This window comes from Stegostoma tigrinum, chromosome 11 (genome assembly GCF_030684315.1).
Source record: "Stegostoma tigrinum isolate sSteTig4 chromosome 11, sSteTig4.hap1, whole genome shotgun sequence".
NCBI lineage: Eukaryota > Metazoa > Chordata > Chondrichthyes > Orectolobiformes > Stegostomatidae > Stegostoma > Stegostoma tigrinum.
Genome location: NC_081364.1, coordinates 4,340,431 through 4,412,519, shown reverse-complemented (window position 1 = coordinate 4,412,519; position 72,089 = coordinate 4,340,431). Strand labels below are relative to the sequence as shown.

At 44.1% G+C, this 72,089-nt stretch overlaps 1 protein-coding gene across 8 annotated transcripts; it reads right to left on the bottom strand.

Moving 5' to 3' along the window:
- Positions 1 to 34,420: 34,420 nt before the first annotated feature.
- Positions 34,421 to 66,606, bottom strand: LOC125460314 (GATA-binding factor 2-like). 8 transcript variants are annotated; one of them, XM_059649720.1, is made up of 9 exons: positions 66,375 to 66,606; positions 59,835 to 60,068; positions 58,758 to 58,975; positions 55,170 to 55,240; positions 54,609 to 55,031; positions 53,333 to 53,959; positions 50,396 to 50,541; positions 48,133 to 48,258; positions 34,421 to 37,799 (listed from the first exon to the last, which is right to left on the bottom strand). In XM_059649720.1, the coding sequence occupies exons 5-9, from the start codon at positions 54,841 to 54,843 to the stop codon at positions 37,509 to 37,511; spliced, it is 1,425 nt and encodes a 474-aa protein (XP_059505703.1). In that variant the 5' UTR covers positions 54,844 to 55,031; positions 55,170 to 55,240; positions 58,758 to 58,975; positions 59,835 to 60,068; positions 66,375 to 66,606; the 3' UTR covers positions 34,421 to 37,508. The 8 variants fall into 8 exon arrangements, with proteins under 8 accessions (XP_059505703.1, XP_048403616.1, XP_048403618.1 ...); XM_048547659.2 differs by lacking the exon at positions 58,758 to 58,975; XM_048547661.2 differs by lacking the exon at positions 58,758 to 58,975 and having other exon boundaries at positions 66,483 to 66,606.
- Positions 66,607 to 72,089: the final 5,483 nt, after the last annotated feature.

The following is a 72,089-nucleotide window of genomic DNA, read 5'->3' as shown; positions in this document are numbered from 1 at the left end:
CCACTGTCTTTCCAAACGTTCTTGGCAAATTTGGGAAGCATCCTCAAATCCCAGAACATCTTTACCAATATTAAGAGCCATTTCCCCCACTTTTAATTTAGTCAACCACAAGTAACTGAAATTAACCAGATTTTACACTTCTCCCATAAGTTTTATTTAACAATCTAATCAAGGGGAAGCGGTGTCCTAGTGATACTGTCACTGGACTGTTAATCCAGAGACCCGGAAATCACTCTGAGGACCCAGCTTCAAATCCTGCCATGACAGATGGTGGGATTTGAATTCAATAAAAAATATCTGGAATTAAGAATCTAATGATGACGGTGAATCCATTGTTGATTGTCAGGAAAAACCCATCTGGGCCACTAGCTCCCCTTAGGGAAGGAAACTGCCATCCTTACCTGGTCTGGCCTACATATTACTCCAGACCCACAGCAATGTGGTTGACTCTAAACTGCCCTCTGGGCAATTAGGAATGGGCAATAAATGCTGCTTGATCAGTGATTGAATAAATTTATAAAAAGTCTAGGACACTAATCCCCAAATCTGTATAAATTCCCTGGGACCTTTCATACCCCAAATCTGTTCAAACCTGCCCATGTCCATTCAAATCTGTTCTGATACTGGACATGAAGTGGCCATATCCTGGTCCTGAGCCCCCAAACTGTTATAAAGCAGAGGTCGAATACCCCTCCTCAATAATAAAAACCAGAACGCCCAGAGAAGGTCACATTGCCCTATAATCTGATATAAATGACTTGTTTAAATGAAATAAACATTTGACACTCACTCAATAATCAACAAGTAACAATTTGTTTATTTAATTCTAACAGTGAGCAAATTAACTGAACTATTAACAAACCAAACAGATCCCCTCTAACTACTAACTATTCCCAAATAAAACAAGATTTTAATGGTCTGCAGTTGCAATAAATATAAGTCCCACTTATACAAAACAAAATAATAGAAAAAAAATTAAAACTTAGCCTGTTGAAATTACAGGCAGGGTAAATCTTCCGGAATGTTCTGTGTCTTCTCTGTTGATCTTCTGTCGCCTTGTCTTTCGAATTCTTGTGTCAGGAATATTATCTAATAGTGTGGCTGTATGTTTAGTCAGATGATGACCCTGGTTCACAATCACATTGTGGGATTTCCGATGGTGACACAGGTAATCTTCTTTAAACTGCATTGCAACTATCCTTAAACATTCAGCCTAGAAACTATTATGAAATAGAGGTTGACCCCCACCCCTCTGATAACTAAAACCAAAACCCCAGAGAGGCTCACCTCACTTCATAATCTGTTAAAGGAAGTGTGAAAAGTGGTATAACTTGTTCTCACCCCCCAATCAGTTATAAGGGGGAGGTTGAATGCCATGAACTCCTCATAGTCACTCTATAATCAACAACTAACAATTTATTTATCTAATTCTAACAGCTAACAAATCAACAGAACTACTGACAACCCAAACGAATTTGCCTTTAATTAATAAGCATTCCTGAATAAAACAAAATTCTAATGATATGCTGTTCCAACAGATGCAAATCCACTTCCATAATACAAATTAATTAAAAAAAACTTAAAACTTAGTCTCTCGAAATTACAACCAGGCTACACTTTCCAAAATGTTTGGTGCATTCTCCGCCTTTCTCCATCAAATTCCTGCATCAGTGTTAAGTGCTAAGTGTTCCACTGTGCCTTTAGTTAAGTGATGGTAACTCTGACAGCTTAGAGAATTCTGTGACAGCCAGTGATTTTCTCTTTAGAGCTACTGGTTGTTAACTCTAACAGATGGCAGTTGTTCTCACACTGTATTTCAAATGCCCTCTTCCTTTATACCCTCGATACCATATCAATTTCTGACGATCGGTCCTTTGTTGTCAAAACCATCAGCTTTAAATTTAAATGGTTTTTAGTCTCGAAGTGCCTGGTTTAAACTAATTGGCTAATATTCAAACTGATTGCCTTAATAACTAAACAAAACTGCTGCCTGGATTACTAACCATACAGCTTTTTGATATAAGTGTTTCAGTTTCAGGAGCTCTGTGTGCACCTGCAACCCACAAGCTGCCCACAGATATTTATTTTTGAACCTCTAAGCACAGAAAAAGCATCTCATCTTTTAAAGGGGCCACACACTCTTTCCCCCTATCATTTTACAGGCATCAAATTCTCACGCCCTGCCTTCTAATCCAAAAGTACACAACCCAACTTTGCAACAATGTGCTTACCCAAATGTTCTTTAAACATTATAGGTGTAGCCGCATTCGCCACTTCTCCTGTTAGTTCATTCCACGCACTAAGTCACTGAAGGTGACTTATTTGAAGGCAGGAATACAGCAAGCAATGAAGCAGGCCACGATATATTGGCCTTCATAGCGAGAGGATTTGAGTACAGTAGCAGGGATCTTGCTACAATTATACTGGGCCTTGGTGAGACCACACCTGGAATATTGTGTGCAGTTTTGGTCTCCTGATCCGATGAAGGATGTCCTTGCGATGAAGGGGCAGATGTGAACATTTACCAGACTGATTCCTAGGGTGGTGGAGACTGATGTATGGGTAGAGGTCGAATCAGTTGTGATTATATTTGGTGGAGTTTGGAAGAATGAGGAGGGAATCTCTCAGAAATCCTTAAAATTCTAACAGGACTAGACAGGGTAAATACAGGAAGGATATTCACAATGGCAGAGAGGTGCAGAAGCAGGGTCACAGTTTAAGCATATGGAGGAAATGATTTAGGACTAAGATGAAATGAAATTTCTTTACCCAGATGTGTGCAATTCACTACCACAGGAAGTAGTCAATTTCAAACTATTTTATGATCTCAAGAGGGAGTTGAATATAACACTTGGAGCTAAAGGAATCATATGGGGAGAAAGACGTAACAGGCTACTGAGTTGGATGATCAGCCATGATCACGAAGAATGACGGAGCAGGCTTGAAGGGCTGAATGGCCAGACAGAAAAACAGACAGACAGAAAAAACATACAAACAGCCAAAAGAAAATACAGGCAGAGAGAAAAACATACAGACAGACTGACAGATTGACTGACAGACAGATATACTGACATGGTGACTGATATCTCCAGTACCATTCCCTTCCTTAGGACATCACAATATGCTTTGTGGATAATGAAGTGACCCAATGAATATTTTTTAGTGATGTTGTGGGATAAATTGTGCCAAGATCGAAAGTGGCAGCAGAGCTTCTCAACCATTGGCTGACACATTTTCTGCAGCAAGTACAGTTCAGAAATTTGCTTGATGAAGCACTTTGGGGACGAAAGGCTTTGCAAAAATACAATATCTAGGAATGTGTGTTGAGACTGATCCTTCTCTTTCACATTCTTTCTCCAGAGCTCGGTCATGCCAGGCATAATTTCAAAGGTCGCAAACAAAAACCTCAAAAATATAGTAAGCAGCAAGGAGGATGGTGAAGGGACTTCATGAAAACATAGACAGCCCGGTTAAATGAACAGACACATGGCCGATTAAAGTCAATAAAGAGGCTATTAAACAATATATATTTGTAGAAAGAATGAGTGAAGGCAATATAAACAGAATGTTACAATTTGAAATGGAATGCAGGAACATAGAGACCTGGGGGGCATATCTTGACATTTAAAAAATAAGTTGAGAAGTCTGGTTTTAAAAAAAGCAAATGAATCCTTGGCTTTATAAATAAAAACGTACAGTGCAAAAATAGGAAAGTAATATCACACCTTTATAAAAGTATAGCCCCAGCTGGATTGAGCATTAAACTTTACAAAGGATGTCAAGTCTTGGAGAAGTTACAGAGGGTATTATCTGTCCTGAAACGATGGCTGGGATAGGGCCTTTGTCACATGTTAAGAGAAAGATTGTTCTCCTTAGAGAAGGAGATTTTAGAGGGTTGTTCAACACAGCAAGGGACTTTGACTGGAATTATGTCTGGGAAACAAGTTTTCTGTGTCACAGGGGTCAGTAAGCCAATGACCCTGATTTATAATAATCAACATCAAAACCAAAGAGAATATTTTTATTGTGATCTTGAATGGGCAGCTTAAACTGTCGGTAGAAGGGAATTCAAATATACCTTTGAAAACAGAATCCACGTTCAAATACAACAAGATCTGGACAATGCCTAGGCTTGTGCTGACAAGGGTAAGTAACATCCGTGCAATACAAATGCCAGGCAATGACCATCTCCAATAAGAGACAATCTAACCAACGCCCTTTGACATTCAACAGTGTTACCATCACTGAATCCTTCACTATCAACATCCTGGGGGTTAGAATTGACTCAAAACTCGACTGGGCTCACAGCAGCTACAACAAGCAGGTCAGAGGCCGGGAATAATATTGCAAATAACCCACCCCTTGAATCCCTAAAGCCTGTGCACTATCTCCGAGGCCAAGTCAGGTGTGTGATGGAATACTTCCCACTTGCCTGGATGGGTGCAGCCCTAACAACACTCAAGACGCTCAACACCATCCAGGACAAAGCAGCTGCTTGATTGGCACCACATCCACAAACATCCCACTCCCTCCACCATCGACGCTCAGTAGCAGCAGTGTGTACTGTCTACACGATGCACTGCAGAAATTCACCAAAGATCCTCAGACAGCACCTTCCAAACCCACAACCTCTTCCATCTAGAAGGACAAAGGCAGTAGATACAGGGGAACATCATCACCTCCAAGTTCCCCTCCGAGTGACTCACCATCCTGACTTGGAAATATGTTGCCGTTCCTTCAGTGTCATTGGGTTAAAATCCTGGAATTCCCTCCCTAAGGGCATTGTGTGGTCAACCTACAGCAGAAATACTGCAGTGGTTCAAGAAGGCAGCTCACCCCATCTTCTCTAGAGCTACTAGAGCAACTGGCTCAGCCAGCAATACCCACATCACAAGAGAATAAATAAATACTTTCAGGAGTAAAAATTCACCAGGGTTATGGGAAAAGCCATTGAATTAATTGTATGACTCTTTCAAAGAGCCAGTAAATGCACAACTCGCCAGTTTGTTCCTTCTGAGTTATATTATTTCTTAATTGTGGTATAATTCATTCTTCTTTCATTCTACATCTTCTGTATAGACTCCCACACCCCAAACTCCTCACAGCCTAAACCTGTCAACAAACATTGACTGGATTTTGTAACGGACAATTAAAGAGATGTGATGTGTCAACTGAATATTAAATGAGAGTGCTCCAACAGTTTAATGGACTAGATCACAGTCTGAGGGACAGAGTCAATTTGACAGCTGAGAACCGGGCAGTACCTTCAGGCACTAGTTAAAGGGTCTTCGACAACTGAACAGGATTCAATTGTGCCAAAGGGCTGGGACTCGAACTCTGTAAGCATTTCATGTCTTTGATTCAAGCAAGTTTAGGCCTTTTCTCAACAACTATTGAGTGTTTTCTCTGTGACTCAGCTGCCCAATTTAAACCCAGCCTGAAAAACACTTCAGTGATCCAAATTTGTTTTTAACAGCAGTTGTGGGAAATAGGTAGCACTCTTGATTCTGAGTCGCAAGGTTCCAAATCACATCCTATCGCCATGTTCCTTTTTCTTGTTTTTCCCTCTGAAGGTCATTCTCTCAGTCTCAGCCTTAGTGTCACTCACATTCAGTTATTTAATTAGGGTGATTTTTTCTTGTGTGTGAAAAAGGACTTTAATTTAGACCGCACCTCTCATGACCTTAGCACATGATGGTTTTTTGCATAACCCCAGATTCTAGTGAAACCAATGGAGTAGTGTGCAGCTTGGAAGTGATTTTGCATTTTCAGACACGTTGCCAAGATGCAGTTCCCTAACAGATGCCAGGATTTCTTCTTTGAAACACTGCACTGATTTAGGGGAACATGCTGTTTTAGGAGCAGAACTTAAACCAGCAGATCTCCCAGCCTTAATTTCATAATGAAATGTGTAAGTATTCCCCAATGTAACGTATTGGTGCCAATCATGGGTTACGAGCTCTCACCTCAAGTCCCACTCCGGAGACATGAGCCCAGTTTGGCACTGCCCCTGTTGTGGGGAGTGACGTCCTGTCAAAGGTGCCTGTTTCAGGTGAGCTGTTGAACTCATCTGACCTTCAGGGGAATGTAAAAGATGCCATAGGAATATTCCAAAGAAGAGCAAGGAAAGTAGCCCCGATGTCCTGGTCCATGTTTTATTGCCAACCAACATCTTCCAACTGCACCTTCCAAATCAATGATCATTTCCAGCTAGAAGGACAAGGGCAACAGATACCTGGGAATACCACACCCCTGCAGGTTCCCCTCCAAGGCACTCACCATCCTGGCTTGGACATATACCACCATTCCTTCAGAGTCGCTGGGGCAAAATCCCAGGATTCTCTCCCTTTCAGCACTGTGCATGCCCCTATCAATCATGGATTGTAACAACTCAAAAAGGCAGCTCACCACCACCTCCTGGACAATAAAGGATGAGTGATAATTACTGCCCCTACCCAACGAAGCTCAAACTTTATGAATGCGTTAGTATTTTAAAAATTCACACAAGTGATTATCAGGTGATTATCATGTTCATATTTGTAGAATCTTATCTTGTGAAAATTGCCTGCTGCTGAGTAACCTTTTTACATGTGTTTCATTCACTTTGGTATCTGCTTTACCTGTGTCTTAGAGTCATAGAGTCATGCAGCACCAGAACAGATCCTTCAATCCAACCAGTCCATGCCAAAAATAATTCTAAACTAAACTAGTCTCACCTGCCTGCTCCTGGCCCATATCCGTCTAGGCATTTCTTACTCATGTACTTATCCAAATGTCTTCTAAACATTGTAACTGTACCCACATCCACCACTTCCTCTGGCAGTTCAGTCCACACACTAACCACTCTCTGTGTGAAAAAGTTCCCCCTCGTGTCTTTTTCAAATCTTTCTCATCTCACCTTAAAAATATGCCCTCTAATCTTGAAATCCCCAACCCTAGGAAAAAGACACCTGCCAGTCACCCCATCCACAGCCTTCATGATTTTATAAACACATACCCCTCATCCTCCTAGAGTCTTGTGAAAAATGTCTCAGCCCTCCAGCCTCTCCCGAAAATTCAAATCCTCTCAATTCAGGCAATATCTTGGTAAATCTTTTCTGAACCCCCTCTATAACAGGGCAACAAGAAATGGCCACCAGAATAGGCTTCACCAATATCCTGTACAACCTCAGTATGACATCCCAATTCCTATACTCAATGGTCTCAGCAATGGAGGCAAGCATGCTTATCACTCTCTTAACCACCTTATCTACATGTGATACAAATTCCAAAGAATTATGTACCTGAACTCCTAAGATTCTGTCTCTCTGGTCTCCTCTGCTTCATACCCTGTACCTCTGATCATCTCTTAAGCTCTCTGTTTTTTCCAGTTCCCCTATCTTTCTCTAACTGTCTTCATGCTCCTGGTCTAAACATTTCTTCTGGTGGTTAGCAGAATGCAGCATTATTGGATTGCCTGTGGGGAACTGTGTGAGAAAATTCCCAGTGTTGACTGATACAGGGAATGCCTCCAAAACCACACATTACCAATGACTGAAAGTGCCTGTCTCACAACCATGCCACAGCGTTGCACTGTTCATGCACCAGCACCAACGCGTGCACAGAGCAGAGCACTCAGTAGGTGCCTCCTCCATGGAACCAGGCTGCACTGACAACTTGCATTTACATTGCCACTTAAGCATATCAAACCAAGGGGCTTAATATTATCTGACTCTGCTCGACTGCAAAAGCAAAAATGTGGAGTACTGGAGAAACTCTAGCAGCATCTGTGGAGAGAGAACAGGGTTAATGGGTCAAATTCAGTGATCCTTCTTCGGAACTGACTCAAAATATTAACTCTGTTTTCTCTCCAGAGATGCTGCCAGGCTTAGGGTCATAGAGTTATACAGCTCAGAAACAGACCCTTCGGTTTAACCTATCCGTTCGGACTAGACATCCGATCTGACCTAGTCCCATTTGCCAGCATTTGGCCCATATCCCTCTAAACCCTTCCTAGTCACATGCCCATCCAGATGCCTTTTAAATGTTGTAACTGTGCCAGCCCCCACCACTTCCTCTGGCAGCTCACGCCATACATGGACCACCTTCGGTGTGAAAAAGTTGCCCCTTAGGTCCCTTTTAAGTCTTTACCCTCTCACCTTAAGCCTATACGCTCTAGTTTTGGCCTCTCCTACCCTGGGGAAAAGACCTTGTCCACTTACCCTATCCATGTCCCTCATGATTTTATAAACCTCTATAAAGTCACCCCTGAGCCCCTGACGCGCCAAGGAGGTTCAGAGGGGTTTTAGGGAGGAAATTCCAGAAATTGAGGCTCAGGTAACTGAAAATTGGACCCACATACAGGGGAAAAGGCAATTGGATATGCACAGGTACCTCAGAGGTTTGAGAGGGCAGGAGGAGGTTACAGTGATGAGACGGGAAGCGACTGATGGATTTGAAAACAAAGATGGAATTGTTAAATTAATATGTTGCTCAATCAAAAAGCCTATGTAGATCAGTGAAGACAGAGGTAGTTATTGAATACAACTTGTTGCAATGTTCAATGGTATTGCAGAAGTGGTTACTGTGGCTTATTCCAGTGAAAATCTGGGGGGAACTACAGCTTACAACAGAAATCACAGAATCCCTATAACTTTTCTTTTTCTCATTTTCTTTCTGCTTTGTGACCTTGGCATTCTATTTGACCTGACTTGAGGTTATGTCCACATACAGTTCCACTACTGAGATTTCTATTGCTGTAGTATTACCCTTCTCTGCTCCTAATAAATATAAGAATACAAACTAGGAGTTGAAGTAGGCCATTCAGCCCCTCAAGCTTGTTTCACCATTCAGCAAGTTGCTGGCTGATCTGATGACTCCATATTCCAAACCAATCCCCCATAACTTTTCATCTCTTTGTTTCTCAAGAACCTATCTATCCCTGCCTTAAAAATATTCAAAGACTTTGTTCCTGCCGCCTTTTGAGGAAGAGAGTTCCAAAGACTGTCAACTGGCTGGGAGAAATTACATTTATCCTCACCTTTATTTTAAGGAGACACTTATCTTTAAACACTGACCCCTGGCTCTGGGTTTTCCCATAAGGGGCAGCATTGTCTCTCGGACCACACTGTCCACACCCAGCTCAGCTATTAGCCCTCAAATTCACTATTCCAACACTCACTTGTGTGTTCTCACATTTCACCAATCCGTAAACTTCAACTCGTTCAAAACTCACTTCTTAAGCCACCCATCTCCCCTTATCCTCAGTGGCCTATTGGCTCCCAGTCCAGCAACTTGCTGAATTTAAAATCTTCATCTTTGTGCTCAAACCCCCACCTCATACCAGATAGTGATCACAGATCATAGGTTTATACAGTACAGAAACAGACCCTTCCATCCACCTCATCCACACAAACTGGATATCTTAAATTAATCTTGGCCCATTTGCCAGCATTTGATATATCCCTCTAAACCCTTCCTATTCATGTACCCATCCAGATGCCTCTTAAATGCTGTAATTGTACCAGCCTCCATCACTTCCTCTGGCAGCTTATTCCATACACACACCACCCTCTGTGTGAAAAAGTTTTCCCTCTCACCTTAAACCTCGGCCCTCAACTTCAATCTATGCCCTTTGAAGACCGTTGAGTACAGGAGTTGGGATGTCATGTTGAGTTTGTACAGTGCGTTGGTGAGGCCTCTTCTGGATAACTGTGTCCAGTTCTGGTCTCCCTGTAATAGGAAGCATGTTATTAAGCTGTAGAGGGTGCAGAAGAGATGTGCCAGGATGTTGCAGGGAAAGGAGGTGAGGGAAGGCTTGAGAGTTGACAATGAACAATGAACAATGAAATGATTGCCTTCTGATAGGCAACAGAGATAGGGGCAGGTTAAATTGTATGAACATAAACTCATGGTGGATAGCGAACTGGGGAACTGGAAACAGAAATTGTTCAGGGGGCTATGAGCATTGACAAAAACGTGGTTCAAGGCAGAACATGAGTGAATACTTCACATCCCGGGTTATAAATTTTTCAGTAGAAACAGGGTGGGTTAACAGGGAAGAGGTATAGCAGTCTTGGTCAAAGATCGTATCACAGTCATTGAACAAGATGCAGTTCCTGAATTAGAATCTATGTGGTTAGATGTGAGAAACAAAAAGGGACCAGTGACCTTTGTTGGGCATTTATTATAGGCCTCCAAATAATGGGGAGGAAGTAGAAGGCCGTGTTTATAGGCAGATAATGGAAACCTGCAGGTCCAGTGGGCTTCTGATAGTTGGTGATCTCAATTACCCCAGGATAGACTGGAATAAGGTATAGTGTATGGGCATGAAGGGGAGAAATTCCTAGAATGTGTGCAGGAGAACTTTCTGGAACAGTGCATTTCCGGTCCCACCAGGAAGGAAGCTGCGCTGGAGCTGGTCCTAGGAAATGAGGCAGGCCGAGTGGAGAATATCAGAGTGAGCAGCTTTCCAGAAACAGCAATCATAATACAACAACATTCAATAGTAACAAAAACAAAGCTGCTAGAAAAGCTGCACCTCCCAGTCGTGAACCATTTCAACGCCCCCACCCATTCTTCAGACGACATGTCCATCATGGGCCTCCTGCAGTGCCACAATGATGCCACCCGAAGGTTGCAGGAACAGCAACTCATATTCCGCTTGGGAACCCTGCAGCCCAATGGTATCAATGTGGACTTCACAGGCTTCAAAATCTCCCCTTCCCCCACCGCATCCCAAAACCAGCCCAGCTCGTCTCCTCCCCCCACTGCATCCCAAAACCAGCCCAGCCTGTCTCTGCCTCCCTAATCTGTTCTTCCTCTCACCCATCCCTTCCTCCCACCTCAAGCCGCACCTCCATTTCCTACCTACCATCTCATCCCGCCTCCTTGACCTGTCCATCTTCCCTGGACTGACCTATCCCCTCCCTACCTCCTCACCTATACTCTCCTCTCCACCTATCTTCTTTTCTTTCCATCTTCGGTCCGCCTCCCCCTCTCTCCCTATTTATTTCAGAACCCTCTCCCCATCCCCCTCTCAGATGAAGGGTCTAGGCCCGAAACATCAGCTTTTGTGCTCCTGAGATGCTGCTTGGCCTGCTGTGTTCATCCAGCTCCACACTTTGTTATCTTATGCTAGAAAAACTCAGCAGGTCTGGCAGCCTGTGTGGAAGAGAAAACAGAGTTAACGTTTCGGGTCCGGTAACCCTTCCTCAGAACTGAGGAACAGAACAGTTCTGAGGAAGGGTCACTGGACGCAAAACGTTAACGTTGTTTTCTCCTCCACAGATGCTGCCAGACCTACTGAGCTTTTCCAGCAAAGAGATAACAAAGTGTGGAGCTGGATGAACACAGCAGGCCAAGCAGCATCTCAGGAGCACAAAAGCTGACACTTTGGGCCTAGACCCTTCATCAGAGAGGGGGATGGTGAGAGGATTGTGGAATAAATAGGGAGAGAGGGAGAGGCGGATAGAAGATGGACAGAGGAGAAGATAGGTGGAGAGGAGACAGACAAGTTAAAGGGGCGGAGATGGAGTCTTACAGCATCTGCAGTTCTTTTGGTTTTTATATAACATTCTATAGTAACTTGGAAAAGGATAAAAATAAGCCAAGGATTAAGATCCCAGACTGGAAAAGGGCAGACTTTAAGGGCCTAAAAATTGAACTGGAGTAGGTTAATTACAAAAACATTTTGGTGGATAAAACAGTGAATGAAAAATGGGAGACTTTCAATAGAGAGATGAAAAGGGGGACGAGTTAGGTTCATATCCATTAAATACTGTGTATCCAAAGCCTGTATGACTAAGGATATTGATGAGAAAATAAGGGAGAAAAAGGAGGCACACGATGCATTCTGGAGTAACAGCAATAAAAGTCTGAAAGAGTATCTGAAAGAGGTTAAGGCTGGAATAAGGAAGGCTAAGAGGGAGCATGAGGAAAGGACGGCTGGCTGCGCTAAAACAAATATCAGAATGTTCTTCAAACATATTAATAGTAAAAGATTAGTGAAGGAAAGTGTGAGGCTATAAGGAACAAGCAGGGTAAACTGCTAACTGAAGCAAAGGGTATGGCAGAGGTACTAAATGAGTACTTTGCTTCTGTCTTTACCATATTAGAAGATGACGACAACAATGGCCTAGTTGAAAATGTGGGTATTAAGCGACTGAGCAGTATGGTGATAGATAAAGAAAAAGTGCTAAAAAGGCTGGCAGCACTCCAGGTACAGAAGTTGCCAGGCAAATATAGAATGCATCCCAGATTGCTGAGAGTGATAAGGGAGCAATTGCAGAATGGTTAACAGAAACTTTCTAGGCCTCTCCAAATACAGGATTAGTCTGGGGAACTGGTGGATTGCAAATATGACGCTGTTGTTTCAGAAAGGAGGAAAGGATAACCCACAAAACTACAAACCTGTCTAATTGACATCAATAGCGGGAAAACAGATGGATACCATAATATGGGATAAAACAAATATACACATAGAGAAGAATAAGTTAGTAGTAGACAGTCAACATGGCTTTGTGAAGGGCAGGTCGTGTCTGACAAATTTAATTGAGTTCTTGGACAAGGTGTCACAGGCAGTGGATGAGGGTCGTGCTGTGGAATGTTATACACTTGGACTTTCAGAAAGCATCTGATACAGTTCCAGGTGGCAGGTAATTTAGCAAGTTAGAAATGTTTGGGATTGGTGGGTTCTTGGCAGCTTGGATTGGAATTTGGCTAAAAGATCGGAAACAGAGGGTAGGTATAGATAGGCCTTTCTCAGAATGGAGATTAGCTGAAAGTGGTGTTCCCCAGGGATCAGTGTTGGAACCCTTGTTTTTGCTGATTTATATAAATGTGGGACTTCAGAGGGTCATTGACAAGTTGGCTGAATGGGCAGACACCTGGCAGATGAATTTCATTGTAGAGAAATGTGAGGTAATGTAGGATGGTAGAAGAATCACAGAGAGACAATGCAGGCTCAATGGTACAACTCTGAGGGGAGCACAGGAGCAGAGGGACTTAGGGTTCATGTGCATGTTCTCTGAAGGGGGCCAGGCAAGTTGAAACTGTTGTTAAGAAGGTTTGTAGGACCCTTGAGTTTATAAATAGAGGCATAGAGTATAAAAGCAAGGAGGTGATGCTACACCACTACAAATCATTGGCCTGGCCTCATTTGGAATATTGTGTTCAGTTCTGGACACCTTATTTAAGAAAGGATGTTGAAGCCCTGGAGAGAGTGCAAAGGAGATTTAATACAATTTTACCAGGAACAAAAAATTTTAGATACAAGGAAAGATTGGAGAAATTGGGCTTATTCTCCTCAGAACAGAGAACATTAAGAGATGACCTTACTGAGGTGCTCAAAATTATGTGTACTGTTGACAAGGTAAAGAAAGGTTTTCTGTTTCCACCAGTTGGTATGTCAGTAACTATGGGGCCACAATTTCAAGATTGTCAGCAAGCTAGCTTGGATAAGATGTGGATAAACTTCTTTACTTAGAGAGTTGTTAGAATTTAGAATGTGCCGCCTGGTAAAGAGGTGGAGGCAGAAGCCATAGGAGGTTTCAGAAGAGAGCTGGATAGATATTTGAAAGTGATTAATTTCGAGAGCTATGGAGATAGGGCTGGAGACTGGGACTAGCTGGGTAGCTCTTTGAGTCAAATAGCCTCCTTCTATCATATAAAAATTCTATGATTTCATTCCTGCCAATCTCTGTAAACTCCTCTAGCCCTACAACCATCTGCAATTTGCAGCCATTTGTACATTTAATTTTCATTAAGATTATAAAACACCTCAACACTGTACACTCCCACAGACTGTACTCATGAATAAACTGAAAGGGAGCCAAAGGAAGAAGAATTAGTCAAGCAACTGAAAGATTGTTGAAAGAGATAGCTTTTAAGGAGCAACTTAGAGGAGGAATGTAGGATAGAGGCCTCAAGGCAAAGAGCTTAATTGAGCTCAGGGCCCAGGCAGCTGAAGGCCTGAAGTCACCAATGTTGGAAAGAGGTGGATGGCCAAGAGGAGAGAGGACCACCGTGTTCTTGAATGTGAAGAAGTTAGCAAGATCAGGAGGAGTGAGGACACAAAAGAACTTGAGCACATGAGTGAGAATTATAAAACCCCGTACCACTGAACTGGAGCCACTATCAGACAGCAAGCATTGGTGGAGTTTGGTGAACAGGACTTGGCGCAAGTGAGGAGCTGGTGAAACAAAGGTTTGGGTGAACTCTAAGTTGGAGAGTGGACAGTGAGAGACCAGGCCAGAGAGAGAGACATTGGGAGTAGGCAATGAGGGACCAGTCCAGAGGGAGAGTGGTAAGTGGGCAGTGAGAGATGAGCCCAGAGAGAGAGAGAGAGAGAGACATTGGGAGTAGACAATGAAGGAGCAGTTCAAAGGGAGAGCGGAGGGTGGACAGTGAGAGAGCAGGCCAGAGAGAGAGAGAGAAATTGGGAGTAGACAATGCGGGAGCAGGCCAGAGGGAGAGTGGCGAGTGGGCAGTGAGAGATGAGCCCAGAGAGAGAGAGAGACATTGGGAGTAGGCAATGAAGGAGCAGTTCAAAGGGAGAGCGGAGGGTGGACAGTGAGAGAGCAGGCCAGAGAGAGAGAGAGAAATTGGGAGTAGACAATGCGGGAGCAGGCCAGAGGGAGAGTGGCGAGTGGGCAGTGAGAGATGAGCCCAGAGAGATTGTGGAGTGGAGAGTGAGAGACCAGCCAAGAGATTGTCAAGGTTTGAGATTGAAAATGTACAAATTACATACTTACATCCAAGGTTTCAGCACACAAGAAAAACCAAGAAGTCACCATACAAAAATACCACTGGCGAACGAGGGTCCTTGAGCTTTTTTATAACCATTGCCAATGTATAAATTTGCATTTTATGACACAAGCATTGTAACTCTGACTGAGTGGGTTCAGACTTACCGGCACCTGGTCTCTAATGAAATCCCACTTGTATATTGTTTCAGAGAATGAGAGCTGAACTGGGCTCCCAGAGGACTCTTCATGGGTGTGTCAGTACTAAAGGGAGAAAGCATCTGACTACAGAGAACTCATGCCTGCCACTGCATTTCTCAGACCTGCACAGAAAGTGGGTTCCTCCACAGTCAAAATCAGAATGACTTCCAAAGTTACTTTGCTGCATTCCCATCACTCTCTGGCTTGAGAACATGACACATTTTGGTGTCAGCAATGACTCACCGGCTATGAATCTCACCTCTGAATCATGGGGTTGTGAGTTCAAGTCCCAGTGCAGATTCAAGCTAAAAATCCTGCTTTGATCCTTTCCAGTGGTAATAGGAACTGCAGATGCTGCAGAATCCGAGATAACAAGGTGTGGAGCTGGATGAACACAGCAGGCCAAGCAGCATCTCAGGAGCAGGAAAGCTGATGTTTTGGACCATTCTTCAGGAAAAGAAACTGATCCTTTCAGGTGTTGGTATGTACTGAAGGAACGCTGTGCTGTCTGAGATAGCTCCTGTTGGATGTGTTATTAAACTGGGTCTCCATCAGCTCTCACCAGCAGATTGCATTGCACCATTTCAAGGAGAATCCTGAACTAGGGGACACTGTTACAAAATAAAGGGGACACTTGTTTAAAACTGAGATGCAAAGGAATTTATTCTCCCAGAGGGCCATGAGTCTCTGAGCTGCTGTAGTTGTGGAGGCTAGGGCAATGAAAGTATTTAGGGCGGAGGTAAATCAGTGAATTTAGTTAACTCAGCCACATTAGGGGCATTTAAACAGTCCTTGGATAAGCATATGGATGATGATGGGATAGTGTAGGGGGAGGGGCCTAGATTAGTTCACAGGTCGGCACAACATCAAACAAAGACAAAGAGACAAACAAAGAAACCTACAGCACAGGAACAGGCCCTTCGGCCCTCCAAGCCTGCGTCGATCAAGATCCACTGTCCAAGGGCTGAAGGGCCTGTTCTGCGCTGTATCGTTCTATGTTCTGTGTTCTATGTTCTCAAATAGATTATGAAATGTCATGGAGATGAGCCCTATGAGGAGCTGACGTGAGCGAAGAGTTCAGACCTGAAACAGGATTGACGTGGTCTGACTCAATAGCTGCGCAGATTTGAAGGGCTGAATGGCTTACTCTTGCTTCTATTTCTTCTGTTTCCTATTTCAAAGAAGTCTCAGGGACATTGTCTTGCACGGGATAACAAAAACTGCGGAAATTATAGGAAGAAAAGCTTTTGGTTTGACTCCTGACCGGAAATCTGTGACCACTGGTGTTGCGCAGGGATCAGTGCTGGGCCTCCTGTTGTTTGTAAATTATTAATGTGATTTATTTATTTATTTTCACGTGTACTTATTACAAATACAGCGAAAAGTGTTGTTTAGTGTCACCACTCTTTGATGACATCTTAAAACACAGGAAAATAAACCAAAACATGGAATATAAAGCCAGGAAACAAAACAATAAAGTTCATCTAATAGTCTTATTTTGTTAAATCAGGCGCTGTTTGGAATGGCACCTACTTCTAGATCAGATGCAGGCCTGGATCCTGGCTCCACTATCCCAATACCCCGATTTCCTGCTATTAACTGCACTTTGCTATGTCACTGGAATAAAGAATCTGCAGTCTCTGGCACCATCTCGCCTCCACCACCAGCGGTTCCACCGTGAGTTCACGCCAGGCCAACCTTGCTGATGCAGCCAGTACCACAGGGTCATGCACTGGGGCTAAACTCACTGCCTCCACCTTCGGGCGCCCAGGCCCAGGCCACGGGATGTCGAGCCTCGGCCTCAGCCTGCGAGGCTGGGCTGGGGGCGTGGGGGGGGTTGGTGGAGTTAGGGCCCGGGAACCTCTGCTTCTCGCTCGCCAGGACACCTCGGCCTAGGGTGGAGCCACGTCCACCTCCTCCTGGCATTGCTGCTGCCGCTCCCGGCGACCGTGCCGCCATCTTTGTCCACCATTCTGCACAGGACCCACTCTGGCCGATACAACCGGGACAAAAAGGGAAGGGAAAAGACTTTAAAGAAAGCAGAAAAATAAAGGGAAAAGATAAGAAAGAAAAAAGAAAAGCAGACAGAAGTGGATGATCCCTGGGCTCAACTGCCTAAATGCGCTACTTTGTTGCTGCCGTATGAAAATGATCCGTTGGAGAATGTTGGTGGCCTGCTTAGGAAGGTTGCAGATAACACCAAGATTGGGACGGTTGTGGACAGCGAGGAGGATTCCCAAAGATACAGCAGGGTGTGGATACACTGGAGACTTGAGTGGAGAAATGGCAGATGGAGGTTAATCTGGACAAATGTGAAGGGATGCACTTTGGAAAATCCAACACAGGAGGGATTCATGCGGTAAATGGCAGAACCCTTAGTAACATTATCTTGCAGAGGGATCTAGGCATACACTTTAATGTTTCAAGTCTAGACGAGTTTTCAGCTGTGATGAAGAGACATTTAGATTTGAAGCGTTAGCTTTCTCTCTCTATATGGATGCTGTCTGACCCACTGTGATTTCCAGTATTCATTGTTTTCAGTAGAGGTTCCAGCATCTACAGTAAATTGCTTCTAGGGTACACTTTCCCCAAAAGTGGCAACGCACGTAAATAAGGTGGTTAAGAAGGCATATAGCATGCCTGCTTTCATTGGTCAGGGCATACAGCGTGAAAATTAGGAAGTCATGTTGCAGAAGTATAGAACTTGAGTTTGGCCAATTTTGGAATATTGAATACAGTTCTGGTCACTAAACTACCCCAAGAATGTAGAGGCTTTGGAGAGGGTACAGAAACAGCTTACCAGGATTTTTTTTTCTGAAGAAGGATCCAGACCCGAAACGTCAGCTTTCCTGCTCCTCTGATGCTGCCTAGCCTGCTGTGTTCCTGCAGCTCCACACCTTGTAACCAGGATGTTGCCTGGTTTGGAGGGCATTAGCTATGAGGAGAGTTTGGACAAAGTTGTTTTGTTTTCACTTGAGGTTGAAGGATAAGGGGTAACCCAATGGAAGTTTACAAAATTATGGGAGGCACGGATAGAATGGATAACCAGAGTCTTTTTCCCAGGCATTGGAATGTCAATTACTAGGGAATATAGGTTTAAGGTAAGAAGGGGAAAGTTTAAACAAGATGTGAGAGGCAGGTTTTTTTACACAGAGGATGGTAAGTGCCTGGAAGGCACTGCCAAAGAAGGTGGTAGGGGCAGACACAACAGTAACATTGAAGAGGTTTCTGGACAGGTACATGAATTGACAGGGAATAGAGGAATACAGGCCACGTAGAAGCAAAAGATTTTTAGTTTATATACGCACCGTGTGTCAGTGTAGGGGACCGAAGGGCCTGTTCCTATGCTATACTGCTCTTTGTTCTTTGTAGAGGTATAGATTTCAAAAGCCAGTGAAACTGCTTTAAACTTCTCAAGTGATTACACCAGCGAGTCTTAAAGTGGTTGAGCCGTCGGACACTCAGGGAAGGGGGAGGTTGTTATTAAAGACTTTACAGGTGTCCTTGAGATAAGGTGAAAAGCTGAACTGAGAGCGGAGAGAGATTGCTACAGGAACAAAAGGGCTGGCTGCCTTATCTAGGAGGAGAGAGCATGTGGAGGGACACAGAGACCAGGCAAAAAAGTTACAATTGGCTTCTTAAAATCAGACTGTTTCCACGCAATACTTCCATACAATAAACATGAATTAGTTTTAGAATTTATAAAGGATAGGGGGAGCCATTTGGAAAGGACACCAGGCAGATTGGAAGATCTCTCCTTGATTCGACCATATCTGGAGCACTGCGAGCAGCTCTAGTCTTTGTTTCATAGAATGGGTACAGACACTGTCAAAAATACAAGGACAGAATTTCACAAGATTTTGATTGTCAGAAAGGTCTGAGCAGGTATGAGCTCATTCTTTTTCTTGCTGCAGAAGTGATAATTGCATGTTGGGCTGATGGAGATCCTAAAACAGATGATCGAGTAGCAACCAGGGACATGCAGCGAAAACGCTTGCGTTTGAGGAGGCAGGGAAAAAATATGCCACCTGCCATGTTAGAGGAGACACAGATATAAGACATGAAACAAGTCTGTCACACAGGGAGAATTAGAAAATAAAAATGCATTCCAAGGCACTAATCAGATGTCAGAATCGAGATGATGGATGTGAATTTCTTGATTGTCCCTCTCATGCATTCTGAAATCATTTGACTGGCTCAATTAGATTAATGCCATGTATTCACTCCCATTGTGGTCATTGCATCCTGTTTGATCACAGTTTATGAACATGCACTAATCTCATTAGTCAGTTGGTACAACATGGAAACCTAATTGGGGACATTCAGACTCGCTCCGTCAACCTCCTGAGACTCACTGATGCGTGTGAGCATCGGTCCCATTGCCTGCTTTAATTCATCAGGATCACTGAGAGCATGATTCGGGCAGTGAGGACACTGCAAGCTCAAGGGGCAAGAAATACCAGGCAAGCAACATGCTTTTCCCAGGACTGACCTGCAACTTGCTTTTTATGTCATGGCCCTAACTTTGTAAAACCACAAAAACTGGGTATTTACAAAATGGCCTTGACATGATGAGATGTTGCAAGTGATGCGAACCGGGCAAAATTTGACAGAAAGCCCCAAAATCAAGGAATGGCTGACAAGAGCAATTCTAATGTTGACGGGTTTCTCTTATGAACAGAGACCAAGCGGCTTAGGCCCATACTCTCCAGGGTTTAGAAGAGAGAAAGAGGATCCAATTGAGGTCCATAAGAAGCTAAAGTAGGTAACAAAGTATATGTAGGGAGGATGTTTGCTCATGGAGCAATCTAGAACGAGAGGTTATAGTCTCAGCATAAGGGGGTAGCAGATTTAGAACAGAGATGAGGAGGAATTACACCTCTCAGAGGGTCAGATGTGTGGTGGATGCTGGGACATCAGGTAAATTTAAGGGGGGAAATAGACAGATTCTTCACCAGTGATGGCTCATGGAAAGTATGGAGGAAAATGGAGATGGAGCCAAGATGAGATCAGCCATGGTTGTACTGAATAGCAGAACCAGGGCTGAATGGCCTACTCCAGATCTTATAAGACCATAAGAGCATAAGATATAGGAGTGGAAGTAAGGCCATTCGGCCCATTGACCCCACTCCACCATTTAATCATGGCTGAAGGGCATTTCAACTCCACTTAGCCACACTCTCCCCGAAGCCCTTGATTCCTTGTGAGATCAAGAATTCATCAATCTCTGCCTTGAAGACATTTAATGTCCCGGCCTCCACTGCGCTCCGTGGCAATGAATTCCACAGGAATTCCACCACTCTCTGGCTGAAGAAATGTCTCCTCATTTCCGTTTTAAATTGACCCCCTCTAATTCTAAGGCTGTGCCCACGGTCCTAGTCTCCCCGCCTAACAGAAACAACTTCCCAGCGTCCACCCTTTCTAAGCCATACATTATCTTGTCCTTGTGTAACTTGAAGATGATCTCAATAAAAATCGAAAAAAACTGCGGATGCCATGAATCGGGAACAAAAACAAAGTTGCTAGAAAAGCTCAGCAGGTCTGGCAACGTCTGTGAAGGAAAAAACAGAGTTAATGTTTCAGGTCCAGGGACCCTTCCTCAGAATGAATGAGGATGATCTCATTGAAACATCCTGGACAGGGTAGCTATCAGGATGTTGTTCCTCTGTGGGAGAGATTAAACTGGGGGTACAATTTAAGAATAAGAGGTTTTCCTTTTCCCTCAGAGGACAGTCAGAGAGCCAAATCCTCTTCCCAGAAAACTGTGGAGGCTGGCTGTTTGAATTTATTCAAAGCTGAGAATGCTGGATTTTGATTAACAAGAACCTCGAGGCTTATAGGGTCAGTCAGGAAGGTAGGCCTGAGACCACAACCAGTCTCACCATAATTTTTAGAGGGGAGGAACTGTTTTGAACTTCCTACTGCCTATGTCCCTAAAATGATACATTAGGACTGGTAGCCATAAACATGGCCACAGAGATAGGGTCTCAAGGAGGAAAGCAAGGAAAGAAGTGGAGAGTTTTAGGGAGGGAATTTCAGAACTTGGGGCTCAGGAAGCTGAAGGCGTGGCCACCAATGGTGAAGAGATTAAAATCGGGGGGTGTTCAAGAAGCCAGAATTTTAATGAGCACAGCAATCTTGAAGAGTTGCAGAGCTCATGGACATTTCCAGAGATAGAGAAAAGGGGTGGCTGAGACCAAGGAATTATTGTGTGGATTCAGGGAACTGAAGTTAGTGGGTTAGTCCAGACAAGAGCAAGGAGGTCTGCTGACTTCGGTCTCTCTGAAAACTGCTATACAAATGCAAGCTATTTTTATTGATTCCCATGCACATTTCGAGGTCTGGGAAAGACACAAAAGCCAACATGGGCTCCTATTCCTGCTACCAAAAGGTACACTGCTACACATGATATCTGAGGACAGCATGGGACTTAACCGTGATGCCTCTTGCAGTGGAGAAGCCTGTTGGCCATCACACTCCAGGTTTACAAGAGAAGGACAGACATTTAGGCAACGTGTTAGCAAAAGATTTGCTTGGGGAAGGGGTGGGAAGAGGAACTGAACCTGAATTACAAAGGAACTAATATTCCCCAGCCTCTTGCATTCTCTGAAAAAGGGATGAAAATCTTCTTAATGCAGTTTGTTAATTGCTTTATTAATTAAAATGTAGGAGCTGACTATATTGAATAGCAACTCTGTTCAACATTCACACAGTAGCCAAGACATTTTGAAGGAGGTGTTCATGTGAAATACTCTGTATCTTATTACAAAAGGTCTTTGATTCGACTCAATAAACACGTGCTATCCCGCAAGACCCGGGATATGCTTTTTGCACTGTGTGGTACTGCATTACAACAGATGAGAGAGGGTTGGCTGAGAGCGACAAGGCTGCAATTCAATTGTGCTACTGTTCATCTCAGGGGTTCTCTTAGAGGGAACATGTTGTCCAGGATAAAACTCACTGACATTTGTCCCTCAGCCAACAACATAAAAGAAAACTGATTATCTGTTCACTGTCACATTGCTGTTTCTCTGACCTGGCAGCTGCCATATTTCCTGCATCACAGTACTCCAGTAAAGTACTTCATTGGCTGTGAAAGTATCTTTCAGATGTTAACTAAGCGATCTTTTTTGACCTTATTGAAACATGCAGAGGGGCAAATGCAGAAAAGTTGTTTCCGCTTGCGATAGAGTCTAAGATAAGAGGGCATCATTTCAGAATCGGGGTGACACATTTAAGAAAAAGGTGAGGAGGAATTCCTTCTCTCAGAGGGGAGTGAATCTGTACAATTCCTTACCACAGAGGGGCTGTCGAGGCTCGGTCATTCAGTATGTTCGAGGCTGAGACAGACAGATTTTTAATCAGAAAGGGAATCAAGTGTTATGGGGAAAGGGCAGGAAAGTGGATGTGAGGAATGTTTGAACATCCGTGTTCCTACTGAATGGTGAACAGGTTTGAGGGACTGAATGGCCGACTCCTGTTCCTATTTCTAACAGTCTCATCATCTTAAGACCATCAGACCATAAGAAAAAGGAGCAGGAGTAGGCCATTCAGCCTCTTGAACCTGTTCTGCCATTCATTAGGATCATGGTTGATCCAAAATTCCCCACATCCATTTTCCTGCCCTTTCCCCATAATCCTTGATTCACCAACTGATCATGAACCTTTGGCTGATCAAGTCTTTGACTTGATTCATCTGTAATGATAGATATATTGGGTGGCTCGGTGGCTCAGTGATTAGCACTGCTGCTTCACAGCACCAGGGCCGTGCTTTAAATTCCACCCTTGGGCGACTGTCAGTGTGGGTTTCCACTGGGTGCTCCAGTTTCCTCCCACAGTTCAAAGATGTGCAGGTTCGACTGAATTGCCCATGGTGTCCAGGGATGTGCGGGTTGGTGGGCTATTAGCCATGGGAAATGCAGATTTACAGGGATAAGGTTGGGGGGGGAGGAGGTGAGACGTTCTCCAAAGGGCCAGTGTGGACTCGATGGGATGAATAGCCTGCTTCTATGACATATCAGGAAAGTCTAGATATGGAAACATTGAAGCAAAGTTGGTTATTTTGCTGGTTTCCTGCTTCTTCTCGTAGATCAGAGATTCAGCTGATGTGACTGAGCAAAGGCAGGGTGATGCAACCGCAGGAGGCTTTGAGAATTATGAAGTGATTACATGTTTCCTGCTCTGTAGTTAGTGTCCACACTGTTTGTAATTTCCCCAGGAGGTAGTGAAGTCACCTGTACCTACATTGCTGTTCTTCATGTGAAGAAGTTTATTGCCTTCTAGTGTGAACACATTCTTAACGGTTGTGTTCTTTTGGATATTTGCTTTGGGCTGGGAACAATTTGATTTATTTTCGTTAGACTGCTGCACATCTTCAAGATGCGACCTCCTTTGCTACGCTGTTGGCAGAAGGCTGGATAGTTTTGTCTTCACTGATGTAGGCATTTTAGAACCACAACCTGTGACACGATACTGTAGCCTTAGACAGGTTAGAATTTCATGTTGATGTGATTACTTATGGTATTCTGTTCAGATGAGAGTTCTGTCTTCTCTGGTTGTACACTTTATCGTGCTTTAAGTAATCAGCACACTCGGTAGAATGTTTGGCGTTGAATAGAACCTTTGTTCTGTGATGCTTCTTAAACAAATGTTCAACAAATGATTTATCCAAAAGACAAACAGCAACTTTGTCACAAATGAATTGAATTGTGATTTTCCATAACTGCTTGCTTAGTTCAGACAGTATGTACAGGTCATTAATGACACTATCTACAAACTTTCCTGGAAGTTGGCGTTAGCTATTGAAGCATGATCTCGCCAGTGTCCCCATTTGTTCTTGATCAAAATATTGATCAAAAGCCATTAGGAAGTTGTAAAATGTAACCTGCAGGAGCTTGAAGTTATTGATTAGTTTCTTGATTTGGAAAAATGTTGTTAGGATATTGATTGCCTCGTCTGCTCATTTTGTTAACCTGTGGCATTCTTAATTTATTGAATTTGTTATTTAGTCTTTGTTGCTACAAATAATGCTGTAGTAGGACAAAAACTGAAAGCTGTCAAAGTTTCTGCTGATCTAAAAACTGTTGTCAAAGTAAAACTTGGTTTTTAAATGTGGCATCTTCAGAGAGATGAAGAAAGATATTCCTCTTCCAAAAGATTCACAAAGGATCACTGTGTAAAATTTTCTCAAAACGGCTTCACCCAATGAGACTCAATTTTTTTTATTGTATCAAAGATGGCTACCATCATGCTCTTGTGCCTGAGGTATTTTCACACCAACCTGTACACCACACAAGCAAATTTTTGCTCTTTTTCCTTCTCCAATTTTCCATATTTAGGGAATAAGATCAAAAGAACTTCTTTTGTTGTCAAATAAAACTTTATATTTGTCATTCAAACCATCAAAATAGCAAAAATATGATCACTTCCCTATTAAGACTACTAAGATATTTCAAATTGCAATGACAATTTTTATTTCCAATTTGTTTCTTGAACACCCTCTTCATTACACACTCTTCCTTTCTCACACGTTAAATTGTTCACTCCATCCTCTTTTTTAGATTGCCTTCTCTCCCACACCCTCAATCATACACATCATCTTTATACCCACATACTCTCTCTCTTTCTCTAGCTCTCTTGCTGTCTCTCACACAGAAACGCATTCATACACACAGATGCAGCACCTCATTTTCTACTTGGGAACCCTGCAGCCAGCTGGACTCAATATTGAGTTCAATAACTTTAGGGTTTGAGCTCTTCTACATCCTTGGCCCAACTCCCACAACCCGGCCTTGTTATCTCTTAGTCCGCTATTGCCTATTGCTGGCCACTAACAATCCCATCAATAGCTATTCACCCTCCTGGCCAGATTGCTGTCCACTCCTTTGTTCGTCCTACTGTTCTTCTTCTCTTTGGGCTCTAACCCCATCCACTGTTTACTCCTTCCCCACAGCCCTCCACCCTATCTTCTGCATATAAACCAACATTTTCCTAGCTACCATCAGTTCTGAGGAAGGGTCACTCAACCTGAAACATTAACTCTGATTTCTCTTCACAGATGCTGCCAGACCTGCTCAGTTTTTCCACCAACTTCTGTTTTTGATACACACGCACATACATGCACACGCACCCATGCACACACACACGCACGGCGCATGCACACACACACACACACACACACACACACACACACACACACACACACACACACACACAAAACAGCCCACCCGCAAGAACCAACAGGTCGCCTCTTTGGATGCCAGAGGTGATCAGATCACAACAATCCAGTGTGTTACTGACAATCTAGCCCATTAGAAAGAGCAGAACAAATCCACAAAGGATCACCAATCCTGCAGGTACATGGGATAATTTTATTGGGAGTCAGGGGCCTGTGTTTGATGAAAGCTCCATCTTCTTTGTTCCAATAATTTGACATTAGGTTCCCGAATGGGAGATAAGGGGCTGGTGGGTGGATTGACATCTCAAGCTGGCTGCTCTCCCAGTTAATTGGGCTGTGACAAGATATTGCTTTGGCTGACATTGGCAGGTAAAGAGCTCGAGAATTACAGACCCTCTTAAAGACAGCTCACCAATTTTAATTTGTCATGACATACTGATCTGGGATAATGAGAGGCTCACTTAACTCAGGCCTGCAAACATACATTTTGTTTTCAGTCACATTATTGCCGTTAAGAGGCTATATAGCAGCACACAATGAAATAAGGCCCATTGTCACTGAGTTTGTAAAGGAACAAAGAGGAGGGATGCTATTTTGTAACACAATGAGTCAATTTATTCCCTGACTTGGCAACTGTTTCAAACGCAAGACAGAAAAGAATCAGAACACAGAAAAAGGAGCAGGAAATGGTACGAATCTATCGAATCAGCAGTTTGATAGGAGAGATGGAGGTTAGTTCTCGATCTAACTCCATACTCTCCCTGTCCTGGGAGTGTTTGAGACTGATTGCCAGGAAGTAGAGAATCACTAGAAGTGTGCAAAGCCTCTGATTCGGTGACAGCTGCGCCCTCCAGAGATCGTGATTTCGGGAAACCCCACCAGCAGCCTAGTCAGTGCCCAAATGATACATGGCTCAATGGGGTCTCACCAGAAGAGGTCACATGTACATTCTCCCCCTCCCCCCACAGGTGGGGCACCAACACGTCCAACATGTTCCTCTATTAGTGGTTTAGCAAGCATGTCAAGTTCTTGAGAATGGTGCCGAACAGCCACAGAGCTCCTTATAGCAATGCAAAGAGGTCCTTTGGCCCATCATGTCTATGCTGGACCTCATGTATCAATCTATTTTAGGCTTCATAGAATCATAGAACCCCTACAGTGTGGAAACAGGTCAACAAGTCCACACCACCCCGTTGAAGGGCATCCCACCCAGACCCAACTCCCACACTTTTTCCTGTAACCCTGCATTTCCCATGTTTAATCCATCTAATTTACACACTCCAGGGTAATTTAGTATGGCCAATCCACCTAGCCTGCACATCTTTGGACTGTAGGAGAAAACTAGAGCATCTGGAGGAAGCCCATGCAGACACGGGGAGAATGTGCAAACTCCAAACAGACAGTTGTCAGAGGATGGAATTGAACCCAGGCCCCTGGTGCTGTGAGGTAGCAGTGCTAACCAGTGAGCCACCGTGCCACCCTCGAATTTCTTAGAATGGTGTGGGGAAGGGGGATTTCACTTAACTGGAGAGCACAGAGAAATCAGGGTAGGTTACATTATAAAGGTTTCAGGAAGACTCGACAAAGATATTCAAAGTCATGACTACTTTTGAGAAGTAAATCCAGAAGAATTTTGGCATGGCAGAAGGGCCAAAGACCCAGAGGGGACGGATTTAGGGCAATTGATAAAAGAATCAGAGGTGAAACAGTTACATTAAGCAGTGAGTTGTGATCTGGGGCGCATTGCCTGAAAAGATGGTGGAAACATATTCAATCATAGCTTTCTCAAGGCAATCGTATAAATATTTGGAAGTAGACAATTTGCAGGCTTATTGAGAAAGAGAAAGGAGTTACGAGACTGCTTGGACAGCTGGATGTATGCTAGCACGATGGACAAAATGGCCTCTTCTCATGCCCACATGATTGCAATTCAGTTTGGAAAGAAATCACACTCAGCTCCGTCTGCTAAATGCATAACAAAGTGGCCATACAAAATGACTCAAGCAGAGGAAATACAACTTTATCTGTGAGCATCAATTGTGCTTATTGTAAAACCATTGCTGGCCATATTCAGGAAATATTATTTGTGCTTGTGATCCGTTGCTATTTATAACACTTACATAGGAAACAATCATGCTGCAATGTGTTCATAGTGTCTTTCAGCTTGATTAGTTTGCATGAACTATGAATTCAGACCAGATAACTGCCACTCTTTCATCATCCACATTACCACACTGCAAACCACACACACTTCACATCTATCGACATAATCAAACTTTCGATGCAAGATGGGTACAGTTAAAAGAGTTTTGTGACTCATTGCGTTCTAACTGCAATGAATTCAGCTCTGAAGGAGCCATTATGTCATCTTTCTCGAGGCTGGGTGGGGGTCAGGTCAATACCTTCAGTATTTCCTGCTAATAGCCACTCATTTCCACTTGCTACACCTTGAAATCACAGCCGGTCAGGGGCTCGTTTGTGAACATGTGGCTAGCTAAACAGCAAAGGGGAACTTCACTCCAATTCTGTAACGGTCTTTACTGTCTGTAGGAGGAGTTGGGGGCACAGAAAGCAAAAGGAGGGCATGGATTTTTACAGGAGGCTTCCTGACTTCACGACAGCCCAGGACATTCTGCAGCCAGCAAAATACTTTTGGAATGCAGTCACTCCTGGGGTGAAAGGAAATGCAAGTGCACAGCAGGATTCCACAAATCACAATGTCATGAACTACAAGATAAAATTGTTTTTAGTAACATTGGCTGGAGGATACGCATCAGTCATGGACACCAAAGGGAACCCCTCACCCTGTTAAGAACATAGAACAGTACAGGCCCTTCAGCCCACACTGTTGTGCCGAACCTTTACCCTAAACCTAAGGTCTATCTAACCTCCACCCCTATCTTATACTATCATCCATATGCCGATCTAATAGCTGCTTAAATGCTCCTAATGAGGCCGTCTCCACTACCCTCTCCGGCAATGCATTCCATGCCCCGACCACTCTCTGAATAAAGAACCTACCTCTGATGTCTCCTCTATATCAACCTCCACTCACTTTAAAACTATGCCCCCTCGTAATAGCTGCCTCCACCCCAGGAAAAATGTCTCTGGCTGTCAATTGAGTGATGCTCACTTGAGTCGGTAGATAGAGAAGCCTCAGTTCAAATTCTCATTTGCAAGGTGGCACCTCCGACAATGTAAGGCTCCCCTCAGAATGAGGTGGGCGGAGAAGTATCACTGCCATTTCTTCGGACCCATGCACCCTCCAACCCGCACAGCTACACACTTGCTCACAGCTTTAGCACATGTCGATCATTGTGGTTGACCTAATAACACGCTGACGTATGGTTTTGGAAAGCATTGTTGCACATACACCTGGGAGGCCCTCACACTGAAAGAGTATGTTACAGGCAGTAAAGGCCAGGACTATCTGTTCTCTGCCTAACAACAATGATTGTTTTTTCTAAAAGCAGCTCAGTTAGTTCAGTTGGCTGGATGAGCAGGTTTTAATGCATGTTGATGCTGCTAGTGTGGGTTAAATTTCCACACCAGCTGAGGGTACCGTGAGGGACTCTCTTTCTTAACACCACCCTGTGCCAGAGTCATGATGACCCTCAGGTCTCCTTACTTGAGAAAGGATGTGCTGGCACTGGAACAGGTGCAGAGGAGGTTCACAAGGTTGGTTGTAGAGGAGGGTTGGCTTATGAGGAGAGATGGAGCAGACTGGGTCTGTACTCATTAGAATTGAAAAGAGTGAGAGGCGATCTTATAGAAACATTATAAAATTATGAAGAGAATAGATAAGATAGAAGCAGGGAGGATGTTTCCACTGGTAAGGGTGAAACTAGAACTAGGGGGCCATAGCCTCAAAATCAGGGGGAGCAGACTGAGTTGAGGAGGAACTTCTTCACCCAAAGGGTTGTGAATCTGTGGAATCCCCCAACCAGTGATGCAGTTGAGGCTACGCTCGTTGAAAGTTTTTAAGGCAAAGATAGATTTTTGATCAGTAAAGGAATTAAGGGTTAGGCTGAGCGGTTGAGTAAGTGGAGCTGAGTCCATGAAAAGATCAGCCATGATCTTAGTGAATGGCAGAATGGGCTTGAGGGGCCTGATGGCCCACTCTTGCTCCTATTTCTTCTGCTCTTATGTTAAACCCTCACCATCATCTCTCTTTAATGAGAGAGCAGCACTATGGTCTGGTAGGGCCACAGTGACTTTACCTTCACACTTCAAGCAACCTTTGCCATCTGTAAATTGTACTGAAACCTCCCCTGATATCTCAAAAAGGCACTATTGCAATGAAAGCGCAAATAGATTATTTCATGATTCAAAATATTTGAGTAACTTTTCCTGGAATGTCTCTGTCAACAGCCCAGTCAGTTCCCCTTTCATTAAAAGCATTTAAACTTTTCAAACTAACCTAGACCAGTGAGAAAGAACCAAAATGTGAAAAAAATCACATTTGTGTTCCTCATCTCAGCTCTCAAGCAGGAAAAGAAAACATAATTGGTCACCAAATTTGACATTTGGAAGGACACAAATCTAACTGATTTATCAACATGTCCAATTTAAGCCTGACCTTTCAAAATAAATGTGTAAGACACCGCAGAAATCACAGAAGCAATTCATCTCAGTAATGTTTGAGTCGTGATGACAGGGAGACAGTGAATTGGTGAGGCTTCATCAGGAAGGGCTTAAATCTGTTCTGGATTTGGAAAGTTCCCAGGCCATCCCTTAGGATATAATTCCACGGATTTTCTTACATTCTGAATCATCTTAGCGAAAATTTGTAGTTCGGGTTGTGGATGCAATTGTTTGTTTGCTGGCCAAGCCAGTGTTCTGTGGTGTGCAGACTCTGTTACCGTTCTAGGCAACATCATCAGTGCGACCTCTATTCAAAGCATTGGTGTTCTGCTCCATTCTGAATCTACGTGATGCTGTAGTGTGGTGGGTCTTGTCACTCCCGGTTCTATTTTTCAGCAGCGGTCTGTATACAGGGTCTATTTCTATGTGATTGTTAACGGAATCCTGTGTTGAGAACCAGGCCTCCTGAAATTCCCTCGCATGTGTGTTGCTTGATTATCCCTGTATAGAGACTGCTGCTGAAAAACAGAACTCGAAGTGACAAGACCCACCACACCAGAGCATCACAGAGATTCGGAATGCAGCAGAACACCAGCACTTCGATTAGACGTCATACCAATGATGTTGCCTAGAATGGTAACAAAGCTTCTGCACGTCACTGTACAACTGGCTCAGTGAGCAAATAAACAACCGCATTGTGATTCATTGGCATACTGATCTCTCCCTTGCAAGCTGTAGCTCTTCCTCACCTGCACTCACTGTTTTTAAATCTTTTTCTTTCATCATTCTCTCCACCTCGGATCATTAGCTCTTCAGAGTGAGCCCTGGATAGGACCTTTAGTGAGTGACACCCTTACACCTCCATAAGCCCAGAGAGACTGGCAAAGAGCTAGTCACGTGACTCAACAAACAGAAGGTGGAGGCCATTCAGCCCTTCTCACCTGTTCTATCATTTTGTACCTCAGCTTTTTTAGCCTACCTTTGCTCTAAATCCCTTAATTCCTTTACCCCACAAAAGCCTGAACGTCTCATTCATAATAATTCCATTTGCTCCAAAGGCCTTTCGAAGCAGAGATTTCCACTCCACTTCCTGTGAAGAAATGCTTCCTGATTTCCTGTCTAAATTATGCCCCTCCCGCTTGGCATTCCCATCAGAGGAAGTCATTTCTCTCTATGTACCCTACAGAAGCCCATGTAGCAATGTAAACACATTGATCAGCTCACCCTCAATCTTCCACGCTCCAGGAGTAAAAGCCTGTTGTAAACTCTGGATTTTTTTTTTCTGTATTTTTGATAATGGACTGAAATAGGAGAAGGACATTTGTAAAAAGCAAGTACTGTGGAAGGGATTGCTATACATTCTGAAATCAGGTATTGGAAATGAAGTTCACACTACTGTTCCTTCAAGCAGTGTTGCAGATGAGCTGGCATCAGCATTATGTAATGCAGCCAGCAACAATTATCTGGTTGGTGTCCACTTTTGATGAGAAAAGCCTTCTACCTGACAACAACCACATGATTGGTAGCTGAGCAGCTTGTGGGTCTGAACAGTGTGGCCAGAAGCCTTTAGACTTCCAGGTTGAGAAAGTGGTCTTTCTCTCTTTGCAGTAAAAATACACCAAAAGCCTGAAGAAAGCCCCTAACCCAGTTGCCGTTAACTACAGCTTTTAACCAGTAACTAAAAGGTTTTATAATTTACAAACCAGTGCTTGCTGCAAGGAAGTGAAAAGCACTTGGAAATGAGAGAGAGAGAGATCGACAAATAGCAAGATGTGACATGTCAGTCAGTATGTGTGCGTAAAGGAGTTTTATAAGGGGTTAGAGTTGTAACTCATAGAGTTTTGTATTGTCAATTTGCACTCATTTATCTGTAGTTAGGACTGATTTATTTGGGGAGGTTGTGGAGGGAGGGTCTCTTTCTGTTGGTCACTCTGTTGGTATAATATCAAATGGGTTTGGTGTGCTCCCAGTCAGTATTTGTAGAAATTGGTCAGGCACCTGCTAGCATTCTGTGACCAATTTGCAAAGAGCAGTGTTACAGTGTTAATGTTAACTACTGTATCTGTGCAGTGTAGTGACATCATTGATCATGAGGTTGAAGCAGTGGAAGAAGAATCACCTTCATTTCATGCTGAACCCAAGAAGAAATGGTTGATGTTGAAACCCAAAATAGAAAATTGTTCGATTTTTAGTGAAATCCTACATCTACTTAACGCCTCAGGTGTAAAACATCCAAGGGGTCTCACAGGGGCTTAACCAAGTTTAACTTCTGATCACACATCACAATGATTGCAGAGGGCCCCCGTTTCCATCTCGCTCTGACATTTCTGGGCTTCACCAGCGCCTCCTTTGCGTTTCGATCAGAATAGTCACAAACCAGCAACATAATGCTTGTGGAAGTTTTCAGAAAAAGACCTGTAGGGTCATTCTTGGCCCCGATTCTCACAGTTACTGGGATGATCTTCACAATTGCAGCCTGGAGTCACTCAAAAACAAAACATAATCGACTCTGCCATTCTTTCACAAAATTGCTGAACTCTAAACTTCAATACTTGTTCCCAGTGACAGATTTAACAGCAGCAACCACTTTCAGAGCTCAAAATATTGCAACAAAGGAAGATTTAAAGGCATCCAATTCCATATCTCATCTACGCAATAAATCAACCCTCATCAATTCCGAACCCTAAAGACATGAAGACCTTAAACTGTCCCCTCTAACATTCCTTTATATTTAGATTTTACTTGGAAAAATTATTCTTTGTCAAACTCACCTCAGTTTGAAAAGAAAGAATAATTTATATACCCTCCTGGGGCTCCTATTGAAATACACCTGCGCCATCTTGGCCCACACATATTACCGAACAATATACAGGATGTTGGAATTCGGACCGGAAGGAGGTCATTTGGACACTTATTATTTATTATTTACTAATTGTCACATGTATTTTGTTATAGTGTTGCACAATGTTGCCACTCGGTAAGACATGGCTGAGCAATGACATCGACTCTGCCTTCCTGCAATTTTGTTACATCTCTTCAATCCTGTATTGTCCGAAATTCTATCAATTTTAAAGATCAGTTTCTTTCCTGCTGTTATCAAACTTCTGAACAGACCTCTCTGATCTCTCTCTTTCTCTACAGCTATAACACAGTATTCTGCACTTTGTACGGTACTATCTGCCTGTGTAGCATGCAAAACAACACTATTCACTGTATCTTGGTGCATGTGACAACAATAAATTGATCAATCAATCAGTCTTCACTATACTCAGTAATCCAGTTCACAAAGTGCTCTGAAATAGAGAATTCTAAATAGTGACCAGACTCTGGGGAAAGAAATTTTTAACCATTCAGTTCCAAATAGCAACTGTTTATTCTGAGAATGCGAAACTGCCCCTACTTGGCTGCTATTGGACACCATGAAACATTGCTGCTGGTTTCACTCCTAGCACCTGCAATTAACCCGTTTCAATAATCTGCACTCCCACAATCCATCTAGGATGCCAAATAGCAGGCTGAAATGTTGCTGTTTCCTGACTAATACTGAGAGGCAAATTGCATATGCCTTTGTTTTATTCTGTATCTAACCCCATCCTGTCCCTGTCCTGTGAGTGGTTGATGGGGGACAGTGTAGAGGGAGCTTTACTCTGTATCTAACCCCATCCTGTCCCTGTCCTGTGAGTGGTTGATGGGGGACAGTGTAGAGGGAGCTTTACTCTGTATCTAACCTCATGCTGTCCCTGTCCTGGGAGTGTTTGATGGGGGACAGTGTAGAAATAGTTTTACTCTGTATCTAACCCCATCCTGTCCCTGTCCTGGGAGTGATTGTAGGGGACAGTGTAGAAAAAGCTTTCCTTTCAGTTTAAAAGAGTCAAGGAAGCTTTACTTTCCATTTACTTCCAATTTAAATCAGTCAAGGATACTTTACTTTCAGTTCAATAGAGGTAGCTCTACTCTGTACCTAACCTTATGTGTCCCTGTCCATGTACAGTGAATCACAAAAGTTAGTACGCATGTGCGGCAGGTAATTATGGAAGCTAATAGCATGTTACCATTTATCACAACAAGAACTGAATACAAAAGTAGGGAGGATAATGTTTGATTGTACAAAGCATTGGTGAGACCACACCCAGAGCACTGGGTATTGTATTGGTCACCTTATTTAAGCAAAGAGGTAATTGCATTGGAGGCCGTTCAGATCAAGTTTAATAGGGACACAGTGTTAGCTAATGACAAAAGGTAGGACAGACAAAGGCTTCTATATGCTGAAGTAAGCAGTGAATTGATTGAAATATGTAAGATCCTAAGGGTTTTCACAGTAAGGATGTGGTGAAAATATTTCCTGTCATAGGGGAATCTAGAACTACGCTACTGCTTAAAAATCAGAGGTTTTGCCCACTTAAAACTGAGATAACTTCTATTTCCCCTCAGAGGATCATGAGTCTTTGGCTCTCTCATCCTCAAAAGATAAAAGAAGCAGAGTCCTTGAATATTTTTAAGGCAGAGGTGAGTAGAGTATTGAAACCAAAGGGTGAAAGGTTATCGGGGGTAGGCTGGAATATGGATTTGAGATTACAATGGACTGAGTGGTCAACACCTGCTCACAATTCATACAGTCCAATGTTTGTAGGTACACCAGATAGAAGTTTAAAACTGTCAGCTAAAAACAAAGTTGTTTGCAAAAACAACTGTTTTTTAATCTTTTTTATTATTACCTTTAGCAATGTTCATGGGGAATAATGATGATAAGATACACATTTATACAGATAATTATATAAACATGTTGTACATATTTAACCAATAACTTAATCTACCAACATAAAATAAAACAAGGAAAAAGAACGTAAATACTGCGAGAAAACAACATATGTTTATAGTGATAGATACAAAATAATTTAAAAATCTTCACTGCGGAAAAGGCTATACTGCAGTGAGTGATAATATATTGCACCTTGTCCTCTTATTCTGATTTTTTTTTGCTTTTTATTTTTAAAAAATATTTTTGTCAGTAACTCTCCCCTTGACATTCCCAGATGAAAAAAAAATCAGCTTCCTTTCAGATTATTATTTGCTGTACCATATTTGGAAAAAAACACACACACGCCGAGTGTCAATTTATTCAACAAAAGAGAAAAAGGATTTTTTTTAAGTTGTATCTCACACATGACAGTAATTGCCCTCCTTCTCTCCCACCCTCTCTGATATTATACATAACCTATACAAAGTGCAGCTATATATGCCGAGTGCCGCTAGCAATCCATCGTATTAACATTTAAAGCTGATTTTTAATATGGCTGTTTGGTCCTTGAGAAATATTCATGAAATATTTTTATTGACCCGATGCTTATGAAGTTGAAAAGGAAAATGATGTGACTACCAGCTGAAGGTACAATCTGCTTGTCTCCCTTTGCCCCTCTTTGAAAAAATGCTAAACTAAGGTATAGCCAACATGCAGATGTGTCTTACTGGCTGTGCTCTTTGTTGTAAAAAGCCACTGATACGCGTTATGTTCAGGAGTGGAATGGAATAAAAGAAGCAACTTGCATTTGTAACATGCCTTTGCAAATGTCAAGGTAAAACCTCACAACCAAAGAATTACTGTACAGTCACTGTTGTTATGTGGTAATGGATATTTTATTTCCAATGCTATTTTGATGGCATATGCAGAGCAGAAAATATTTCAGGGTGCAGGAGGAGAACGGGGCTCAGAGATACTGGTATTATGAATCTCTACTAAGTGAACTGCGCTGATGTGATCCAATTCCTCAATATCCTTCCTGTCTTATTCAGCATTATATAACACAATTACATTATACAGTCATCAGATCTCAAGTGCACAGCCATATATATCCATCCCTCTTCTACAAAAGTATAAATTTACACAGCACAGACACAGAGCTCAGGGCACAGGAAAATATATTGAATAGGACACTTCTTTTTTCTTCACCCTGTATCTAGTTCAACACTGCACAGTGAGAATTTCCTTCATCACTTCATCACGTTTTCTAAGTGGGCATGTTTGGAGTACTGTACAAGGAGGAGGAGGAAGGGAACTTTAATTTTGAGCGAGTTATAAACTAATGGTGGGAACTCTACTGTATCATCATTGCTATATTTCAGCTCCGAGGTTACAGTGTTGGAAGGAACCAGCTTTGGTTAAATGGCACACTGATTTTGAAGTTGATACTGCATAACTCAAATCTAAATGACGGTCATAAAACAACCATGTTTTTCAAAGCAACCTTTAAAAGAATCTCCTACCTTGGCCCCACTGTAAAATGCTTGTGCATTTCTTCTTAAATTCCTTCCTCCTTTGGGACTCTTTTTAAAACCTACACCTCCCCAAAAATTTGCTAATATCCAGCTCCATGTCAAATGTTGCCTCATTTGTCATATTTAAGGGTCTTTTGCTACATTAAAGGTGCCATAGAAATGCACTTCTTTGTTGTTTAATAATTTGTTGACATGTTCAGAGGCCAGTTTGGCAATATGCTTAAAATGCTCCGACATAAAGTAACTAGTGTTACGATGAGTTTGCTTACTCCCAATGTGTTCTCTCATATTGGGCCTAATTATTGTTAAAGCACAATGTCACTTTGAGGTCTTAAGTGGGAGCAGCAATGTGTCACCTTAAATTAAGATAAAGACAGCAAACATCCTGGAGATCTCATGTGTATTTATCTGCCAGCTCATTAAGTATTAATAATAATGTACACAATTAATTATCTACACAGAAAGATCTTTTTCACTCATAGAGTTGGTGTGTGGCTGACACTGAGAATTGACTTGGAAGATACAGACTCATTTGTTAACAGATTCAGGCTCTCACTATCTACCCCACTTCCCACACACCTCATCCATCCGCATGTCTTGCTCAGATAATCCCCAGTGGCTTCCCAAAAACCTTCCCCAACACTGTCCACCGGCAATGTTTCCCCACCTCCCTTCAAACAAACATTCTGCACCCAATTCCACAAGTGAATAACAGCTCGCTATCACAATGGGCTCTATCCTATCCTCACCTCACCCAGATTCGCCACATCATGACACCACCAGTAGGCCCATTCTCCCTGCCAGGGGTCTTCACTGATGTGACCCACCTTTCACCAGTTAACTCAACACAGCAAAATGACTGAGGTTAGGCGTCAACATAGACAAACACCCCAGAATCTATGCCCAGACAGTGTATTTGACATCATGACCCTGTCCCAGAAAGCTCACTCTAAGGATGTGTCCCATCATAGAATCAGCATTAACCTTCCCCTCAAAACAACAAAAATATCTGCACAACATGAAATAATTAAAGCAAGACAAACAGAAAGAAATATATTTCAAAGTTAAGTGGCCTTGCTTATTTTTTGAGAGTGTTTTTTTTGCATTTTTAAAATGAAAAGAATCCAGCATCAGTTATTAGGTTTTATCAGTTAATTTATCCTGAATTCTCTGATTTACAATATTCACATCGATAACAAGGATACTTTACTGATGCAGTCCCCTCTCTCTGCGTCTCTCAAATTATCATGAAGCGGCAATGGCAATCCTGTGTAGTTTCCTGGTATATGTCTGAAGAAGGGCACAGTATATTTTTTATTTGACTCCTACTCAAAAGTCTTGCAAAGATGACCAGGCAATTAGTGGGGACCCATTCTCCTGCACCTCCCCAAACCAACACATCGTCCGTGATTTCTCTTCGCTTCCTTTTTTTTTGAAAGGAAAATAAGAAGATAAAAGGCAAAAACCTTGCATACTGTTTGTTTTTCTTGTTTCTCTCCTGTCTTTCTCACTCTCCATGTTGTCTTTCTCTGAGGGAGTGGCCATTCCTCCTAGCCCATGGCGGTCACCATGCTGGAAGGGTGAGGGTGCGCGAACGAGAGGCTGGATGATGGGTGAATGGGGGTAGGCGTGGGCAACACGTGACCCGCGTGGCTGAAAGGGGGCAGGTGCCCCATGTGCTGCATGTGACCTGCCAAGCTGAACGACGAGGTCTTATCTTGCATGCACTTGGAGAGCTCCTCGAAACCATCCGACATCCTCTTGCTTTTCTTTGACTTGCTTGACATCTTCCTGTTCCGGGTCTGAATGCCTTCCTTCTTCATCGTCAGGGGACGGTTCACCTAAAACCAAACAAAAACAAAACAAATCATATCAAACAAATCAGGTACTTTAGAGACTTTTAAGCGACTCTTGGATAGGCACATGGAGGATAGTAAAATGTAGTGTACGCAGGGTAGGTTGATCTTAATAGGATAATAGGTCAGCACAACATTATGGGCCGAAGGGCTTGTACTGTGCTGTACTGTTCTATGATCGATGTTCGAATTCACCAAATGATGCCTTTTCTAATTTGTGCACGGGATGAGGGTGTCACTGACCAGGCAGTATTCATTGCCTATCCATAAATACCCAGAGGGCACTTAAGAGTCAACCACATTGCTGTGGGTCTGGAGTCACGTGTAGACTGCAGCAGGTGAGGATGGCAGTTTCCATCCTTAAAGGACACTCACGAGCCAGATGCAGGTTTTTTTGCCTATAATTTGTTTCGGGGGTCATCATTGCACTCTCAATTCAAATTCCAACATCTGCCATTGCAGGAGTTGAACCAGGATTCCCAGTATATTACTTGGGGTCACTGGATTAGTAGTTGAGTGATGATATCACTAGGCATCATCTCCCCTCAAGAATCCTTAAAATTTAAGCCAGGCCATTCGGAGTGGGGTGTCAGGAAACACTTCTTTACCCAAAGGGGTTTGGCTATCAGGACCTCTCTTCCCCCCAGAAGAGGCTAGACAGTCAGTTAACAACTAAATTTGTTAGATGGCAGCACCACAGTAAATAGAGTGAACACACTGATCAACTCAAAAAAGTGCAATCTTATTCTACGATTCCCTGTCAAATTTCCATAGCAAGGCTATCAGCTGCTGGCTAATTGGATTTAAGCAATGCGTTTGCGAGATGTTGCCTGGACTTCAGCGGCTTAAATTGTTAGGAGAGATTATACAAATTAGGTTCATTTTCCCTAGAATTTAGAAGGTGAAAGGTGATCTGGTCAAAGTCTTCAAAATATTAATAGTAAAAGACAGGACAAATGAGGATAAACTATTTCCATTGGTTGGAGATTCTAGAACTGGGGGGCATAGTCTGAGAATTAGGGCCAGGCTGTTCAGGACAGGTACTGGGAAGCAGTACTACACAAAGGGTGGGAGAGGTTTGGAACTCTCTTCCACAAATGGCAGTTGATATTAGAACAGTTGTTAATTTTAAACCTGAGATAAGTTTTTTTTTGTTAAGCCAAGGTATTGGAGAATATGGCAGAAGACAGGAACATGGTGTTGGATTAGATTCCCTACAGTGTAGAAACAGGCCCTTCGGCCGAACAAGTCCACACTGCCCCTTGAAGCATCCCACCCAGACCCATCCCCTTATAACCCACACACCCCTGAACACTAGGGGCAATTTAGCATGGCCAATCCACCTAGTCTGCACATCTTTGGACTGTGGGAGGAAACAGGAGCACCCGGAGGGAACCCACACAGACACAGGGAGAATGTGCAAACCCCACACAGACAGTGGCCCAAGGCTGGAATCGAACCCGGGTCCCTGGCGCTATGAGGCTACAGTGCTAACCACTGAGCCATCGTGCCACAGATCAACCATGATCTCACTGAACGACAGAACAAGCTCAAGGGAGTCAATGCCTTTCACATTTTCCTTAAGTTTCCTTTTAGATTGCCACATTTCTCTGATCCCTCCCCAGGGCACTGATTCACCCCATGGAAAGTTTACACTGTCATCAGCTGCCCTGTAAAACGCAACACAAGTGGACTTATGACAATGAGTATCAACAGCCTCTGATGCCATTAAAAGCAATGATATAGAATGATGTCAAACTTACAGCAGAGTAACAAACTATTAAGCTCAAAGCTCTACACAAGCCTCCTCTCCTCAGCCCCCACCTCCAGATCCATAAAATGTAGAACATAGTACAGTAACGAACAAGAACAGGCCCTTCAGCCCACAATGCTGTGCCAAACATGATGCCAAATTTAACAAATCCCTCTCCTTCCCATGGTCCATATCCCCCAATTCCTTCCATATTCATGTGCTTCCCTAAAAGCCCCTTAAACGGCCCTATCCACCATTACCCTTGGCAGTATGTTTCAGGCACCTACCACTCTCAGTGTAAAAAACCTGTCCCTCACATCTGCTTTGAACTTTCCCCCTCTTACATTAAATGCATGCCCCATAGTATTAATGTTCCAAGGAGGAGCAGAAGTGGCCCATTCAGCCCATCTGCTCTGCTCCACCATTTGATGGGGTCATGGCTGATTTCATAATCCACAATGCCACGTTCCTCCTTTTCCCCATAACCCTCAATTCCCTTACCGATTAAAAGTCTGTCTACCTCAGTCTTGAATATACTTAACCATCTAGCCTCAACAGCCCTCTCTGGTAAAGAGTTCCACAGACTCACAACCCTCTGAGAGAAGAAATTTCTCCACTGCTCTGTCTTAACTGTGTGACCCCGTATTCTGCGAATTTGCCATGGTTTCAGGCTCGCCCACAAGGACAGTGCGTTCCCTGGTCAAATGCCCTAAGAATCTTGGATATTTCAATAAGGTCACTTCTCATTCTTCTGAGCACACCCTGTCAAAGTTTCCTTTTGTCCCCTTCTCCCTTGTACGTTTACACAGTTCCTCTTCTGCATATCACAGACACTCACATTCACCCATTGCCCAAATGACAACTGAATGTTAATCGACAGTTCAGTGGGAATTCTGGCTGATTGGTTCACCCAGAATCATTGACGCTGACTGATGCAGTGTGACCTCTGTGACCAGCAGGTAACAGTGTGACAATGAACCAACTCCATACGCACTGGCACCACTGCTCTCGTCAGATTCTTGCTTCAGTGAAGCCCCTCGGGATGTTTAATTATGCTAAAGGTGCTACAAAATCCAATTTGTTATGTTAGTGGAACTGGTAACCTATTTAAATTAAACCAAAGGCACTTCAGTGAGAAGGTAGATTCAGGAATACATTGGGTGTTAACTTTTTGTCTCCAGTCATCTCCAGAATAACCATTTGTTCTAAGCCATGGATGGATCTGTAATCAACCTCAAAAATATCACTCCTCTGCACTTGCCTCAAAAACAACAACACTCACAATTAATCATTCCTTTCTCCCATTTTCCTATCATAGAATCTCTACAGTGTGGAAGCAGGCTATTCAGCTCATACTGACCCTCTAAAGAGCATCCCACCCTATCCATGCATTTCCCAAGCCGCTCCACATCCTTGGACACTACCGCAATTTAGAATGGCCAATCTACCCTAACCTGCATATCTTTGGACTGTGGGAGGAAACTGGAGCACCCGGAGGAAACCCACACAGACACAGGGAGAATGTGCAAACTCCACACAGACAGTTGTCCAAGGATGGAATCGAACCTGGTGCTGTGAGGCAGCAGTGTTAACCACTGAGCCATCATGCCACACTGTATCCTTAAAGTCAAAAGTATACAATCCCGAGATTGTGAACGTGCTCTGTTGTGTCATTTATTTTTCACGAGGAGCAGTTGGGCCCTGCCTTGCTGTCTAATGATGCAGATATCCTCCAGAAGATAATTGGCTATTGCTGCACTGACAGCTGCAGGGAAAGGGGTGGAGTGCTGACTAGTTTTGTCACTGGGTTTGTTTTATTCACCTGTGAGACTTGGGCAATACTGGCCGAGCCAGCATTTAATACCCGTCCTTAGTTGCCCCCTTGAGAAGGTGGTGGTGAGCTGCCTTCTAGAACCGCTGCAGTCCACATGCAATAAGTAAACCCACAATGCCAATATATTTCCAACACAGGATAGTAATCAAACATCCAAGCAAATCTTCAGGGTGCATTGGGTCAAATTCCATCGTGGGAGCAGGAAAAATATGAATTGATCATAGAGTGATCTAGAATTGAAAGCTCAGAATACTACTATTAAAACAGTCATCAAATATTGTTTTTAAAAAACCCATCTGGTTAACTAACGTCCTTCAGGGAAGGAAATCTACTGTCCTTACTCAGGCTGCATATGACCTACTCATGACTCCAGGCCCAAAGTAAGACTCTTAACAGCCTGCTGAAATGTACAGCAGCCACTCAGTTTAAGAGCAATTGAGGACGGACAACAAATCCTTAACAGTGGCATCCATATCCCAATTGAAGAATGAGCAGAAAGGGAAGCAGCCCTGCAATTGGAGGCCATTCAGCCCATTTAGCTCTTTTTACATGTGTTAATAGAGTGCACCTCTTTACACAAATCCCTGTGACTCTCACCTTTGGAGAGCGCAGCCCTGTCCCACTCACACTTCAGAGGGGCGTGAGACAGACTCCTCAATCTGGACCCACAAAAAAGCAACAGGTATTCAACCCACAACACCGCACTGTACATTGTGCTTTGATTAGCAGTGCAAGGCTGGGTAAGCAGGTGCAGCAGGATAAGTTCACCCATAGGACAGTCATGGTTAAGTTCTGTTGAAGCCATACCGCACTCGAAACATTGACGCTGCTTCTCTCTCCACAGATGCTGCCAGACCTGAGTTTCCCTGGCATTTTCTGTGCTTATTTCAGTGGGTGTTCAAGCCTGCTTTCTATTTCCTCATTCACAGGGTTCAGGGGTCATTGGCAAGAACAGAATTTGCTGCCCATCACCTAATTGTCCTTCTGAAGGTGGTAGTTAGCTGACACATTGAACATATTATACTGCTTTGGTGGACCATTACATGGAGCACTTAACAGAAAATCACATTGCTGTGAGTCTGGAGTTTCATGCAGACCAAACCAGGTAAGCACAGCAAATTTCCATCCCTAAAGGACATCAGTGAAACAGCCAGGTTTTCACAACAGTCTCTGGACTTGTGTCTCAAATACTGACACAAATATTTTAAATTCATGGCAAGTTAAATTCCCCAGTTGTTGGGTGGGATTTCAACTCAACTCCAAAACATTAGTTCGAGATTCTCGATTACAAAGCCAGTGAAATAAGTGCTATGTTACACATGCAGCAGTAGTCAGGCCACTAAAAAAATGTACTGTTCATCATACAAAGCCCAGCAAGTTTAACACCTACATGAAACAGAGCCTTAACTTAAAATGTCAACTAAAGGACAGCACCACCAAAAGACTGACACTCCCTCAGTACTGACCCTCCCACAGTGCAGCGCCCCCTCAGTACTGACCCTCCGACAGTGCAGCGCCCCCTCAGTACTGACCCTCCGACAGTGCAGCGCCCCCTCAGTACTGACCCTCCGACAGTGCAGCGCCCCCTCAGTACTGACCCTCTGACAGTGCGGCACTCCATCAGTACTAACTATCTGACAGCACGGTACTCCCTCAGTACTGACCCTCCCACAGTGCAGCGCCCCCTCAGCACTGACCCTCCCACAGTGCAGCGCCCCCTCAGCACTGACCCTCCGACAGTGTGGTACACCCTCAGTACTGACCCTCTGACAGTGCGGCACTCCCTCAGTACTGACCCTCCGATAGTATGACCCTCCCTCAGCACTGACCCTCCGACAGTGCGGCGCTCCCTCAGCACTGACCCTCCAACAGTGCGGCACTCCCTCAGCACTGACCCTCCGACAGTGCGGCGCTCCCTCAGCACTGACCCTCCGACAGTGCGGCACTCCCTCAGCACTGACCCTCCGACAGTGCGGCGCTCCCTCAGCACTGACCCTCCGACAGTGCGGCACTCCCTCAGCACTGACCCTCCGACAGTGTGGTACTCCCTCAGTACTGACCCTCCGACAGTGCCGCACTCCCTCAGCACTGACCCTCCCACAGTGCGGTGCCCCCTCAGCACTGACCCTCCGACAGTGCGGCACTCCCTCAGTACTGACCCTCCCACAGTGTGGCACTCCCTCAGCACTGACCCTCTGACAGTGCGGCGCTCCCTCAGCACTGACCCTCCGACAGTGCGGCACTCCCTCAGCACTGACCCTCCGACAGTGCGGCGCTCCCTCAGCACTGACCCTCCCACAGTGCGGTGCCCCCTCAGCACTGACCCTCCAACAGTGCAGCACTCCCTCAGTACTGACCCTCCAACAGTGTGGCGCTCCCTCAGCACTGACCCTCCGACAGTGTGGCACTCCCTCAGTACTGACCCTCCGACAGTGCGGCACTCCCTCAGTACTGACCCTCCGATAGTGTGACCCTCCCTCAGCACTGACCCTCCGACAGTGCCGCACTTCCTCAGCACTGACCCTCCCACAGTGCGGTGCCCCCTCAGCACTGACCCTCCGACAGTGCGGCGCTCCCTCAGTACTGACACTCTGACAGTACAACACCCCCTCATTACTCACCCTGCAACACTCCCTGGCAGTCCTTGTTCATGTACAGACAGATCTGGACAATATTCCGGTTTGGAGTTATCAGTGCTAAATACTATGTGTGCAACAAATTGCCAGACAATGACCAACCTCAACAAAGGAGATTCTAACCATCACCCGTTGGCACTCAATGGAATCACTATCGCTGAACACCCCACTATCAACATCCTAAGGGTTATTATTGACCAGAGACTGAAATCAGTCAGCCACATCAATTACAGAGCGACAACAGCGGGTCAGAAACAAGGAAATCTGCAGCAACGATCTTATCCACTGATTCTCCAAAGCCTGTCCACCATCTACAAGGCACAAGTCAGGAGTGTGATGGAATACTCCCCACTTGCCTGGATGGGGGCAGCCCCCACAACACTCAAGAAGCTCGACACCATCCAGGACAAAGCAGTCGCTTCATTGGTACCACATCCACAAACATCCCAATCCCTCCACCACCGACGCTCCGTAACATCAAGGTGTACTATTCTACAAGATGCACTGCAGAAATTAACCAAGGCTCCTTATACAGCACATTCCAAACCCATGACCACTTCTATCTAGAAGGACAAGGGCAGCAGATACATGGGAACACCATCCCCTGCAAGTTCCCCTCCAAACTACTCCCCATCCTGCCTTGGAATTATCGTGCCATACCGTCAGTGTCACTGGGTCAAAGTCCTGGAATTCCCTCCCTAACAACAGAATGGATATCCCAAGAATTGTAGCAGTTCAGGAGGTTGACTCACCAAGACTTCTTCCATGGCAATTTTGGAAAGGTAATACACGCAGGGCTAACCTGCAATGCTCACATTCCATGAACATACAAAGAAATCTGACCCACTGACAGCATAGTACTCCCTCAATACTGACCATTTGACAGTGTGGCACTCCCTCAGCACTGACCCTGTGATAGTGCAGCACTCCATCAGTACTGACCCTCCAACAGTGAGGTATTCCCTTAGTACTGATCCACTAACAACATTGCACTCCCTCAGTACTGGCCCTCTGACAACAAAGCACTCCCTGCATACTGACCCTCCAACAGTGCGGTTCACCCTCAGTATTGCACTGTTGGATGTGGGATTTTGTGTTAAATTGTCTCGACAGACTTAAACCCAAAACATTCCAATTCAAAGAAAGAGCACTAATCCAATGAGCTTTCAACATCATTCTTTTCATTAACAAATGTCAAATATAAATGCAGTACATTAACAAAAACAGCACATACCATTTAAACAATTAATTAATCCAAAAGTTTTGGATAAAAATCAGATAAAAATTGACACTGAAATAAACAAGATATCTGAACAAGTCACCAAATATCCTCCTCCTCCCTTCCAATGGTTTCAAAACTCTTGTTTCCATATTCTTTCAGTTTTGATAAAATATCATAAATGATCAAGGCTCCTGAAACATTAACAGTTTCACTCTCCATGAGAAGTTGCCAGACCTGCTGAGCCTTTCCACATTTTCTGTTTTTGTTACTTTGTTAAAAAGGTAAGTTCTGAGCCACAGAATTCCGGAAAATGAAGCCTATTTCTATCTGTTGGGATGAAGTCAGTTGTATGTACAGTAACTAAGCTGTTGGTAGAAGGCAGGCAGGGTTTTAGGATTTATCCTCCATATTATACTGTTATTCTCACGGGGGAAGCTAGAAGCCCACAGACTGAGAACATGAAAAACAGACAAAGTGTTTTCTGTTGTTGTTAAGCAAATCCTTTAGACCCAAATTTGCCAATAGTTGTATTGTAAATATAATTTTCAACTATACTGGGATATGTCAATTTGTTGAATTATAATCCATCAGCCCTCTCCTCCAATTCTCATCTCCCCAAATCTCCCTCCTCCCAATTCTCATTTCCCCAAATCTCCCTCCTCCGAATTCTCATTTCCCCAAATCTCCCTCCTCCCAATTCCATGTTAAGGGTCAAGGCATAACATGACAGCTGCATTGTTAACACCAGGACTTGAATCAGTATGAACGTTAACTCTACAATGTCCAACCACTCCTTTGGGTTTGCCAACGAGCACTTACAATGAGGGAAAGGTATGCGCCCATCAACCTCTCGCAGTGAGCACCCCGGGTTACAGCTCAAACTCATGGACAAGTGGAAAGCAGCAGCTTGACTACTACTTTCATGGACCAGGTGCCCAGTGCTCTCTTCCTCAGACAGCAGCACCCATTATATAACAGCTCCTGGCATTACTGATGCTTTGCCTCAAGTGTACAGGAGCTTGGTTACACCACACTGTACCATGTGTGATTTGGTCTCCTTATCTCAGAAGAGGTATTATTGACACAGAGGGCACGCAGCAAAGATTCAGCAGACTTGTACCCGGAATGATGTGACTGCTCTATAAAGCGAGACTGGACAAACTGGGTCTGTATTCTGGATAACAAAGTGTGAAGCTGGATGAACACAGCAGGCCAAGCAGCATCTCAGGAGCACAAAAGCTGACGTTTTGGGTCTAGACCCTTCATCAGAGAGCTTGGATTTTCCAGCATCTGCAGTTCCCATTATCTCTGGGTCTGTATTCTCTTGGGTTTCAAAGAATGAGAGGTGATCTCATTGCATGCGTTGAACTACTAATAGAGACGCAAGTAAGATGTTTCATATGGTTCAGGTGTCGAGACTAGGGTGGCACAATTTTAAAATTAGGGACATGCTAATTAGAACAAGGATGATGAGAATTTATTTTATTTGAAGGGTAGTGAATCTTTGGGAGTGCTGAAGAGGATCAATATTGGAGTATATTTAAAGTAGGATTTAATACAAAGGGTTATGTAGTGGTGCGGAGAAATGTATTTGATTAGCCATGATCAAGTATAAGGCAAAGGGACGTGCTTCTGTTCCTTTAATCACCCAAGTCATCTCAACAATGGCACTTGTGCAGGACTGCCTGGGCCTCCGGAGTCACTGAAAATGGTGAAGGCAGGAGGGCACCCTAAACAATAAAACAAAGAAAGCGACTATGACTTTTAAAGAAGGCCAATCTGGAGCATTTTAGTTGTTTTTTCGAGTAAAAAAATAAATAAATAGGCGGACAAGTGGGAGGAAAAACCGCAAGGGTTGCAGAATGGAAAGAAAATTACCTTTCCAGAAACTGGGAGAAGCAATTGTTTTGGATGGAAAGGGGTGACAATTTACATGAGTCTCCTGCTCTCAGCTATCAGATAACTGCCATTGTTTACCTTAGTAATCAGCACAAAAGCTGTTCAACCTGACATTTGTAAGAGGGAAGAGAAATAAAAATTGTCCCAGTCTGTTGTAACCAATTGTTGATAAGTTAGGCCAAAAACTTGCTTGTTGCTGGGCGGAGAACAGTAGGAAAAGCGTCGGGATGTTTCTCATACAGTGAAAATTTATTATGTTTCGAAAGAAAGGTTAATTTTATTTTTATTTTCGGTCCTTTGACTCCTGCTGGTCAATTTCACGGGTCAGTTTCTTAGTTTTGAGTCAATTCAATCAATGTAATATCCATTTGTTTGACTGAAGGGTAACTGTGTTAAATCAAAAGGCAACCACCCAAAATTTCAGATAAAAATAACGTGGGGCGCGCAAAGGTTAGAATTAGTTGAGCTGCATAAACTTATGATTTATTAAGGAGCACTCACTCGTCGTTAAAGAAACGCTCTTAAAATCAGACTGCTTGCTTAATTTAAGATACATTTTCAAAACGTCGGAAGGAGGCCAAGTCAATTAGAGCGCAGGGAGCAAAAGTACATTCCAAAGTACGATACAATATTTATCGAAGCAGAGTTGTTCCCTCTCCATCAAGAGAAAAGGGGCGCCCACAATCAGATCTCAATATAATTCCCAAAATATTACAAAAAGAAAACTGCAGACGCTGAGAATCTGAAGTACTGAAATTGCTGGAAAAACTCAACAGATTTGGCAGCATCTGTGGGGAGAAAACAGAGTTAATGTTTCGGGTCGAATGACCCTTCCTCAGGACTTTAGTGATTCCCTGTAATATCCCACTTCCGTGCGGATTCATTCTGACACAAATTCCACCGGTCCCCACCCCAACACACAAAACACACAGTCACAGAGGAATGGAGAATGTCTTTATAACCTGGTCACTCACATTGTGGAGCTTGAAGTAAAGGCCGCACGCGTTGCACACCGGGTCCCCGTTAGCGTTCCGCCGCCACAGGGTCGTCGTACTGGTCTGACAGTTAGCGCAGGAGGTCCCTGCTCTCCGGGCGGCCGACTGCAGGGACATAAAACAAGGGGGAGATTTCACTCGAACCTGCGCGTTCTGAAGGGGGCGGCGGGTATGTGAGAATGAAGAGGGGGAAGGGGGAGAATGAAGAGAGGAAGGGGGAGAATGAAGAGAGGGAAGGAAAGTGGTTTATATAATAACTGTGAAGAAAAATTACATCCGGATAACTTTCTCCATTTGCGTTGCTAATAAACGCCAGCACCTTGTACAGGACACTTTGTCTTATCCACAAACCCTGGCACAGACAGTGCTGAGTGCGTGTGTGCGTCTGTGTATGTATGCGTGTGTGTTTGTGTGACTGTGAGTGTGTGAATGTGTGTTTGTGTGACTGTGAGTGTGTGTATGTGTGTGTTTGTGTGACTGTGAGTGTGTGAATGTGTGTTTGTGTGACTGAGTGTGTGAATGTGTGTGTTTGTGTGACTGTGAGTGTGTGTGAATGTGTGTATGTGTGTTTGTGTGACTGTGAGTGTGTTTGTGTGTGAATGTGTGTGTATGAATGTGTATGTCTGTGTGTGTGAGTGTGAGTGAGAGTAAGTGTGTGTGTGTGTGTGTGTGTGTGTGTGTAACAGGGGAGGAGGACAAAACCCAGTCTGTGGCTGTCAAACTTCCCCACCCAAATTAAATAACAGCCCCTTTATTCTACAGCCCATGCCCGTCAAAATATATTCGCTATTTTAGCCACAATGTGTAACATCTCAGCCATTTCCCCCCAATTCGGATTACATATATAACCGCGTGTACGTGAGAAACGCTGGAAAACCTGGATTGTGAAATGCTTATTCAAAAATTCCAGGCGGGGACGTTACTGAATGGAATTAAAAATAATTCCAGTCCCTCTTGCCCTCAGCACCTCTTGGCCGAAATCCATTAAGGTGCACTGACCGCGAAAGAGAAGCGGGCCTAGCGGAGGGTTTTGTCTAGATGTTATTTTTAGCTGAATTCCCTGCGCTGAGCTGTTAGACAGAGCCGGTGTGAAATATTCGCCGGAGGTTTCGGGCCCGTTGCAATGTGAAACAATTGAGAAACCAAACGCCCAGTTGGTCTTTATTATAGATGACAGTCTTTTGCAGAACTTCAACTCCTTTCACTTGCAATGAACTGATTGGCGATGGCGAGTTTTGTTTTAAAACGGGTCTGATTTTATTTTTCTCTTCCCTCCCCCCTCCCCCTTTCTAATCAGAGTGGCAGAATTTATTACAAGTCTGGCCGGGACAAGCTTGAAGATCTCTCGCTCTCTCTCGCTGGTCACGGAACACAACCAGCTTAGTTCCTTATCTTCAACAAACAGACATCCGGTTCGGAACTTGCTGTCAGTATTTATAAAGGCTATTTAAAACCACCCAAACGAAAGTGCAAATTATTGACCATTACCACAAAGAAAACTGTTGTTTAAAAAGAATAACTATATTCAAACACACACACACACACACACAGGGAACGAACAATATGAATACATACAGATAGCGTCTCATTTATGGGGCGGCATTAAGAAAAATATTAATGTCATCGTTATTTTTCATCTCCTGGTTTTGATCTCATCGTTTTATTCCGGTTTGACAACCAGAAAGAAAATTTCAGATTGCACCAGTCCGTTTTATTTCCTCTGGGACCCAGCAATTACCCATCTTCACCTTCCCGGGCCCTACCTCTCCTTTCAATTTTAAAATTAATTAGTGCCGACTGCTTCATAAATTTGCTGGGCAGAGAGCAAATTATTTTGCAATATTTCTGGACCGGTTAAAGTGACGCTACAGAATTGTAGCGCAGGTAGGTAATCTGCCCTAGGGGCTTCGAACCGTCAGCATGAATGTTATTTTGGAATGCACAGTCTGGTTTTTGCGAGTCTGATTTTGGGACTTGTTAATAGTATTGTACGGGAAGTGCGCCTGCTCAGTTGCGTGTTAGAATCATTAGCAATCTGTTGTGGTCACTGTCCTCGTCTCTGGTCAGAGTTTTGTTTTAATTATCGTCACACCGACACACACACACAGACACGCACAGAGCCCCTCTATCCATAAGAACCCCAGTGGCCATTCTCATTCGCCTTGCCCAGGGATCAAGCTGAAAGTGATTCAGAAGCAAGGTCAAGGTTATGATCACAACGTTACACACTTGCAAAACCTACCAATCTCCTTTTCGGTTTAATGAGGGGCCTGTTCTGTCCGTTCATCTTATGGTAAAGACCACAAGCGTTGCATAGGTAATGTCCCGTTCCATCTCTTCTCCACAGCGGCGTGGAAGTCGCTCCACAATTGACACACTCTCGTCCCTCTGAAATCAGGGGGAAGTGGGAGGAAAAATAATCATCACTGGCCAGCCAGGAATCAAACACATGAATCAATGCCTCTGCCCGAGTAACGCCAGTCGAATTAAACCCGCCAGCTCACGCCCAATCACATCTTGCCCATTTATTTCAGAATTTCCTTCTGTCCAAACCAATGGACAGGAAGCCCGGGTATCTCTGGAACCGACAAAGCAGCATGGCGCATTAAACTGGAAAGTACAAATCTTTCGTGTCCCAATTTTAGCTGTTTCCAAATTGGAGAAAGTATCCTTTTGCTAACGCTCCTGTTTTGTTTGTTTCCAATTGCGACTTCTAAACAAAAATGTCATAATTCTGTTCGTTTTGTTTTGGGTTGGGAGGGGTTGCCGGGAGGAAATTGTAACCTTTACTTCAGAAAACATCTTACTTGTGGAGGATTCAATCAGCAGCAGGTTGGATAAGGCCGGAGTGGGGAAGGGGATTAAACCGATTTCCACCAACAGGCCTCTGGGCCCGGCTGATTAAACCGTGAAATCGATATTTGTTACCGAGAGCCAGAATAAAATCAGGCCAACGGTGCATTGCTTTTGTCAAAGCGATGGGCTGGAGTGTTTACAAAGAAAAGTTAATTCCCCATATCTATCGCTCGCAATTGTCATCCTAGCTACATCCTTATGTTTACTCAGTCATTAGATGACTAGCTTTCTTTTTAAAAAATTCCCTCCACATCCCCCAAAAACAGAACTGTGAAGAACACACAATGTAGCCTCCTCGCTTTAGGGGGAAACAACAATTGGCAAGATGTGTTCACGCAAAAGTAACTTAATACAGTATTTAAGGCAGAGAACGAGAGGCGCGAATGGACAGGTTCTATCCTGGAAATATTACGCTTTATTTACATAACAGATTTAGCCGATGTGATGACAGTAAACCTGACAGTGGAGAGACACACGCACACCGGCCCAGAACGAGCCCTGCAGAATGGAGCCTCTGCCAGAGATCTGAATAGTTCAGCAGGTTCCCATTGTCTGGAACCACCCCCATAATACACCCCCCGCTCTGCTGTGAAAGATTAACTGTAGCCTGAGCTAATCCTCGCATTCGATCGCCCTCCCAAAAATCACCGACCCCACATTTTAAATTATTGGCAGCATAAACACACTCTCGACTTCTAGATCGAAGTAAGTTTTGCTTTCTTAAAACAACTTTTTGAGCTGAATTCGCCAGGAAAAGGGCATCTTTTTCTTTTTACTGAGGCCCAATGCTTTCTGTACAATTTCAAAAACAAGTTCCGGAGTTCTGAAGAAGACTGCACTCAAACTGTCTCTCTCTCTCCCCACAGATTCTGCCAGACCTACTCAACTTCTCCAGCAATTTCTATTCAGGTTGCCAACAGCCGCAGTTCTTCGTCTTATATTTGCGTTAAAAATCTCAAGTTCTGGAACTCCCACTGTCTCGTACCTTGCTTCCAACAGCAACGTTGCTCGGTGCAGTGTTTTTATTTTGGGCGATTTACTTTGTACACCTCAGAAAGGCTAAGAATCAACATAGCGGCTCGTTAAAAATCTGACAGAATGAGCGGTGGGACGTGACTGAGGCAGGCCAGAATGTAAACCCAGACCAGAATTCAGAGGCACCGCCATTAAAAATAAAATCTGCTGGAGAAAGTATTCCTTTCGTAAACTGAGTCTTTTTTCCTTGCTACTGAACTTATATTTTCTTTAACAATCCTGCCGGATGGATAGAAAAATATATCTCCCACATCTGACCCATCACCCTCCTGTATGTTAAGAAATGTATCTAGTTAATATCACTTCACACCAACAGAAATGCAAACACAGTTTCACATTTTTAAAGATAATTGTACGAGTTGGAAATGTGATGGCTCAGAGAGTGCACACTGGAAACAATTCTGCGTCTGAGGGATGTGCGGCCTGTTAAGTTTCAGGATAGTTTGTGTTGGAGAGAGAAGGTTCCGGGGGGGGAATGTTGTTTTAGGGTGTTCGGGTCAAGGGGGTGGGGTGGGATTCGGGCCCGATCGTTCTCTTGCAGTGGCTGATATTTTAGGTTTCCCCGGGATACACTGAGCCAGAAACACATCTGGGCTCACACGCGGATGGGTGACAGACAGTAAGCACCAAACTGAACAGAAGCCGAGTCTGATTTAACGGAGGCGGCGGTGGGGCGGGGGGGTTGCTCTGGACGGCCCGTTGAAGGACGGGGTGGCGTATCCGAACACGCTGCTCACCCCCACCTCGTGAAACTTTTAATCGAGCTAAGCGGCGATTGGATTAACAATCAAGGCCTGTCGTTGTTCGGACAAAAACAACGACTTAATTAATATTCACTGAGCAAATTTTTAAAGGTTTAATTCTGGAATCGAAAGAATAGCCCCTCACACTGAAAACGAGACGTAAAACTTCAATTAAGATGTTCCGATTCACTTTTTTTCTTTTAAGATTCGTTTGCATGTTAATATTATTTTAAAAAATAAAACGGCGAAAATAATATTTAATGTGGACCTCTGTTTATTTTAAATCTATTCCAGTTGTGTTGAGTTTCTGATAGTGTAAGCTAATTATAAACTCTCCGCGAAGACAAACCGAGTGGAAAATTTAAGCTGAAGTCGTCTAATTTTATCTATTAAATTCAAAATGTTTTATTTTAAATATATATGTATATATCGTAAAGATTAAACCGTGACAGCGGGTCAAAGATATTTAAACGAAGTTTATTTTAAGATAGAATTATTATTCTTATTTTAATGTCGCTGTCCATTTTGAAGATGTACTTGCTTACCGGCACATAACCGTGTTTTGCTCCTGGATTTAGGTGTGAAATTAGAGGCGCCGGCTAGGAGACCGCTGGAGTGGAACAGGCTACTGCCGTAATCGTGGGTACCGTGCACATAGGCAGGGTAGGTGGGGAGAGGATGGTGAGTGGATGCAGTACTCGCTCCAAGCGATGGCATAGAAGTTCTAGAACATTCCAGTTTCATACCCTCAGCCATAGACACATGATACTTAATGGATCCCTTATCATCTTGCCGACCTGCTGCTGCCGCCGCTGAGCTGGAAGGGGACACCGAGCTGTGAGCGCCCAGATCCGGGGAGACGTCCTTGGGCGGGGTGGGTGGGAAGCTGAAGAGATGATGGGGACTGGAGTGAGCCGCCGCTGCCGCCGCCGCCGCCGCCGCTGCCGCCGCCGCCTGGGACAGGGACGGTGCGGAGCCGCTGCCCGGGTACACGGTGATGCTACTCGGGGCGCCCGGGTGCAGTGCTCCCTTGCTGAACGGGCTGACGGTCCACGCCGTGCTGTTATGGTGGTGATGGTGAGCAGTTACCAGCGCTTTACCGCTGTCCAGCCACGATAGCCCGGGACTGTGCAGGAGGTGGGGTCGGCAGACCTGGCCGCCCGTCAGACGAGCTGAAAACAATTTGTGAGACATTTCCCCGTCGTTAGTTCGTGTTTTTCTTTTGGCTCAGTAAATTCACGCAGGCAACATTCTCACATTCCAAACACGTCGAAAAAGTGACCCCAAAAACTTCTAAACAACCTCCTAAACTCCGAGGAGAAAGAGAGTGAGGGCAGGAGCCAGTCTAGAGCCACCCCCACACTCCTCTCTCACCTTCAAACCGAAAGATTGTTTTTCACAACCTGAGAAAATCTAATGATATCTCATTTTTTTTGATTTCATATCCGGGAAGTAGACGGTTTCGTTCGCCCGCTCTCTCTCTCTCTCTCTCCTCCTCTCCTACCTCCACCGCTACACCAACCCCCCCCTCCCCCCCGCCCACCTCTTCAACAATTTTGCGAAACCCGGGGAGGATTTAAAACAAAAAAACACCCAGAAACTCGTCCCCTCCTTCTGCCTTTATCAATGACCAGTTCGGAACAGTGAAACTTAACAAGGAATTAACTCTCCCCGAATCGAAATCAAAGGCAGAATTCCCGGGGTGTTTTATTGGTGGGGAGGGGGTTAGGATGTTGTATTTGTGTGTGTGTGTGTGTGTGTGTGTGTGTAAGAAGGAACTGTTAGCTGGAGGGGGGGGCTGTTGAATATAATGTCCCTCACCGTGGGCCTGTCGGTAGGAGACGGTGGCACGGGCGTGCGGAGAGTTGCTGTAATAAGGCGAGACCGGGCCCCCCTGACCGTCGAGATGGTTAAAAAACACATCGACCTCATCCGGGGGCAGCAGCTGACTGGGCTCCATGTAGTTGTGAGAAATGTTCGGGTGAGTTTCCGGGTGCTGGCCGTTCAGGACGGCATGATGGCTCACCCAACGAGGCTGTTCCGCAGCAACTTCCATAGCCTTTTCCAAACTGGGTCACTCTCTCTCTCTCTCTGTTTGACTTATTCCTTTTTTGAGGCGGGGGGAGGAGGGAGAGAGGAGGGGAGGGAACTTCTTTTTTTTTAAAAAATGTTAAAGCAAAACTGAAAGTCTCGCCTTGGCCAGGCCGAGTGGATTCGGTGCCTCACAAACAGAGCAGCGCACACCTGCAAAACAAAACCGAGAGGGAGACAGAGACAGATCGGTTAGTTCAAAAACAGCTAAACTATAACAGAGAGAGAGAGAGGCGGATAAACAAATGCACTGTTGCATAATTTGAAGAAAATGCGTTGATAAATACTCACACAAGTTTTGGAAAGTTTAACAAGTCCGGAATGCTAACGAAACAGCTCTCCCGCTGTCTACTCTCGTGCAGCTGTAGTCGGATTTGGGGATAGAGAGAGAGGGAGGGAGGGAGAGGGAGAGACAGAGTGTATTAAGGGGCGCTGGACGAAAGGCTGGTAAAATACAAAGCATCAGTGGTTTTTTGTGTTCCTGAAACCATTCCATTCCTCACACTGGCGCCAAGCAGCCCAGTCTGGTCCGTAAACATAGTGTGAACCACCCGTCAATAATAACGACGGGCAGCCAATGACAGAGGGCCAACTGACGGGCCGCTAACTCAAAACCTCATTGGCTCACAGAGAGAAAGGGAAAGAGAGAGAGAGAGACAAACACACACACACGAGAATATATAAAATAATCTGTATGTTTACAACTTTAAAATTAAACAAATCTTCACCGCTGCCATGAAAAAAAGTCAAACTACAACCGCATGACTCTGATAAACCAGGTAACTGAATCGTTCGATTTATCAACGTCTTAAGAAGAGACAGCTTTGAAGAATGAACTAAAAAGGGTTTTGTTTAATACAATAACCTACAATTGTTTGTAACTTTATTCGAGTACAGGGTCCTTTCACTGTAAATGTGTCTTTGGCAGATTTAGACACGAAGGCGGCGGGGGGGGGGTGTCATTGTAATTCTTTCTTACAGGTTCGATTGAATTAGCTTTGTCAACAAACCACATAAACTACGCACTTTGAGACGGAGTCAGGACACCAGTGCCCCCGAGGTTTCGGTCTCCCTCTCTCGCCCTGTTAGTCTTTTTGCATTAGATTTGCCAGGGGTTGGGGGGTTAAGGCGGTGTGTAATTGGGTAATGGGGGGGACTCCGTTTGATACGAGCTACAGATCACATACCCCGCCACTCTGACGCCGCGGGTCTGACGTCACCAATCTTGCAAAAATTTAACCAGGAAATGAAAATTTTCTCTGTTTAACCCTCCCCCCCGCCCCCCCCCCCCACACACACACATAACCCCAACTTCAATCTCTCCCCCTGCCCTTCAACAGAAAGCTATTTTTTGGGAAGGTATGTGAATGTTTGTGTTTCGGGCACAGTTTCCTTTTGAAACGACAGAACAGTTCTGCATTAACCAGTGGCATTAAAAACTTCAGAATGGCTCTCTTGTGAAAATGCTTTCATTCTCCTTGCTCAGACAAAAAACCCTTACCCTGCTACGTTGCCCCTCCTGCATTGTTAAATCATTTCCACACGGGTCTGGGGTGTTGAAAACGGCACATATACAATTGTGAGGCAGAATTGGAATTCTGGAGGTAGCGAGCTGACGTTTCCAACACCCAGTTTTGCTGACTTAAGTCACGAAAAGCCAACCGTTCAATAACCGTTGCGCTGTCTATCGAATCTGAACATCAGGGTCTCAACTTGGTTTCTGAAGGGTTTGAAAGTGGGGAAACGGAGAGGCGGCTGATAGCCATCGGAGCGAGGTGGGGGGGGGGGGAGTGAGGAACCGGCTATCCTTTTCAAACTGCAAATTAATTTCCCACCCCCGGAAAAAAAATCTAAAGAGCCGCGGATGCTGGAAATCTGAAACAAAAACAGAAATTTCTGGAGAAGGGTCACAGGACGCGAAACTTTCTGTTTCTCTCTCTCCACGGATGCTAAATTTCTTTCAACAGTTTTTGTTTATTGTTCTTTAGTTCCCCCACATCTAGTTGCATCTTATTCCCTGATGTGCGCCGAGTATCATTTTCAACAGGGTTGCAGACTTGTTTAACCCAAATCCGGGCAGTTTGCTCTCTGCTGGACTGTGCGAAACATCAACGATTTCTCTCCGATGCAGAAATTCCCTTCGCCAACACTAAGCTAGCTGGAACCAATATTAGATCCGTAACCATTTCATGTTTATTTGGGGGAGAGGTAGGCATTTTATATCCACGTGTAATTAGCAATAAAGTGCCCGCTCTATCCGCTAAACGAGGGACTCCAGTAAAGTATGTGTAAAATTATACTCTGGCCCTTTCGGTTCAATTGACCATGACGTCCTGTAGAAAGGAGTCAGCTTATAAACGAGGTAACTAATTTTATCCCCAACCCCTTCTCTAAGCCTCAGTGGGTCCAACTGAGTGTTTCAGGTTAGGTGGAAGGGAAGATGAAACAGGAAATGTTCCCATAGAGCGGAGGGTCAGTGTCCGGGAAGAGAGGCTGGTTTAAGGTGGTCAGCAAAAGAAACAGATGGAACATGAAGATTATTTAAACAGAAACAACTGCAGGGATCCAGGGCACTCTGAACCAAGAATGTCCAAAATAATGTTAAACAATTTGATCCATTTCTGACAGGGAAGAAGGCTGTCCAGTAACAAGCAAAGATTGGGAATGAACTGTGCATCTCTTTCAAAAGGGCCAGCACTGATTCGATGGGCCAGCTGGCGTTTTGCTCTGCTCTACCGTATTTCACCCCATCAGCACCTCCCGGTCCGCTCTTTTTCACTCAATACTAAAATTAAGACTAGAAGCAAAAATCGAAAGGCTGATACAATCCAAACTTGAGAGCTGACAAGAGACAGAATCATTTGCAAGTGGCCCCGAGCTCTCTCCATCCAGGAGGCAAATTCTGGATCTCCGAGTGGAGGGGAAACAGGGTGATTTGGGGTCTCAAACATTTAAATTAAACTAACAATTCAACCAACTCTTCCGGTTCCCTCTGTGCGTTGTTATTCTCTATTTCTACATTGATCTGACTGAAGACAAATACAGTTTTTATTTACTTATGTTCGGTGTGGATTTCGGGAGGTTTCTGACAACGCCGCTGGGTGCAGTGAGATGCTGAAGAGAGAGAGCATCGAACATTTCGGAATAGCTGAGTCTCACTGAACGGGGATTCCGCGCGTCCTGATCATTGAACTCTAAAGGAACCCGCTGTCGCTTCTTAAAAATATAAAATAAAACTAAAGACGGAAGACAAAATACACTCACCGCTAACACTAGCAGCAGGACTGTGATAAATTCATTTAAATCTCGGCTTTTGTAGCCGTGTTACGTTCCCCGGTTCTTCAACCCCACATTCCCAACTTTAAGCCTGTCAATTGTCCCGAAGTGAATTAATACCGTTTTACTAAAACAAACTATTTCAATTTACTCAAAATTAAATTTTTTAAAATGCTAGAATTGCTCAGAATCTGTTCACAAAGACGATTGTTGTACAGACTGGATGTAATTTTTTTCATTAAAAATGAGAGGACAGAATTGAAGATGCTGTTTGAGAAGGGACTGGGATAAGTTGGAAAATGGGTTAGGAAGTGGATCACCGGTGGATTGAGTGATACTTAATGATCTCGCTCTTACCTTCAGAATTTGTCTGTGTGAGTGTGTGAGTGTGTGTGGGTGTGAGTGTGTGAGTGTGTGTGTGTGGGTGTGTGTGTGTGTGTGTGAGTGTGTGTGTGTGTGAGTGTGTGTGTGTGTGTGTGTGAGTGTGTGTGTGTGTGAGTGTGTGTGGGTGTGAGTGTGTGAGTGTGTGTGGGTGAGAGAGAAAGGGTGGGGGGGCGTCTCTTTTGTCCGTCTGTTCACAACCCTCTCCAGATATACACGCACCTCTCCCGGAACGGTGCTCCAGTTAACCCACTCGGCCATATGTGTAACTATTCCATAGCGCCGATCTCCCGCCCGGGTTAACCCGCAACCGGAATGCTTCAATCCCTTCATCCCGGGAGTGAGCGGACCGTTAAACCGGATTAGCCAGGTTCCATCTTTTTACACGGTCCAGTTTTCCTTTCGCCGCTCGCAAAATTCGTGGCAACTGCGATTTCACGCTGCAAACATTTGCAGGGGAAAATAAGCACGCTGCGGGTAATTTGCCACACGACTTTAATCTGGCGGGTTACGGGGAATATTGAACAAATCAACTCGGATTAATGTCGCTGTCACTTTTTCGGTTGTGTGCCGCTTCAAAGAATACGGAAAATCGACGGAATTCTTTCGCAAGGAGAGAGACGGACACACACAAAACAAAACTCGCCTGAAAAACAGGCAGGTGTCTGTACGGCACCTCTGAAACAATATTTGTTATAACTTTTAAAAAATACTCGAAGTAGACCTCAGCCTCATATTCCAAACTCCACACTCGTCCGTAAACTCTGAAACCATCCTAATTAATAATTTCCATGTATTTTATTAATGACGGCGGTTTGTATTAATACCGAAGGCGGTGATTTAAATTGTAGAAGACATTATCAATCTGGACCATATTACCTCCCTGTCTTTGAGAACAGAAAAGGTTAGCACTAGTTTGGTGTTATTTATGTTGTTTTAAATCGATGTTTAATGCACAGTGCGTTCAGATTTCGACTCTAAAAGCCTCAGTACAGTCGGATCGGTTCTGTTACTGGTTGGGGGTACTTCAGAAACTATTTAATTGGGAAAATCTGGAACCCCTACAATATTCTCCGGTCAGTCAGGTTCCGAGCGAAGGTGCAATTCGTGCGATAGTTAACCCCGAGCGTTATTATCGCCGTAAAATGTTAACCTTCAGCGCAGCATCGAGCCGGAACCTGGATGATAGCTGCGAAGGTGAATTTAAATCTAGCCACTCTCCCCTCCGGAGCAGCAGCATTTTAACTTGTGAGCCTTCTCAAGCGTGAGAGATAAAATGGTTTGAAATGAGTGACTGACCTTTCTTGCTGGAGGCGGTGAGGCGCGGGGGCTGATAGGCGATGCCTCGCTCCCTCTCTCTCTCTCTCTCCCAGGCGAGCTGCCCTAAATGCAGCGCTCCTCCCGGGCGCTGGCTGTTGGTCTTTGAGGGTTTAATGATCCCGGCCCCAGCGCTGGCCAATGAGCGGAGGATTCAGGTGAACCAAAAATTCAGACACGTACCGCTGTGCTCAGCACCAGCTCTTCCGGGTTACACTGGAACACAAACATTCAGGTGAGGCCCGCATGCAGCTCCTGTAACACAGTCTAACAGGCTCAGTATTTACAATGCCCCAATCCGTTCATATGACGCAGGCTGCCCCTGCTGTGCGAAGGCTTCATGCTCAGCAACAAACTTGCTGCACGCACACACACACACTCACTTACACACGTACACACGCTCATTTACACTCACACACTCACTTCCACTCATACACACTTACATTCACACACACACTCATTTACACTCACACACTCTCACATTCACACACACACAGACACTCTCACACATTCACACACACACGCATTTACACACTCACTCACTTACACTCACACAGACTCACTCACACACTCACACTCACTCATTTACACACACTCTCACTCACACACTCATTTACACACACACTCATTTACACTCACACTCACTCATTCACACACACACAAACACACACACTCTCACTCACACACACTCATTTAACACACTCACTTACACTCACACAGACTCACTCACACTCACGCACTCACTTACACTCACACTCATTCACACACACACTCTTTCACTCACACACACACTCACTTACACACACGCACATATACACACATTCACTTACATACACATACAAACACACTCACTTTACACACACAGACACGCACACACCCACTTACACAGATAGACATACACACTTACAAACACTCACAGGCACACACATTCACACACAGACACACAAACACACACATTTACATACATAGACACACTGTCTCTGTCACGCACACACACTCTTACACAGACACACACTCATACACACACAGACACCCCCTCACAGACACACACTGTGTGTTCACAGTGCAAAGCCTTCAGCACACACAGTACATGCAATACAGTGTAGGATGCCTGACATACACGCAGTCGTCATCCCAGACGCGATTCTACAGGAAAGTGGCGGGATCGAATATCAGGTCCATATAAAATACTTTTGTCGAGTAAGTTATTTTAATGTCCCTCAGAGCTCCACGGTATAAACTTTCAGTCTTCATGTTTCTAGTATCTACACAGCGACAATCACACAGACCCACAGTCATAGAGTCACACATACAGATATAACCTAACACAATCACCCACAAACAAGCACACAGTGGCGCTCATATTAACCCTGTTATAGAGTTAAACACAGCTACACAAATACGCAGTTATACACAATGACACGCAGTCACAGAGATACACACGAGTACATCCGGCAGTACAATCAAACACCGTCTGAATATTGCTGATGGGGAACGACGAATTAACTTTCGTCTCCTTTTCAACAAACTGTAAAGCCAAGTTTTAATTTACAGGTTTGCACGGAAGTAATTTCACACAGTCACAGACAGAGTAACACAGTTACAAAGTCATACACAACCACGCATGCAGCTGTACACAATCCCACAGTCACACAAGATAAGACAGTTACACATGGCGCCATACAATCCATATGCACATGAATTCACACAGTCACACATGTATACCATCAAACACAGTAACATACACATGTATGTACACAGTCACGCATACAAATCTACATTATTGTAACACTTTGGGGAATAACAAATCTCAGAGGCATGAAAAGATGCAGAGACGCAGAGATAGATTAGCTATTTGTATGAAAGAATACTAATTGTGATTATTATAATAATGTGTTTTTGTAAGGCCCGGGATAAGTGTATCTCATAATTTAACTGCTCCCTCACCCACACTTCCCCTCCCCCCTCGCCCCCCCCCCCCCCCCCCCCACACACACACACACACACACACACACACACACCGCTTCCCTGCTTCCTTCAGTGAATTTGTAAATCTCTCACACAAAGGTACATTGCCGGTCATTGCGGTCGGTTCTCACTAGTTTCGAATATGAGCCGATTGATGATTCCTTTATCACCGCATAGACCTGCCATTAATTAGGTGAAAACAAACCACAATACTAATTTGGGCGGAGGGGAGGGGATGGGATCAACGCTTTACTGCTGGCCGATGAAAACTTAAGTCAGAGAGGGAGGGGGGGTGGGTTAGAGAGAAGGTCTCCCAATCGAATGTTTCCACAAAAAAACCCTCTAAAACTATTGCTTCCAGTGACATTTCGTGGTGTATGAAATAATTACACGTTTTAAAACCAACTGCAGTCCTTGTGAATGTTTATACTACACCTGTCTCTCTCTCGACTCGGACTGAAATGCAGTGTATTCACTGGAATATAAACACCTTTTAACTGATGCCACACTGCAATTTATTGAATTCAATTTTAAACCGTTTTCTCAACGTTCGTTCTCTTATTCTATCCCTACGACGTATCACTAGTGTCGACTGTACACCCGTTTTACAGTGAACCCCACCCCCACCAAAAACAAACGGGACGAAGGAGAATTGTAATTTTATAACGGCAAGGTTAGATTTCACTTGCTCAATGAAATAACAGGAGAGTTAGAAAGCACGGTGGGTGGACGTGGCGGTGAGACGGCTGAGGGGGGTGGTGGTGTGATGGAGGAAGGGATTTCCCCTCTGAGGATGGTTCGATCCTTGTTCCGGATGAAAAGTAACCTCGTCTCGATGAATTCAATAGAAATTCTCCCAAATCATCCAGAATGGAGTTATCTCATTTCCCGCCGCTCTAACTCCTAAACAGTTCACCCATATCTAAGCTGTTTTTGTTTCTAAAGACGGCTCTGATACATTTCCTTAAACTTACCCCTGTGTGTATGTTGGGTGAGGAGGTGGGTGCGTTTGGGGAGTGGGTGGTGGTGTGGAGATGCTAACCGAGGAGGGAGAGGGAGGTGAATGAATGCTGTTCCGCCTCGCTCTCCATCCAGACATTTCCCAGTCACACGGCGCCCCGGTTAAATGTTACATTTATGTTTTGAGAGCGATATTAAATATTACAAAGCCCGGAATTAGAGTTAGGCTTGTAGTTTCAGATGCATTGGCTGTTGAGGCGATTATTTTGATTGCGGGGTGGTTCAGACCCCGGGTCGCTCTCTCCCCCCGCACCTTTAAGCTGTTTAAATCTCTCGCCTTCTCTTGAATAAAAAGGATCAGGGCTGGAAGCTATTACAAAGATATCCATATTCTGACACCGGGCAGCAAGCGACATCTCATTGCTTAAAATAAAGGGAACCTGCTTTTTTCTATTCTTGCCTGTCAGTTCCTTTTGTTTTAGGGTTTGCCAGTCGCCAGTGAGCTGACATTGTACTACAATTGTTGTCTTTAAAAAAAATCCCGGAGTCAGATTGCAACAAAAGATTCCTCATTTTCAGCCGCTTGAAAGAAAAAAAAGAAATGTTTATTGAAAATGCAAAGCTGTGTAAAGCTGAGGCACGGGACTGGACGGCGGGATGCAGCTACAGAGCAGGTGCAGAACGCTACAATCCCAGAGCCAGGAAGAGAAGAAAATGCATTTTCATGTGGTTCACTATTGCCGTTTTTAGATATAAATACAGAAATTTATTCTTTACTCGTTGGACCAAAGGAAGTGGTTGACACGGATAGAGACTCTCCTTTTCTTGGCCCTTTAAAAAAAATATCATTTCCTTCAAGCATTTTGCTGTTGTGAATTTACATTTTAATTTATTATTCAATCGGACGATCTTAGGTTGAACCCTTAATTCTCTCCGTAGGTCAGATCTTGAGATTTGATTTTTTTTTTACAAAAAAATCACATATAACATTTGTTGTAACGCGTTACAAACGCATTAGGAATTTTGACAGACCGAACAACTTCGTATATCGCCGCCTCATTTAACCATGAAATGAGGGACATTTAATGTACAATGCTGATCATTCTGAAGAGTCACTGCACTACAAGCGTTAACTCTGTTTCTCTGTCTCCGCAAACGCTGCCAGACCTGCTGAGTTTCTCCAGCATTTTCTGTGTTTGAAAATTCTCCAACTCCAGTCGATTAAAATAATGTAAGACCCTACACAAAGTGGACATAAAATTATTGAACACTGCTGGGCTCAAACGAGTGGCTGCCTATTTCCCTATTCACCGATCGTTCTATCTCTCCAAATAACCAGCATTCTTTCCTCTTATTTATAGTCAAAGTGGTAGAAGCTGAATATTCACCAACATACAAAAACACGTATTCAGTCTATTTTCCTAGTTTCTCTCCTTTTAAACCACAATAATGCGAATGAACTCGCTTCAGCTGAGGTTGGGTCAGTCTCACTGAGGTATGTGGCACTTTTCATTGCACTTTCCGTTTCTAGCTGTTTATCGCTAATTTATTACTCCCAATCTGAGTTTTGTTAAAATTATGTCAAAAGGTAAATAAGTGTACGGATTATTGCCCAGTTTCATTGCAGCGCCCGATTATGTTGTATTTGATTTCTTGAGATGCTGGTCGTTCTGTACAACAGTGTAATGTTCATTCTGTTTAATATCAATTTAATCGCCCTCCGCGGGGTTTCGGTAACTGGCGTTCGTTTTTCAATCCCACCCACTTAATGTCAGTAATTATCACCCCTGGATAGTTTCTGACACCCCTGTCCCCTCCTGCCTCCTCCTTCTATTGCAGAGCTCTGGCCTTGTTCTTTGGTCGGTCCATTTGCAGCTGTCCAGCCCAAAGCGAACCTTCACCATCAACTCGGGCCGCCGAAGGAAGTGTTAGCATTGAAAGGACGGGCCGCCTGAACACACACAGACTCGGGGAGATGCCAAGGCGTCAGGGGAAAAAACCTGGCAACAATTCCAGATTCGTGCGTCCCCCCGTCCCCACCCCTCCACCCCGCCCCCCCACCCCCACCTCCTCGTCTCTCAGCTCCTAATACAAAGATACGATTTTGTTTTCAAAGGCAGACACACAGAAACCGAGCGAGTTTGAACTCTACCACTATTGACACTGCACCATGACATTGGGGACAAGCCCCCCTGCTCATCCTCTCTCTCCGCTTGCAGCTTTTGTTCGTCTCTTGCCAATCTCTAAGTCATTTGACTTTTTTTTTCAAATTTCGGGTGACGGGAAACAGAAGAAGTAGCAGCGGAACCGTCCGCCAATTCACCCGGGAAAGCTTTCGGTTCAGTTGTATTGTAAACTAAACAGCGAATAAGCTGAAACTGTGCGCAGCCAGGGCATTGTACAACTTTGTACAAAACCAGGTATACACCGGGTCAAGTACACAGGGTATGGGACACAGCCCATTACACAGCCTAGTGCACACAGCCTGCTATATAGCCCCGTACACAGCTCTGTACAGACGCGCACATTGCTACCAACCTGCCGGCAAAAGTCAGAAGCCGCACGACACCAGGTGATAGTCCAACGGGTCTATTTGACATCGCAAGCTTTTGGGGCGTAAACCCTTCGTCAGGTGACACGTGAATCAAACATGGAGAAATACACCGTATATTAAACATTCACTCACCTTCAAGCATGCTGGGAGCCATGATGTGGCGATGCCGGTGTTAGACTGGGATGGACAAAAACAGAAGAGACTTCACCTGACGAAGGAGCAGCGCTTGGAAAGCTTGTGATTTCAAATAAACCTGACTATAACCTGGCGTCGTGTGACTCTTAACCTTCTGGTAAACACAGTTTAATATAAACAGCATGGGCGCAAAACAGTCTAAACAATTCTTTATTGATGTTTTTTAAAAAGTATCATTGACGGAATGAGGGTGCCACTGACCAGGCTGCATTTAATGCCCATCCCTAATTGGCCAGGGGGCAGTTAAAAGCCAACCACATCGCATGTGAGTCTGGAGTCATATGTAGGCCAGACCAGGTAAGGATCGCAGTTTCCTTCCCTGAAGGACTGTTGGGTTTTTTCCCACAATCGACTCACGGTCATCATTACACTTTTAATTCCATTTTTTTTCTTAAATTTAATCTGTCGTGGCGGGATTCGAGCTCACGTTCCCAGAACATTATCTGGGTCTCTGAATAAACTACCCAGTGATAACACCACTAGGTCATTGCCTCCCCCAATAAATCAAAATAATCGGAACTATATGTGAGAGATACATAAACACACTCGATTGTAGAATATAGCTCCGATTATATCGTTGGTTTGGAACACAGCGTCCTCCACAGAGTCCTCTACACACAGACTGGTACAAGAGTAGTCGTACTCAATATTTATATATTATTTCAAATCATATACCGATTGTACGGTATATAACTCTGTACAATACATATGAAATAATGAAAAGCTTTGTAAACATCGCCGTCAACACAGTTCCATGTGCTGGACTTGCGATCATAATCTCTTGCAGAGCACGGAAGGTAACAAGTGAAATACATAAATATACCGTAAATTAAACATATACTCACCTTCTTCGTTTATCATATCATACACATTATGCTGTGTTTACTGAAGCTCATGCGGCCAAGATGCGGCTTAATTTAAATAAATATTAAGATTTGAAAATAAAAACCCACATGTTGTAAGGACGCAGTCGGCTCCGAGAGTCGTATTTAGAGCTGACAAAATGAAGCGAGGCAGTACCGCCAGTGACCTGGATGAACCACACCGCCCGCCCTGAACATCTCATTAACCTACCGATATCGAAGTTAAGCTTAAATAGATCTTCTTCAGAATTTCGCTCAAATAAATCGAAATTAAACATTTCAGACGGGAGGGGCGGCCCCCAAACTGCAGGGAGGTGTGTTCGTGTGTGGGGTGGGGTGGGGTGGGGGAGGGGGCCTGGGTGGTGGTGGGTAAGAGGAAGCCACGGCGCAAAATGCGATTTAAAAAAATATTAACGGCATTAACATCTGAATGAGCCAGCATCAGAAAATAAATATTAATCACAGATCAGGGAGCGAAATTGCCAATAAAACTCATCTTTGTAATGCTATAATTCCTGCCTGTCTTTAGATCACGGCTCTGGGGGAGGCTCCTTGATGTTGGGACGATAAGGTGTTATCAGTAATTTGCAGTCACATCCCCACAGTCCGTACATCAGGACTTTAATTAATCTCAAATCTGAAGCGAAAGTAACATCAGATAATTCCACATGATTAATATAGGACGGTAGCAATTTTCACAAGAAATGAAATGAACCATCATGGATTGCGATTCCAGTAATTCTGGAGTTTAAATCTCATATGGTAATAATTTACAAACTTGATGGGTAACAGTTTAACCGAATTAAATGTTTTTAGCCTCACATCACAGACCTGATATCAGATTGTCAAGTGATATGTTTATATGAAAGCGGCGATATTAATACTCATTCAGGGTGGAATCAAATGGATATATTTGAAAATGTACTTTTTTGAATAAATTAATATTTTGCTGTTCATGATCTAATTTTTCTCTGGGTACTTTAAAGGAGAATTTACTTTAATCATCGTTTCTTTCTGATTTCAGTGAAAGGAAGGGAGCAGTTCAAATTATTGCAGATATTTAATGTCGAACGATTCTCAATTAAAGTCTTTCCTTTTCCTCCAAACGTTGCAATCACAAAAAGCACACCAAATATTACAAACAAAAATATTGCAGCAAACATCACAAACAATAAATACATCAACAATAAACAAATGTGCCAGATATCACAAGCATCTTTGAACGAAATATTGTCCCGTGCCAGTGATTTAATCTGATCGAATAGATTTCTAAAAAGCCAGATCTCAGTCTTTTTTTTGTTCTAATCGACCGGATTTTGATCGAAACAGAACGTAGCCAAAATTCCCTTCCCCCAACAGCGGCCTGTCTCCAATTTGATTCCACGGAGTGACACAAGACAATATAATTCCTGTTACATCTCTTTCTCCTTCTGCCCGAGGTAGTCACAGGGCGGGAGACGGGGGGGAACAACTTAGTGTTTTCTAAAAAAAACAGGTCGGAACAACGTACAAATTCACACTGTGTAACCAGAGGGTACTCACTTTAATAAAACACTCAAGCCCACGCGTTATCAAGACAGAGATATAGATTTAATACATTTCCACGTGAGATCCGCTCTCATTAATGCAAAGTAATTTTTTATTCCTAGAAAACTAATCTTTTATTATCTTCCCCACCCCAATAAAAGGGGACAGACCATAAGAAACAGGCAAAACCCTTATCTCGGAGGCTCACAGCGTTGGTCTGCCAACGCTGATCGTTCGGGGAAGACACAGAGTTAGATTGCCTCCAATCTTATGTGAGATAAACGTGCCCTTATCTCCCTCTCACAGATTATCAACCTTTCAATTTGCCTGCTGAGCTTTTCCTTCTCACACCACCCCCACCTATTATCTCAATATCTCAGGCACCAACTAAACGGAGGCAGTGTACGCAGTTCAATTGCGGACAGGTAAAACTAACAATTGTTCCCCCGGAGCTTTCGATATTAAATCCTGGTAGAAAATCAACTGGGGCCCGGTACTGAGCTGAACTTCTCATTAAAACCTAGCCGCACGCGTTACAATGGCCAATATGTATCTGACATTCCAAGGTGATTTTCAATAAGCGAGTGAATTGATTCACGTGTTTTTTTTTTGGCTCCAGCGAGGCATCAAGATGTGAAATTGAGTGAAGCTCCCGAGGGCTAAACGATGCTCATGCCTCACATCCACCGCCAGTCACCCCCCTCCCACCCCCAAACCGCCAATGTTTTTAGCTGGTTTCGGTTCTTTGTCCGAAGGAACATTTAAATTGGTGACTCTGAACTGAACGAGTAAAGAAGCAGGAGATGTCCACGTATTCCCGGGGTTTTGTTCCCTCTTAACAGTCTTTCTCGACAAATATTTAGCATTTCGTTAGATTTTCCATGTGTTTTGGCGAGCAACAGCACCTGGACCGGGCTTCCTTGACCAGAGCGGAGCTTTTCACAAATAAAGTTTGTTAATTCAATTTGAATCTTCCCAATCTCTCCCTCTCACCTTCTCCCCACCCACCCACACACACTTTCAAGTCCCATTCTCCCCCTCCTTCGCTCTCCCACGTCTCGCCGTAACGGCCTGTGAGATCAGCGATATATGAGTAGTTTTGTTGATTTCACTGGTGAGCTGGAAAGGTTGAGTTACCCACCGTTACAAGCGCTCAGCGACCAGCCTGCCTGGTAAATGACTTAGAGCCAGACCAGGTAAGGTACAAATCCAAGATAATAAAATGTGAGGCTGGATGAACACAGCAGGCCCAACAGCATCTCAGGAGCACAAAAGCTGACGTTTCGGGCCTAGACCCTTCATCGGAGAGAGGGACGAGTATCTTTACAGAGCGTTCAAATCAATGTGGGACCAAGTTTTGACCCTCGGAGGGAGATTTAACGCGAATTACATTCAACATTGTCCATTCATTCCCAGAAATATTCGCGGCCGCCTCACCCGGAGCCCAAGACAGGGAAAATCGGATTCCACACAGACATATATGCTCCAAAATTATCATGAGTTTTACCCGCTCTAACGAACTCGGAAGAAAGAGGGATATTGGACACAAAACAGTTCTCTGTTGCTGTGTTTGAAGCCTGGCGCGCGGTGGAGTTAAATCCTCGAACGCACAGGGAGTTTACACTTTGCGCTGGGTGTTTGGAGGAGATACTTTTCTAAAAGGAAAATGCTTAGGTGATTGAAACCCAAAAGCGTGATCTCACACACACACACACGCACACACACAAACACACACACACACATACACACACACACAAACACACACACACGCACACACACAAACACACACACACATACACAAACACACACACATATACACACACACAAACACACACAAACACACACACACATACACAAACACACAAACACACACACATATACACACACATACGTAAACACACACACACATACAAACACACACACACATATACACACACATACACACACTCACATATACACACACACATATACACACACAAGCACACAAACACATATACACACACACATACAAACACACACACATACACACATATACACACACATACACACACGCACACACACAAACACACACACATATACACACATACACACACACAAGCACACACACATATACACACACACATATACACACACACATACACACACACAAGCACACAAACACATATACACACACACATACAAACACACACACATACACACACACATATACACACACATCTACACACACATACACACATACACACACAAGCACACACACATATACACACACATACAAACACACACATACAAACACACACACATACACACACATATACACACACATACAAACACACACATACAAACACATACACACGTATACACACACACATACAAACACACACATATACACACACATACACACATATACACACACACATACAAACACACACATATACACACACATACATACAAACACACACACATACAAACACACACACACATATACACACACACATATACACACACATACAAACACACACACACATACACACACATCTACACACACACATACACGCACACACACACATTTAAATAAGCTCAGGATCGTAATTCAGATTGTAGCGTTGGTAACCGAGACAGTACGGAAACATACAATTGCCTATACCCACCCCCACCCCCCAAAAACCATGCTAAACTCCTTCATCCGGGAGAAATCACACGGCTCGTTTTAAAGTTCAGTGCCATGTCTCATGATCAAGGAAAATCACGCACTCTGTTTCTACCCAGTGTGATAGAGGCTCTGCTCCTTATCCTGTCAAACTTTTTTTAAAAAGCTCCGTTTTTCGATCCTCACCTCCACAGCAACCCCAGCCCCGCCTTGTACGTGGACTGTGGGTGTACGTGTGGTGGCCTGCTCCTGGTCTTTAATGACGTTTCATGAATGGTCGACAGTCACATGTAAACATGTCACGCTGTCATACACCTTCTGGCCAGCGAAGGCGCCACAGGCAGGAGGATGCGACTCCAGCAACAAGTTGGCGGGAACAAAAGCAGAAGTTGCTGAAAAAGCTCAGCAGGTCTGGCAGCGTCTGTGAAGGAATAAAACAGAGTTAATGTTTCGGGTTCGGTGACCCTTTCCTCACAACAAGTCGGCGGGTTCTGGCTTAAATCCAGGCAACATTTATTCGATAATGGTAGCGGGAGGGGTTTGGAAGTCACACAAACAGGAGGTTATCTCTAAGATAAATGCATGAAGGCATTGCAATGTTCTGATGAAGGGTCTTCGGACACGAAATGTTTACTCTGCTTTCTTCCCACTGATGCTACCAGACCTGCTGTGTTTCGCCAGCAATTTCTGTTTTTGCTGCAATGCGCGTATCTGATTTAATGGCCTGGAAAAAGGTGGGGGCGGGGGGCGAGGTGGAATCACGCGACACTGGGTTACAGTCCAACACGTTTATCTGAGGTAACACGGTGTGGAGCTGGATGGACACAGCTGGCCAAGCAGCATCAGAGGAGCAGGAAAGCTGGCATTTCGGGTCGGGACCCTTCAAGGAACAAGACTCCGCCAGCTTGTGTTTTCACTAAACCTGTTGGGCCATCACCTGGAGTCGTGTAATTTTTGACTTTGTCCACCTATCCCCTCCCTACCTCCCCACCTACACCCACCTTTACTGGCCCCATCCCTGTCTCTGACCTGTCTGTCTCCTCCCCACCTATCTTCTCCTTTATCCATCTTCTATCCGCCTCCCTATTTATTTCAGAATCCCCTTCCCCTCCCCCATTTCTGAAGAAGGGTCTAGGCCCGAAACGACAGCTTTCCTGCTCCTCTGATGCTGCTTGGCCTGCTGTGTTCATCCAGCTCTACACCTTGTTATCTCAGATTCTCCAGCATCGGCAGTTCCCACTATCTCCGGGGCTTGATTTCAGTTCTTCCTCAGCGTGGACACGGCTGGGTGTCATTTGCGGACACAGGGCGCCATCTGGCGGCGTTACCGTCGGGAGCCTTCACTTTCCAGATCGCTGGAGGCGGAGGATTTTTGATCGCGGATGGTAATTAGTTCATTTCAGGCCCTGTTGTGTGTTCAAACCGTGCGTAGAGAAATCATTTAGTTTATCTCATTGTTGTGCAATGATGGAGAGAGTCTCTGAGACTGGAGGTGGCGCCAACTGGATTCATGTACTGACAGA

Excerpts from the sequence above, each read along its gene's own strand:
- LOC125460314 (XM_059649720.1), bottom strand. The coding sequence starts at position 54,843 with ATGGAAGTTGCTGCGGAACAGCCTCGTTGGGTGAGCCATCATGCCGTC. Across the intron at positions 53,960-54,608 it reads CTCCTACCGACAGGCCCACG|CTCGTCTGACGGGCGGCCAG; the intron begins GTGAGGGACATT and ends AATTGTTTTCAG. Across the intron at positions 48,259-50,395 it reads TTAAACCGAAAAGGAGATTG|TCGGCCGCCCGGAGAGCAGG; the intron begins GTAGGTTTTGCA and ends ATGTCCCTGCAG.